The 71,742-nt window shown below is 38.4% G+C and overlaps 5 protein-coding genes and 1 long non-coding RNA gene across 8 annotated transcripts; all 6 read right to left on the bottom strand.

The window, feature by feature from the left end:
• Positions 1–12,975: 12,975 nt before the first annotated feature.
• On the bottom strand, positions 12,976–17,162 carry LOC110720049. Its single transcript, XM_021899054.1, has 3 exons — positions 16,388–17,162; positions 15,539–16,051; positions 12,976–13,465 (listed from the first exon to the last, which is right to left on the bottom strand). Exons 1-3 carry the CDS (start codon positions 16,575–16,577, stop codon positions 13,029–13,031), a joined length of 1,140 nt encoding a protein of 379 aa, XP_021754746.1. The 5' UTR covers positions 16,578–17,162; the 3' UTR covers positions 12,976–13,028.
• A 721-nt stretch (positions 17,163–17,883) lies between these two features.
• On the bottom strand, positions 17,884–22,338 carry LOC110720051 (protein RTF1 homolog). Of its 3 annotated transcripts, none has more exons than XM_021899058.1 (2): positions 21,923–22,338; positions 17,884–20,141 (listed from the first exon to the last, which is right to left on the bottom strand). In XM_021899058.1, the coding sequence occupies exon 2, from the start codon at positions 20,137–20,139 to the stop codon at positions 18,184–18,186; it is 1,956 nt and encodes a 651-aa protein (XP_021754750.1). In that variant the 5' UTR covers positions 20,140–20,141; positions 21,923–22,338; the 3' UTR covers positions 17,884–18,183. The 3 variants fall into 3 exon arrangements, with proteins under 3 accessions (XP_021754750.1, XP_021754749.1, XP_021754748.1); XM_021899057.1 differs by having other exon boundaries at positions 17,884–20,175; XM_021899056.1 differs by having other exon boundaries at positions 17,884–20,144; positions 21,923–22,337.
• A 7,076-nt stretch (positions 22,339–29,414) lies between these two features.
• On the bottom strand, positions 29,415–31,823 carry LOC110720052 (cytochrome P450 98A2-like). The gene is made up of 3 exons (XM_021899059.1): positions 31,270–31,823; positions 30,691–31,064; positions 29,415–30,558 (listed from the first exon to the last, which is right to left on the bottom strand). Exons 1-3 carry the CDS (start codon positions 31,766–31,768, stop codon positions 29,914–29,916), a joined length of 1,518 nt encoding a protein of 505 aa, XP_021754751.1. The 5' UTR covers positions 31,769–31,823; the 3' UTR covers positions 29,415–29,913.
• A 6,831-nt stretch (positions 31,824–38,654) lies between these two features.
• Positions 38,655–40,947, bottom strand: LOC110720047. Its single transcript, XR_002511251.1, has 4 exons — positions 40,454–40,947; positions 39,490–39,918; positions 39,014–39,187; positions 38,655–38,892 (listed from the first exon to the last, which is right to left on the bottom strand). It is a non-coding gene; the product is annotated as an uncharacterized LOC110720047 (long non-coding RNA).
• Positions 40,948–48,398: 7,451 nt separating this feature from the next.
• LOC110720044 (uncharacterized ATP-dependent helicase C29A10.10c-like) lies at positions 48,399–52,807 on the bottom strand. Its single transcript, XM_021899050.1, is given in 9 exon segments — positions 48,399–48,554; positions 48,661–48,798; positions 48,800–49,045; positions 49,151–49,343; positions 49,472–49,733; positions 49,905–50,229; positions 50,327–51,610; positions 51,733–52,284; positions 52,709–52,807. Coding segments are annotated over 9 exon segments (3,255 nt in total).
• Positions 52,808–53,440: 633 nt separating this feature from the next.
• On the bottom strand, positions 53,441–55,392 carry LOC110720046 (proton pump-interactor 2-like). Its single transcript, XM_021899051.1, has 4 exons — positions 55,069–55,392; positions 54,396–54,581; positions 54,217–54,315; positions 53,441–54,106 (listed from the first exon to the last, which is right to left on the bottom strand). Exons 1-4 carry the CDS (start codon positions 55,390–55,392, stop codon positions 53,945–53,947), a joined length of 771 nt encoding a protein of 256 aa, XP_021754743.1. The 3' UTR covers positions 53,441–53,944.
• Positions 55,393–71,742: the final 16,350 nt, after the last annotated feature.

Genomic DNA, 71,742 nt, shown 5'->3' on the forward strand with positions numbered 1-71,742 from the left:
TTGAGTATGGACTGATGGAGTATTACATTTGTTGTAATTGATGCGAAAGAATTGTTGCGATGAACAAAACAAAACAAAACACTTATAGATTTACGTGGTTCACTAACAATGCATTAGTTATGTTCATATGTGATGAGAAGAAGTTATATCAATCTTATGAATATTACTCATATATAATGAGTTAGATCAATAACCTAACCTAAAGATTTTACATTGTATCCTACATGCTAAACAAAACGAAACAGACCTTCTCATCCCGCGTTGATTTTTTTGGAGGGGCTAATAATTTAAGACATATTCTAACTGACTCGTGGTTGGGACTTACACAATTACACCTACTCATCCAAGCCACGTTTTGGATTTACGTTTCCCCAACCTTAATACCATTATACCACCATGCCCTAAATCAATGTCAACAATTTTGACCAAAGAAGCAACAAATTAAAGCATGATTAAACATATACGAAAAAAAATAATCAAATAAATTAAAGGACTACCAACTTAATACGAGGTTTCAATAAACCCAAAAGTAAAGCAATTAATCAATTTACATATACTTTCTGTTTCGGTTGAAAACAATGGGACCTTGCCGAAGGTCCACTGAAATGGAGAAGACTGGATTCGATCCAAGCTGTGTTGGGCCGAAGGTTTCCTGCACAGTGAACACACGTAAACTAGCCTCGGGGGTGTTTCCGAGGAAGGCCCCTCCGATGCTAGAGTCAGTACAATGTGTAAAAAGGAAGACACTATGCAAGAGAGTTTGTAGCTTGAGGCTTTTGTGGAGTATTTCTCAATGCAAGAATGAGCATATGAAATTGGAATAATCGGTGTATGAGATAATGTATGTGATGATGTATGTGTCTCCCTTGAATGTGTTAATATGAGGGCTTTTATACCTCATCATACTTGGAGAGGTTGGGCTTTAGCCCAATTGGCTTACTTTGTGGGCTGACTTTTGACTTTTGAGCAATTGGAGAGTTGAACCTTGACCTTGGGCTTTTAATTGGATCATTTAGTGCTCAGGCCCAATTTTGACTAAATTGGACCCAAACAACTTGCCCCCCAGACCCGATTTGGAAGAATGACGGGTCGGGTTTGATTTAACTCAGAAAAGGAGGGAAGTAAATGATTTAATTGATCCAAAAATTTGAATTTAAACCGTAATTAATGAGATAATAACGGTTAATGATTTGCGGAAGTTGGACGGATAATGGGCGGTTTAATCACAAGACATGTGTTTAATGGTTACTTAGTGGGTACTTAAGAGAAATTAAAGCACAGACTCTTCGTATCCCGTACCTGGAGATATAAACAGAGGCGCGTCATTCTCCTCACTTATTCACCAACACAAACCCAGAATTCTTCGAGAGAGAAACCAAGAACCCGCATCAAAACTTCGCAAATTCCCCCGAGCATTGAGCTTAGAAACTGAGACTTGCCACTACGAACTCGTAAATCGGCAACTTTCGCTTCAGATTAAGGTAAATTCCTTTGATTTCAGTTTATTTTTCTTCGAATTCGAACTCCTTCCCTTTTCTTTCGACTTTTCTCTTCGAAATAATCCATGGCAAGAGGAGTTAGAGGTAGAGCCCGTGCTCCAAGAAGAGCAAGGCCGATTCCCGATCCTAGGAATAGGATTGGGACCTGGAATGGTCGAAGGCCGGAGTCTGACCATGCTGAAGGGATTAGGGCGACTCCCCTTTCCTCGGCTCCTCCTCAAAGAACGGATGAGCCGAGTGCTTCTGGACGGGACGATGAAATTCCCGCTGTCCTTTGGGATATCCTCCCTGGATTTTCAGAGTGGGAGAATGCCGAAGTCGCTTCGGCCATGATAAAGAACCGCCCCTACTCATGGTGGGTAGAGAACGCCGATCAATATCGATTTGCTGAGCAAATTGAGTTGCACTACGGCATTTTTGAAGCTGATGGATATTGGTGCCGAATGCCCTCAGCATCCGATAGAATCCATCGTCCACCCCCGGGGTATGTGGGGGTGTACACGAGACAGCTTCAGTATGGGCTGAGGTTCCCTTTGGACGTTTTCGTCCGAGACTTGCTGATCCATTACAACATTTCCCTATGTCAGCTAACCCCCACCAGCATCCGAAGGGTGATGACATACTTATGGGTCTGCAAGTTCTTCAAATACGTGCCGAACCTGCACTGCTTCAGAAAGCTCCATCGGCTAGTGCCAAATATTCAGAGTGGGCACGGAAGCCATGGTTCTGGGTGGTATCGGATTGAGTCCCGGCCCCAATACTTGACCATGTGGCCAAATGACTCTTCAGACAAGGACTGGAGAGGTCAATGGATTTGGGTTAGGGCACCCATAGATCCGGGCCACCCTTGCGTCTTCAGCGCTCCCCGGTACTTAGCTGAGCCTGATCCCGAAATGGGAAGTCTAGGTCCCCCCGCAGATAACGGGGCGGATCCGAACCTGGATCAGCAACATATCTTCGGCAAGCTGCCGAACCCGGGGGGGAGTGGTCGAATGCAGCATATCCCGGAGACTTGGCTCCCCGATACGCATTACGTTTTCCAAGAGAATATGCTAGCAGCTGTTGGCCTCAGCCGAAAGTTTAAGGATGGTAAGCTTCTTCGGCTGGGGCCGAGGCTTTTAACTACCTCTTTTTCTTCTCTCGCTTTGCTTTTTTATGCTGTGCCAACATATCTGAGCTAAACTTTTTCCCTTTCCTTTTTTCAGAGCGGGACGAGACCAACGTTGGTATTAACTACGCTCGTCTTGGTGTTAACCGAGAGCGAGTTGTAACTGAACGGGCCCCGTCTATCACTGAGCCGAGGCATAGGGAAGTTCATCTGGACTCTTCCCACTTCCAAATTGAGGCTGTTGCTCTGTATCAGAGGCAGAAGCCTTGGTGGAAGAAGAGAGACCCTTGGTTTCAGCTGCTGAACGAAGAAGCTGAAGCTGCCCGCACAGCCGAAGAGGTTGCACGGGTACTTGAGGCTTGTGAAGGAGGAGAAGGGTCCTCCAGAGCTGCTGAAGCCGAAGCTGCAGCTAGAGCAGCTGAAGAAGACGAGGCTTTGCTGAAAACCTCGGTGAGTTTTCATTTCTTCTTTTTCTTTTCTTTTTTTTTTTTTTTTTTTTTTTTTTTTTTTTTTTTACTCACACTCTTCTTCCCCCCTGTCTGTTACAGTCTGAAGAGAGTAACAGACACAGAGAAGGCAAAGCTCCTGTTCGTCCCGAAGATCAAATACAAGAGTCTTCAGACTCAGATATGGACGAGCAGCCTCTTCTGAAAAGGCGCCGAAGGATGGCCATCATCGGCCCTCATGACTTTCAGCAGAGGCCGATGACCATCGGCGTCGCAATAAGGGAACCTGAGGAAGGCAATGGATCGCCGAGGGTTCCCCAGCCAACACCCCAATCTCCTCAAAAGACCCCTCCGCCACCTCCTGAGATGGAGGTGGATCAGAGAACTCCCGAACCTAAGGGAGGGGTCCAAGAAGAAATCAAGAAGAGTGCTGCTGAGCACGAAAATAAAGATGCCGTGATGTCCAGTGCTGAGGGCTTCACGGCAGATATCGCCAGAGAGGTTGAGGCTTTCGTCCTCACCCCTGAAGAAGAGGAGGTCATAGTACTTGACTCCTCTGAGAAGGATGATGCTGAGACAACCAAAGCTAATCAAGCTCCATCGTCGTCCTTCCCTTCTTTCCAGACTCTGCATTCTGGAGAAATGGGTTTCTCGGCCCCCCGAATTCCAATCCCAGATCACATCTGGGACCTCATATGGGGTCAAAACCGAGAAGGAGCTGAAGCCTACTTCGGCAGTTTTGCTGGCATGTCCGAAGTAGACAGGGCAAGGATCTGGTCGCTGAAGGCCACTGCTGGGATGGGCGAATCCAGTAGATCAGTTCCTGACCCAGCCAGGTCTAACCAACTGCTGATGATGCAGGTAATTTTCCTTCATTTCCTCCGAAATTCAGCTCTATTTTTTTTTCTTATTACTTATTTTTTTTTTTTTTTTGTCTTCCTGTTTTCAGTTCGTGCACAATCAGACTCTCACTGTAGAGCTGATTGATACCCTACAAGATAGGGTAGACGCTGCTGTGCACGAAAGGAAGGTGGCTGAAGAGGAAGTTAAGCTTGCTAAGCTGAAGCAAGCAGCAGCTGAAGAGAAGCAGCAGGAGGTTGAGGAGTACGGTAAAAAAGCTGCCGAAGCTCTGAAAACCTTCTGCGATGCTATGGAGATGGAGGTTTTTCCCCCACTGATGGAAGGGGAAAAATTCCTCCAGGAGCATATGGGAGTGGACGTCTCCAAATTCAAGGCTGCTATTGAGAGCCGAATTCAAGAAGGAACTGCTGCACAAGCTGAAGTGCAGCAGCGTCTAGAGGCTCTTGAAGCCAGCCGAATGGCTGCTGAAGAGTTGCTCCTGGCCAAAGACGTCCAACTCTCAGAGGCTGCTGCTGCTGCTGAAGCCCAAAGAGCTAAATTCCAAGAGGCTGAGGATCAACTGCTGATCCAGAAAGTTGAAGTGGCCCAAGCTCAGACAAAGGCTTTCCAAATTCAGCAAGAGCTGAATGAGCTGAAGGGTTCCTCCTCCAAAGTCGCTGATGAGCTGAAGAAATCCAAGGAAGACTTGGAGGAGACCCAGAAGAAGCTGGCTGATGCTGAGGCTTCACTCAAGGTCCGTGTTTATACCCAAGAGGAATATGAGATGGGTTTCAGAAACGGATTCCGAGTATGCCGAAGAGTCTGCCTTCATGCTGAGCCGAAACTGGACTGGTCTAAATGTGCTGAGTGGGTCCAGAATCCCGAAGACCCTCACATGAAGTATGCAACTCCAGCTGAAGCTGAAATTCTTAAGGCTGAGGAAGCCGAAGAAGAAGCTGAAAGACTGGAGTTGGAAGCTGAGCAGAGGGAAAGGGAGGCTCGGCAAAGTGCAAAGCCCGCCTCTTCTGCTGCTGGGGCTGAGGCCACCATGGGACTCAACGCTGATCAGTCTGATCCGCCGGCTGAAGCATAGGAACTCGGGCAGTCGTCTTCAGAATCTTGCGGTTCATCATGTGCTTAACTTTAGACTTGCCGCTTTCTGAGTTTTTTGCCTTGTTTTTTTGCTTCAGCTTGCCTTGTCGTACAGCAGTTTTATTTTTTTGCTTATGTACGTATTTCGGCAGCTGTTATTTTCCGCTTGTGGGCGGCTGCCGATACTGAATTATTGAACTTGTAGCTCAAATTTTTTCTTCAGTTGCTTTATTTTTGAATGCTTTACTGTTTCTTTTCTTCAACTCTGCCGAACATAGCTGCACTGCGTGCTTCTTGCCCCCACAGAAATTGAAGTATGACTTTAGTTGAATAAGCAATTTCTGAACTTCTTCAAAATGGATATCCGAAACACAGGGCCAACTGAAGGCAATGCTTCTGGGATACAAGTCTTACTGAAGATTGACTGTCTGAAAGTTGGATATCCGAAACACAGGGCCAACTGAAGGCAATGCTTGGGATATTAGCTTTCTGGGACTAACCTCTTTAGAACAAGTCTTACTGAAATTTGACTTCAGCTGAAAGACCAGCGTTCTTAAAGAAGACGCATATCCGAAACACAGGGCCAACTTAAGGCAATGTTTCGGATAATGGCTCTCTGGGATACAAGGCTCAGTTAAGGCAATATCCCAGGATTGTCCATGGACTCATGTCTTTGGAGAACAGGTCTTACTGATGTTTGATTTCAGCTGAAAGACCAGTGTTCTTTAAAAAGACTGAGTTTTGTAAGCCATCTGAAACCCAGTTACCCGAAGGCGAAGGTTTCAGACGAGGCTGATTTAAAAAGGCTGTTATCCTTGATTTTCTGTCTATCTTTGAAAAATGGATACCCGAAACACAGGGCCAACTTAAGGCAATGTTTCGGATAATGGCTCTCTGGGATACAAGGCTCAGTTAAGGCAATATCCCAGAATTGTCCATGGACTCATGTCTTTGGAGAACAAGTCTTACTGAAGTTTGACTTCAGCTGAAAGACCAGTGTTCTTTAAAAAGACTGAGTTTTGTAAGCCATCTGAAACCCAGTTACCCGAAGGCGAAGGTTTCAGACGAGGCTGATTTAAAAATTTTCAACTGTTGCTGTTATCCTTGATTTTCTGGCTATCTTTGAAAAATGGATACCCGAAACACAGGGCCAACTTAAGGCAATGTTTCGGATAATGGCTCTCTGGGATACAAGGCTCAGTTAAGGCAATATCCCAGAATTGTCCATGGACTCATGTCTTTGGAGAACAAGTCTTACTGAAGTTTGACTTCAGCTGAAAGACCGGTGTTCTTTAAAAAGACAGGTTTTGTCAGCAATCTGAAACCCAGTTACCCGAAGGCGAAGGCTTCAGACGAGGCTGAATAAAAAACCCTCAAAGAGTAGATAGAACAAAGAAAATTTTGAAAGGATAAAAAGTTGTAAATTTTATATAAATGGCGGCTCCAAGGCCTGTCATTAGTTCAAAATGTACTTACAAAGATTGTTCTGCCCCGAAGGGTTTACACATGGTATTTTTTCCAGTACATCAGCATTCCAGTGATTCTTCAACTCAGTTCCATCCAACTGCCGAAGTCGGTATGTCCCTGGCTGAAGCTCATCATAAATTTCGTAAGGTCCCTCCCATGTAGCTGAGAGCTTCCCATGGATTCGGCCTTTCTGAACTGCAGCAGCATTCCGAAGGACAAGATCTCCAATTTTGAGAGGCCTTGCATGGACCCTTCGGTTATAAAATTTGCTGACTCTCTGCTTATAGGCCGCCATTTTATCTCGAGCTGAGTCTCTTACTTCGTCGAGGAAGTCGAGAGATTCCCTCATCAGTCGCTCATTCTCAGCCGAGAAATGGTGCACTCGAAGGCTCTCAGAGCCAATTTCCACTGGAAGGACGGCTTCGGCACCATACACCAGTTCAAAAGGTGAGTGGCCCGTTGCCTCTTTTTCAGTTGTCCGAAGGGACCAAAGGGTTCCAGGGAGCTCCTCTAGCCATTTGGACTTTTGATCTTCCACCCTCTTCTTGAGGGCACTTAAGATCTGTTTATTTGCTGCTTCGGCTTGTCCGTTACTCTGCGGGTGGCATACCGCTGAAAATGCCAGTTTTATGCCGAACTGATCTGTATATCGCTTCAGCGGTAAGTTGTCAAATTGCCTCCCATGATCGAAAACAAATACTCTCGGGATGCCAAAGCGAGTGATGATATTCTGCCAGATAAATTTTCTGACAGTTTGCTCTGTAATGTTCGAGGCTGCTTCGGCCTCGATCCATTTACTGAAGTAGTCGACACCAACTATCAGCCATTTTTTCTGGTACACAGCCTCTGGAAATGGTCCCAGTATATCCAGTCCCCATTGGGCAAACGGGAGTGGATTAAGGATCGGCTGAAGATCCCTTGCTGGCTGATGGATAACTGGAGCATATTTTTGACATTTTTCGCATTTCCGAACCAGCTCCTTAGCATCTGCGATCATGGTGGGCCAGTAATATCCAGCCCTCAATGCCTTGTGGGCTAAGGTTCTTCCCCCAATGTGGTTCCCACAGATGCCGAGGTGAATCTCCCGCAGGATATAATCTGCATCTGTTGGTCCCACGCATTTCAGCAATGGGGCTGAGAAGGACTTTTTCAGAAGTTCCCCCCTGAAGACAATGAACCTAGAGCTGGTTCTCTTCATTTTGGAGGCCAAAGCTTTGTCCTCAGGAGTTTCTCCCCGAAGCTTAAAAGCTAAAATGGGTTCCATCCAACTAGGCTCTGGGTCGGCGCAGCACACTTCAGGTGCTTCGTCGACACTTCTTACTCGACGCACTTCTACATATACAGACCTGTTCAGCTCGGTAAAAGATGAACTAGCAAGTTTGGAGAGTGCATCGGCCTGAGTATTCTGACCCCTTGGGATCAGCTGAACCTCAAAAGTTTTCAGCTCTGCAATGACTGATTTGATCTTGGCAAGATAAGCTATCATGGAGGGCTCTTTGGCCTCATAGCTGCCACTGATCTGATATGCAACTAGCTGAGAGTCTGTTTTTAAGCAGACATGATCGGCTTCCAAGGAGATGCATAATTGTAGGCCGGCGATTGCTGCCTCATATTCGGCTTCATTGTTCGAGGCCTTAAAAGAAAATTTTAGTGCATACTCAAAGGATTTGCCTTCGGGAGAAGTTATCACTACTCCTGCCCCCGAACCGTTTTCGGTGGAAGACCCATCCGTAAACACGGTCCAGACTTTCTTGTCACTGTCCAGCACTTCTTGGTATGAGCATTCGGCCAAGAAATCCGCCAGGGCTTGAGCCTTGATGGCAGCCCTCGGACGGTAGCTGATGCTGAATTCGGTGAGCTCAAAAGCCCACTTGGCTAGTCTACCGGATTTTTCAACCTTGCCAAGAACTTTTTCCAACGGCTGATCAGTTAAGACCACTATCTGATGGCAATCAAAATAGGGCCTCAGATTCCGAGCAGCTACCACTACCGCGAAAGCAACTTTCTCGAGTAGAGGATAGCGGGTCTCGGCATCCGTCAGTGTATGACTGACGAAATAAATCGGTTGCTGACTCTTACTCTCTTCCCTCAGCAATACTGCGCTGATGGTGGCTGGGCTAACGGCCACATATAGGTATAGAGTTTCTCCTTCAACTGGGCTAGCCAGCGTTGGGAGTTGAGCCAGATGCTCCCGAAGCTGTTGAAAGGCGTCTTTTTGCTCTTCCTCCCAAACAAGCTCTTTTGTTTTCGGGAGTTTCAGGGCTTTGAAGAAGGGTAACCCCTTATCCGAAGCTCTAGAAATGAACCTCGAAAGGGCTGCCATTCTTCCGGTGAGCCGCTGAACATCCCTCTTCGTTTTCGGCTCAGGCAGGTCGAGCGCCGCTTTGACTTTAGAGGGATTGGCATCAATCCCCCTTTTGCTGACCATGAAACCCAGGAATTTCCCTGACTTCACGCCGAAGACACACTTCTTCGGATTCAGCTTCATTTGATGCTTTCTCAAGGTGGCGAAAGTTTCAGCCAGGTCCTTTACATGGTCCTCTAGTTTTCTGCTTTTGACGATCGAATCGTCAACATAGACTTCCATGTTTCGGCCCTTTTGATCGGCGAAAACTTGATCCACCAGCCTTTGATAGGTTGCCCCCGCATTTTTCAATCCGAAGGGCATCATTTTGTAATTATACACCCCAGCGTTCGTGACGAATGCTGTCTTGGCCCGATCGTCGGGGTGCATAAAGATCTGATGATACCCCGAGAATGCGTCCATGAAACTAAGCAAGGCATGGCCACTTGTCGAATCGACTAGCTGATCGATTCTTGGCAAGGGATAGAAATCCTTTGGACAAGCCTTATTTAGGTCCGTGAAGTCAACGCACATCCTCCAGGTACCATTGGGCTTCTGAACCATCACCACATTTGCCAGCCATTCCGGATATTGGCAAGGTTCAATGAATCCTGCCTCCAATAATTTTTTGACTTCGGCTGCGATGTCTCGGTTCTTATTGGCGGAGTAATTCCGCTTCTTTTGCTTAACTGGTCGACACGCTGGGTCAACATTAAGCTTATGGGAGATGAGGTCTGAACTTATCCCGGGCATATCAGCTGCCGAGAAAGCAAACACATCTCTGTTATCCCGAAGGAGCTGAATAAGTTCACAACGGGTGTCAGGATCAAGGTCCATCCCGATTGTTACACATTTCTCAGCATCTCCTTCGGCCAACTCAACTGTTTCAGTCTGTTGGTCCATGTCCATTGCCGATGGACTGGACTCTTCAGAATCTGGTCTGCTGCCAATGTCAGCAGGTGTCCCAGTCTTTGTGTTCTTCGGCTGGCTCTCTGAGTCTTGCGGCTCAGCTGAAGAGTCAACCTTTTCCCTTTCGGGACCTTTTTCTCTGGGCACTGATCCTTGGGCCGAAGCACTTAGGCCTTTCGGCTTTTTTGTGCTTGGCTCTCTTTCTTTTTCTTTCTCCTCCTCATCCTTGTCGTTATCTGGGCGACTACTGGATGGCTTGAGGTAGTTGCACCTTCGGGCGTCCTTCTGGTTGCCCTGTATCCTTTCGGGGAAGCCGGCGTCTGAGACGTAAATCATCAGCTGATGATAAGTTGAGACGACCCCTTGGATCTCGTGAATTATGGGTCTCCCCAAAATCACGTTGTACACTGAAGGAGCGTCGATGACCAAAAACTCAATCATGACGTTCCGGGCTGCCTCATCGCAACCGATGGTGACAGGAAGTGTCACCTTCCCATCTGGATAAGTTGAAGCCCCATTGAACCCGGATACCGGATAGGGTACCGGCGTAAGGTGCTTGGGCTTCAGCTTAATTTGGTTGTAGGCCTTTCGGAACAGAATGTTTGCTCCGCTGCCACCGTCAACAAGGACCTTACTGACGTCGTGGTTGGCCACCGTGGCGATGATCACCAACGGATCCTCGTGAGGGAACGTAATCCCCCGGCAGTCGGCGGCTGTGAACGTCATGTTCGGCACCGGCGACTGGGGAGATTGAATGTCAGCGTTGTTCACCTGGTGAGTCAAAGCTCTAAGGTGACGCTTGTGCTCCCTCCGAGAGTATATTCCTCCCGAGATAACATTGATCGGAGGGAATTTCCCCTCCGGTTTTTTACTGTTTTTCCGAGGGAAATCAAGGTCCTGCCGAGGGTCCTTTGCTAACCTTTCGGATTCTTTTTTCTCGCGGTGATCCGCGATGTATTTTTTCAAGTATCCCTTCCGGACCATGTCTTCTATCTGGTCCTTCAGCTGGATACACTCCTCAGTGTTGTGGCCCGAAGAATCGTGGAACTCACACCACTGATTTTTATTTTTTCGCTGATACCACTCTGGGAGTGGTCTCGGCTTTCGGTAACTCTGCTCCTCCTTCGTCACACTGTAAATTTTGGCGCGTGGAAGAGAGAGCGGAGTGTAGGACTCGTATCTGCCTGTGTATGAGGCAAACCTGTCCTTCTTTAGGTCGCTGGCCGAAGATGGCTCCGAGGCCTTTGATTTTCCCTTTGCCTTATGGCCTTGGCCTTCAGACAAGGGTATTTGCCTCTGTTTCCCTCCCCCGGATTGAGGTTGGGTTTTTGCTTTATTCCATTCTTCGGCTCGGATAAACTTATCCGAAGCATTAAGAGCTTCCTCCAAGGTCTGCGGGGTATGCATGACCATGAAGTCTAGGAATTTTCCTGGCTGAAGGCCATTCTGCATTGCAAAAACAGCTAGCCCCTGGTCCAGCTGAGAGACGCTTGATGACTCGTTACTGAAACGGGTCAGGTAGTCTCAGAGGCTTTCAGTTTCCCCCTGTTGCAGACCCATGAGCTCTGCGGTAGTCTTCTCTCGGCGGTTTGCCGTGGAAAACTTGCTCCTGAACTTGGAGGACAGATCATCCCAACCTGTTATGGAGCCTTGCCTTACTCCCTTGGAGATCCACGCTTGCGCGACCCCCTTGAGAGTGGTTGGGAAATATTTGCACCAAGTCGCCTCGGATCTAGGGCAAAGATGCATATGAGTCTCATACGAGGCCACGTGGTCCTTCGGATCCGTGGTCCCGTCATATGTGATATGCGACGGTATTTTAACCGTGGGTACGCGCTCTTCCAGTATCCATTGCTCGAATGGTGAACTAGCGGGAAGCATAATGGCCTTGCCCTTGTTCCTGGCCGAAGGGACCGCGCTCCGCCCTCTTAGAGAGGTAGGAGTGGTTTTCGTCCCTGGCTGGGAAGTCTGGGCCTCGGCTGCAGGGAACGTGAGGCGACTACGCACGCTCGGTTCCTGGCCGCCGAGTCGGTCAAGGACGCTTCTGCGAGCAGTCTCAGGTTCCCGGCGAGTAGATTCTGGCCGAGAAGCTGAGCTGCTGCTCTTATGCGCTGCTGGTCTTGAGGATGAGGATCCTTTAAATAATTGAGAGTTCTTCTTCCTCTGTTTTTCATTTTTCCAAGAATCCTCCTCCCACTCTTCCAGTTCCCGGAAGGAAGGAAGCTTCCCACCGTCATGGTCTAACTTCCTCCGCTGATGCCGGGTATGCGGAGGAGTTCGATCACGAGGCGGTGGCATATTCTGTGCCCTCATTGCCTCCATGAGTACTGCCAGCGCTCTTGCCACCTCTTCCGAACTGGGCCCCGTCAAAGGGGTCCCCGGCCGAGTGTGGGCATGAGGCCGTGCAGCCGATGGTTGGCTTCGGGACACTGAATATGTCCTATGATCAGACTGACCCCTGCTAGACCGAGAGTGGTCCGGCCTATATTGAGAGTCATGCATTATAGGAGATAGGGAATCCTCCTTGTGTGATCCTCCCCCCGAGCCGGCACCCTTGGGAGAGTTCCGGTCCGGCGAGGGCGATGGTGTAGGGGTTTTAGGCTTTTCGCCCGCTCCTTGACGGAGGCTTTTGCTCTTGCGGTTCTTAGCCATGGCTGCTAAGATAATTGCAAGATGATCTTGGTTAGGAATTTGGCTTAAAGATTTTTGAAAGTCTTCCCCACAGACGGCGCCAAATTGTTTCGGTTGAAAACAATGGGACCTTGCCGAAGGTCCACTGAAATGGAGAAGACTGGATTCGATCCAAGCTGTGTTGGGCCGAAGGTTTCCTGCACAGTGAACACACGTAAACTAGCCTCGGGGGTGTTTCCGAGGAAGGCCCCTCCGATGCTAGAGTCAGTACAATGTGTAAAAAGGAAGACACTATGCAAGAGAGTTTGTAGCTTGAGGCTTTTGTGGAGTATTTCTCAATGCAAGAATGAGCATATGAAATTGGAATAATCGGTGTATGAGATAATGTATGTGATGATGTATGTGTCTCCCTTGAATGTGTTAATATGAGGGCTTTTATACCTCATCATACATGGAGAGGTTGGGCTTTAGCCCAATTGGCTTACTTTGTGGGCTGACTTTTGACTTTTGAGCAATTGGAGAGTTGAACCTTGACCTTGGGCTTTTAATTGGATCATTTAGTGCTCAGGCCCAATTTTGACTAAATTGGACCCAAACACTTTCTATTATCTAACTAGAGGAAACTAAGTAACTAACATGTTTAATACACGTACAAGTTTAATTAATATTACACGATGATGCATTACAACCCTCTAGAAACTTAATTGTCTCTTGCATGCTTCGAAAGTTAACTTGAAATTGGAAGTACTTCTTTTATGTAAAGAAGAACCAAATTCTTTAATAATTTCATCAATCAATTCTCTAAAAATTATATCTTGTAAAATCAATTCAATTCTTCCAACCTCTTGTATTAGTCCTCGTTCGATATCCCTACAAACCTCGTACACGCTCTCTTTCATCGCCGTACTCCATGGCTCTCCGGCTGCTGCTGTCGTGGGGGCCGCGGTGTTGAGCACCTGCTGATGATGAGTTGTTCTAGCAGGAAGATGTAAGGGTAGTTGTGGTGTAATGGAAGGTAATGATGTTTTGTTAAGGATATTGATGGCTTTGTCTTCATGATCTCCTGGCTTTTTCCTAGTCATTTGTTGCGGTTTTTGCTGCTTTGGCTTTTGTTGTTGCATAATTTGCTCTGGATTATGAAAAAATCGTAGTATTAATCATTAATGTTACAAAGTTTATATGTCACAATGTTAGAGATTAAAAGAGACAATATGATGATTAAAGCTACTCCGTAGTAATACTTATAAGACTAGTTGATTATATAAATTGCATTTGCCTAAAAATTTGAAAAGTAAGTTACATGCTTTAAGAGACTTTCGATGCCATTATTTTTACTAATGACATACAATCATGACCAAATGCCAAATAATGTGCAAAAGTTTGTAAATCTAATATTACAAAGTACTCCGTGACATTTACTTTTATACTAATAAGGTTTATAAATAATGTAAAAGTCAAAATGTTGCAGTTAAAAGTGATCAGCAAAAAGTTTATATGTAATTCATGTTCTGATTTCAACAACATACAACTTAATAAGAGATCTATATACTTGTTAATTCAAGGAAATATACCGTCTACATCATTTAAATTGCGCTTGATCATCTCAAACTTTTTCAAAACTAATTATGATACAGTCCTCTAAAGGAAATATTCATGTCATTATGAAACTCATTACATGATTAATGTAGCTGGGGTCACATTGTAATAATTCATTCACACTACCATGGAGTATATGATAAATGCAAAGTAATATTGGAGAATAATGGTTATTACATCAAATCACTAAAAGACAAGGAATAATCAAAATTCAACACCAACCAAAGAGTTTGATTAGTTAGGGCCTGCTAGTCTGCTACAACATCTATGTGTGTTTTAGTGGGGCCAATTTACCTTACGTATGGTGGATTAAAGTTTGTCCCTTTTGCATGAATGAACATGCATTGTCTCCCACTTTCTGATGAAAAAAAATTCCACCTTAGGGTATCTTAAAAATAAAAAAAAAATAAAAAAAAGTTGTTCTTTAGATTTCATGCGTATTTTAGACTGAATTGAAGCACTCTCTAAAAAGGGAAAAAAAGAAGTATCTTAAGGAGATGATGTTTTTATACAGTAATAAGATCAAGAAATATTAAATACGCGTTATAAAAAAGCACTTTAAATTAATTTAGTCGGTACCTATAAGTTCATCATGTAACCCTCATCTTAAATCAGTCGAATTGAAACTCAAAACTTATGTTCTTTTTCAATGCCATTACGATATATACAGAGTATTTTTAATCATCATATTTTCACATACTTATATACGAAGTATACTTTTATCGTGCATTTATAAATACAAGTGCTTAAACGAACAAAGTTACATACACTTGACAGAGATTCAGATAGTGTGTTCACATCACATACTCTAACTAACAGTTCAACACGAATGCATGCCACCTAAAGACATGTAGGTTGGAGCAAATACTTTTTATGATGGAGTAATATAAGTGTTAAAGTTACAATGGACTTCAAACGAACAACCTTATAACTTACGTTTACTCGGTACAAATTGGATGCTACATACGACCTACAGAAACCTAATATAAACCTTATTCTATACTCTAATACGTGGAAAGGAAAAAGGGCAACACCATCAATGTGTTTTTTAACCACAAAACATTATCATTCGATGTAGAGGTCTATTATATAGATCATGTGCTAAAAGTATGCTCTAATCATAAGCTGTAACCATGAAATTCTATGGAAGATTGTGTTCAACTGGGGAAACTTTCACCTGGAGTTTGCCTATGAAACCTTATTTTGTCATATTTGGCCCAAAATCTAGCATTTCGGCACCAGCCCTATATAAGGAAGGTAGCTAACTTAGGAGAATACTCCTGGATCTTACCGTTTTGACTTTTTACATTAAAAATATTGTTGGTATTTAATGATATTTTATATTAATATACAGAGTATATATTTTCTTATATAGTAAAATCATGCAAGTCATTAATTGTTTTTTTTTTATTTTTTTATTTTTAATGATATATCATATATACCATTGTTATTATTACTTATACATTTATTTAAAAAAATATATCTAAAACTAATAAATTTAATTATTAGAAATATAATTTCCTTAATTTAGAATTAAGCTAGCAAATCAGTGGAGCATAAATAAGACAGAAACAAAATGTTCAAAATAGAAAATTATTAGTCTTACCATTAGTGGTTCTTTGGTAATAACCGGAGGACAAGTGACGATGATCCAACACCGATACCGGACTCGGCCCATCACTCCCCACCTCACTGTCCACATCCTCCACCTCCTCTCGTCTCTTCATCTCCGCCACTCGCGGTGGCGTTTGGGTGGCGCGCACCGCCTCTATAATCTTCTTCAACGCCTGCAAGTCCTCATCACATTTCTCCAACGCCCCCAGAAGCTTCCTCCTCTTCTCCGCTGCCGGAGACACCACAGTCGCCGGCGCCGGAGATCTCGCCGGAAAATCTTCAAGTCCCATTAAACGTGCCACCACCCTAGGCGAGCTCACCGAGCTGTCTGTCGATGATCGTCGGATCTCCGCCGGAATCGCTGGGCTTCTTGGCGTCTGATCAAGCGAAAGTCTTCCAGCCGACGAGCCTTGTTCATGTTGTTGGCATTTGACGGTGTCTTCGGATTTTGTTGGTGGTGGTGATGTGGAAGCTTGGACAACGGCATTACGTTCTTGTTTTTTACCTATTATTATTATTGATCACTTGAATATATAACAATGAAAAAAAAAAAAAAAAAAATTACGTTGAAGTACATAATTTTTCTAAATATTACACAAACATTCTATTTTAATGCTAAAACTAAATGAGCAAAATGATTAATCTTTTTGTAGTAATGTATATTTGGTATGTCTAATGCAGTTTAAACAAATTTTCTTCTATTATTTTATAAAATGTAATATTGTAAAATAAAATTGGTTTTTTTTCAATATGATCACAAGTTTATATATGCTAGTTATTTTTATTATTATTATCACAAAAAAAAAAAAAAAAGTTGGCTAAATTAAGTTTACGTACGTACCAAAAGTGAGGAATTTACGGCGAGTATGGTACTTAGACATGAGATGAAAAATCCCGGACATACACCCAACATTGGTGGTTGATGTCGCCGGAGAACCAGAGTCTCGACGATACGAGGAAGACCTTAATGACGACGATGACGACAACGCCGCTGACGTAGTTTCTTGCCTCTTCTTCTTTTTTCCTCCCATATCTACTACTACTAATTACTCTAAGCTGGTTATTTTGATAGTTGAGTTTTTTGGGCAGGAGAATATATAACGGTAAGGAAATGAGAGTAAACAAAAGTAAGTATAGTGGAGTGAAGAGGTTATGGAATTGTGGGGTGTACATATGATGCATGATGATGAGCTTTTTTTTATTTTTTTGCTTTTACTTTTGATCTTTCTTAATACTCATTCTTTACCAAATGCCTTTATGCTTTTGACTCGCTCTTGTAGGTTACGAACTACTTTAACTTATGGTAGAAATTTAGTTGGTGGTGATAATTGAGGTTCTTTAAATGAGTCCAGACTAGTCAAGTTACATTTGTAGTAATTATTAATTAGATATTACTACATTTTACATTTCAAATTAGTTGCCAAGTATTACGTTTGTTAATGTATAAATTCAAAAGTAAATATCTGTAATCATCAATAAGCAAAATTGTAAAAATTAAACATTTGAAAAATAGACATGGAAAAGAATGACAATACCTCACATGGCTATATTTATTTTCTTAAAAACAGAAAAAACAAAAGCCAAAATAACTTATACAAGTATATATATTGTTCAAAGTCCCGTAAAAAAAATAATAAAAAAATATTAAAATAAAAATGTTTAAAGTCAAAATGTATCAACTAAAATGGAAAGGATAATTGAAAAGTAATTATTTTTCTTTTGTGGATAAATTAGTTGTATAAGGTGACAAAGCTCAATAAGTTAAACATGGATCTGAGATTACAATTAGTGTAATCCAACATAGGTTCATAGAATAAATTTGCTTTTTTTTTTTTTTTTTTTTGACAAATTAAGCCGACAATAATTGCAAATAACAATTTAACACCAAATATAATAGCCAACCTTATGTATGAAAATTTTGTCAATAAAGGTATAAAAATGAAATAAAAGATTATTAAAATGAAAAGTGGACAATATATTTGATAGAAGTGATATAGAACACCCTTTTCTTTTACTCCAAAGTTGTCCCATACAAATATGTCATATACCATGCAATATCAATGTCTTCTCTGTTAAAAGCTGACTATCTTATTATAGATCTCCCCACAAAAACCACCATAAATACAGTAAAAAATTTCCACCAAGAATATACAACATGTCGCATGTCACATGTTTATACTTTAGGCCAACAAACTTTCATCATTGTCTGACCACTTCAATATGTTATGTGTGGGGGCTTAAAGTATCTAAGCTTTGGATACTCTCTTATTAGATTATGTATACTCCAGTTCTTAAATTAGCTGATAATTAAAGTTTCATAAGTACTTAAACCCAAACTGCAAATAACTAGCTTGACTTTTTTATAACAGAGCCTTCATGATCAATAAGCAGGCAATTGAAAATTAAACTCTCAAAACTGAAGTAGTACGAGTTCTAATCAATTGAACAGAAGAAACTAATTCTGATTGCACATTACAGTCCTGTATCTTGGAAAAACATCAATGCAACCAGGAAACTTCATACAGCTAGTACCGTAAAAACTACCTAATGAGCTACTGATAACTTGCATAAAACATTAAAACTTACTGAGTACAGGAGGCCAAATCTGAACTACAGAAGAACCAAAAGAGAAGTTTTTCAAAGCAACCCTCTCCTCCTCTTATAGTCACCCACTGAAAGAGTCAGTGGATGTGTTCTTCCGTCGTCTACTGGAACTTGGCAACCTATATTAGCTTCAATCTTCTGTTTTCTGGCCAAAAAGGCAGCTGCTGCCCCATATGCCCCCCCAAAACTCTCTAACAAAGACAGAGAAATGGGTAGCTTAAAATCATGCAGTGTGTTTGACTCTGTTCCTTGGTCCACTGGTGCTTTTGTATCCACCAATTTGCCTGCTCCAGCAGCAGCCACCAAAGCTGCAGTTGTAGCATCCTTGGCATCACTGCTCTTGCTCTTCTCAGTGTTTGATACACTGACATCATTAACTCCTTCAGCTGTTCCTACTCCAGTTGTTGCAGGCTTAGCTTCCTGCTTTGCATAATAGTTTGTAGATCTAGTCCATCTTCTTGAAAAAGGGTCATACCCAGCATCTCCAGGATTCAAACTCCGGTCTGCTGTTCTCGAGGAAGAAACTCGGAAATTCTCAGCTCGATTCTTTTTGTTCATTTCCGCAAGCTTAAGTGCCTTTTTATCTAAATCTTGGCCTTGTCTGGCTTTTTCAAGTTCTTTTAGTCGGGTTTTGATTCTTTCAACCTCATCAGCATCCTTTTTGTACTCCGCAATTTCCAACTCTCTCTTCAATTTCTCCTTCTCAGCTGCAATGTTCATCGGCCTGGCTGAGACCGATTTCTTTTCATGCAACATTTGTTTCACTGTTTCAGCTGAGTAAACGAAACCATTTATTTTATCAATAGCATCTTGCTTCTCCAAAACTTCTTTAGAGTGTGGCATTTGACCACCACTACGGTCCACCTCTCTTCTCCATTCATTAAACTCTTCCAAAGTAGGTGGAGAGTCAGAAACTCTAGCCATCTGCCACCTTGCAGCAGAACGATCACTGCCCCACACACAATTTAGGTACTTATGGGTTGTCTTATTCTCAAGCGTATATTTTCTGTTTGGATCTGAAGCATCAATGTTTTGAACCATACATAACCTGTAAATGCTTCGGTCATCCTTCATCCCAATACCAACCCTGACAAAGCAACCGATGATCAACTCCTCAAAAAATGGTTCCATAAACCACTTTGCCAGTTTCGACCTCCTGATAGTAATATTCTTTATCTGTTCATATGTTGGAGTATTGGAGATAGTACTGTCTCTATCTTCATCACTATAGTCCATTCTGCCACCTCCTGTCGACCCTTCATCATCACTGCGAGAATCACTTCCATTTTTACTCTCACTAGAGCTACCTGAGCTAGAAGAACCAACACCTTTCCTCTTCTTTGGAGAGTATTCCCTGGAAGCACGGTGTTCATGGGTCCCTCTCTGCTTTCCCTCTGGATCCCGCTTCATCCGTCTAGCTTTCAATTCCTTCAAGGCATCAGCCTTGGCCGCTGAACGATCAGCATATCTGATAGAAGAACGCACTCCACGAGAAGAAGCAGGAGGTGAGATGTCTTTCGCAGATTGGGACTTTTTATCACTGCTCAATCTTGATCGCATCTGTTTATGTAATTTCCTATCATCTATCTTTGCAGCCCTATCAGACAGGATCATCTCCCTCTCAAGTTCTGTCAACTTTGAAAGTTCCTCCCTATCATTTTCATCTTTGTAAAGGTCACTACCAACATCAGAATCACTGCTATCAACTTCACGATCAGATCCTCCACCTTTGATATCCATATCATCACTACCGGGATCATCATTTCTATTCTTTGACCTTTTTTTTAAAGGAACTTGAGACCCAGACAGCTTTTTACCAGCATGTCCATGGTTATCATCTGACTCATCATCCTTGGAATCACTTCCATCATCTGAATACGAACCCTTGTGCCGTCTTTTGGAAGTTGGATGAGACTGTTTATTTCTCTTGGATGCACCTGTTCGTCCTGCTGCCTCCAAGAGCATGTTCTCCAAGTCTGCCTCTGACATGACTGCTGTGATTTGTGAGAATAATTTGGTGGTGAGCTATAAACAGCAAAAATACGAAAAATGAAGCCGTAAAGATACAAATTTCAAATTACGGACATGTAAAGGTTAATAATTAATAGTTAAATTCACAAAATTGATCCAACATGATATGGAGCTAGAAGACATATCAACACCAAAAAGCCTTTAACAAAAACTATATCAACAAAGTTGAACTTTTGTTGAAGAAGCTTCAAGGATACGTCATGCAAAAACTGAAAGCTATAACAAATCAACAATATCACTATGAAAGGACATATCGTATAACATTCAGCCAAAATCATCTCATAGTCTAATTATTCATATCTGAATCACTAAACTGTTAACTGTCAATGTCAAAAAAAGGCTTTTAGGTCTATAATAAGCACGTGAAAACGAATACAATAATAAATTTTACAGTCTATAATAAGTAATAAATTTAACAATGTCTAGGGTTTCATTTAATTTGATCCAACTTTTCTGTCAACTAAATAGGATAACTTTCAGATAACACAAATCCTTTAAGGTCAATCCACATAACTTCCAGAGTTTACAGTACTTAAAACATTGATGCATCAACAAAAAGGTTAATATTTAGGGCAACAAAAGAATTTGATTACAGAATTATTTGCATAGAGGCCACAGACATTTGACGAAGACATTATAAGTTATTGACATACTTTGTATAATGATTTTTTTTTTTTTTTTTTGAAGAAAATACTTCGTATAATGACTAGTTACAACAGGAATCACAGAACGCAGGGTACAGAAATCAGAGGACACCAGGAACAGGTTATATTAAACAGAAGTATGATCATAAACCAAAGCATAAAAGTATAAATATTATATCTACGGATAGCTACAAGAAAAGAAACGACAATTATGTTCCAGCTATCAATTTTAACTTCAATTTTGTAGATATTGACATCAAAACATCCCCTAACAATGCAAATATGACTACAGCCAATTAAAAACATCCCCTAACTTCAATGAGAGAATTCAATTAGGGATGCAATCCTTGAAAACAGCCTAAATAGGAGTAGGATCGACTGGAGCACGAATCTAGACAAGCCTCAATCAAAACTTGGCTTGGCTCTAGTAGCCTAAAAAGTTTCGGACTAGGATTGTGGGCTCGATTAGGCTCAATAAATACGACACATTAGCTACCAAATTTGACCCAATAATCAAATAAGGTTCAAAAAATCACATAAATTGTTCTCGCTAAGAGTATATCAACGCAAATTGCACATATTAGCAACAAAATTTAACTCAATATCAAATCAGGCTTGAAAAATCACATAATATTGTTCTTGCTAAGATATACTTGTATATCAGAGTAAATTGAATTTCAATTGAAATCGATTCAATTATCAACTTAAGCTCATATAACACTGCTTTCGCTTAAAATTATCAACGCAAATTTCACATATTAGCAACAAAATTTAACTCAAATATCAAATTAGGCTCGATAAATATCAACCTAAATTGCAAATTTTCAATTAAAATTCGATTCAATTATCAAATTAGGCTCAAATAAAATTGCTTTCGCTTAGAAAACTCAACGTAAATTGCACAATGCAAAATCCTAGCAACAAAAATCGCTCGTATAGGCATTGACAGCTTCAGTAATAATAACCAATAGTTTAATTAATCAGTTTAAAAGAACCCTAATTTAATTAAACAACCAATTAAATTTAAAAAAAAACGCGAAATTAAACCCTAGATAGTGAAATTCAATATTTAAAAAGAAAAAAGGAAAACATCTTACCTTAGAAGATGCTTCAATGGAGGAAAGGAAGAACAAAGTCGGTTGAATAGAGAGAAAGCTGAGAGTACGCTTCAATGGAGGAGAAAGAGAGAGAGTGAGTGCAGCGTAAATAAAAGTAAAAAAGCTCCAAAAGAGGTCAGAAAAGATTACATTACAGGAAGATTAATGACACCAATTTAATACGGGGTAATGTTAAGATTTTTTTTATTTTTTATTTTTTATATACCTTATAGGAAAAGTTAGATGATATATTTTATCATATATTTTATAGGAAAAGTTAGCCGAAGAATTATATTAAATCAAGCTCCGTCAAAGTCATTAAATTTTAGGGAAAATTGTCCAAACAAACACGTTCTAAGTTATCGTAGGCATTCCATCTTGTAACACAATGAGCTACGATATTTCCGGCTCTTTTCACATGAGAAAAAATAAACGAAGAAATAGATAACTTCCTAACATCATTATTAGAGGTGTCAGTTTCTAACCCGAACCGTTAAATCCGACTGTTTTGAACCGATCCGAAAAGGAACTGAACCGTTAAATACCCATTTTTTGGAAATCGAAAACCGACTCGACCCGAAATTGAACTGAACCGAATTTCTGCGAACCGTTACTAACCCGACCCATTATCAAGCCAAACCGTTATAACCCGAAACTGACAACAACCCAAACCGATTACGTCTGAACCCGATAGTAACCCGACCCATTTTAAACCGAAAACCGTTTAAACCCAGCAAATATCCGATAAACCTAAACCGGCACATCCCGTAACCCATTGTGACCGAACCATTTATTACCCGTAATTCGTTGTGACCGAACCGTTTTCAACCCATAACCCGTTGAGACCAAACGGTTTACGACCCGTAACCCGTTGAGACCGAACCATTTACGACCAGTAACCTGTTATGACTGAGTTGTTTACAACCCGTAACCCAATATGTTTATGATATGATCCTTTTCAACCCATTACTCGATAAACCTAACTTATTTATGACTTAAGTTGATTATAAATGCCCCGTTCCTACCCATTATCTGACTAACTCGATTCGATAATGATCCGACTCGATTTAAACCCAATACGATTTGGACAAAAACCCGCTTTAAGTTGTGTAAACCCATTTTCAAACCGACCAAGTTCAATACAAATTGATTATGACCTGAACAGATAATGACCGGACCCGATTTCATCCGATATGTTTTGAAACAAACCATTTTCAAACCAACCCAGTTTAATCCAAACTGATTATGACCCAAACCGATTACAACCCGACCTGATTAGTACCCGAATTGTTTTGAACCGAAACCTACTTTAAACTGGCTAAATCCGTTTTCAAACTGACCCACTTCAACCCAAACTAATTATGACCCGAACCAACTACAACCCGACCCGATTAGGATCGGACCCGAATAGAAACCACAATAAAAAAAAAAACCAAACCGAACTGACCCGATGATTTTCAAAACCAACCCAAACCGACTCGCTAATTATTTCAACCCATAATAAACCATTAGTCAATTTAACCGTTTAGTTATACGCCTCCTTTCATTGATTTCAATGTCACCACAAGCCTTTATTTGACTGATTGATGGTTGTATATTGTTCCAAACAACATTATACAATCATGGAATGAAATCTTTATAATCTAGAGACTTTTACATTTCAATACTAATTAATTTTAAAAACCGAGCATGGTCGGAAATTATCTAGAACCTATAAATTATCATACATGCAGTTTCAAATTCATGCAACCTAGCTAATATATCATACAATAACAGACTTGTACAAGTAATTAAAGTTAAAAATAGGTTTGCACAAATTTCTCCAAGATTGTCAAGTAGCTATATCACTTCCAAGAGGTCTTGCAGTCTTCCATCGTTGCTCAAGCCTCGATAGGCAAGGGATTGTTGGACGCTTGTTGCATAGTTAGCTCTAAATGTGTCGTCGCGTGTCCATCTTGACATGAACTCCTCGTTCTAAACATGTATGTAAACGTACACGAAAAACAAATCAAACAACACGTACACTTAATAAGAATGGGAGCTTAATCAAAAGGCCAAAGAATGAAGATTAGTTGTGTAACTAACGTTTTTGCAAGATAATTCTTCAAGTGATACCAGATCTTTCTTTGTTACAAGCTCCTTGACCTTTTCTCGTAGTTTGCAAAATTTATTCTTTAAGAGCAAGCTGTCATAATGAACAAGTGTATATAACTATATTAGCAAGTTTAAAATAATCTCATATCAACCGTGAAAAAGTGTTGTATCTATAAATAAAGGGATTTTCTAACGTATGTCTATGAGCACATGATTTATCTATATAATTATATACTAAAATATATGATCGAAAGTATAATGTAGCATATATAGTTTAATATAGTACCTCCTCTTTCATTTGAATTTGAAGTTTCAAAATGGACGTAGTGGCCTTTTCTTCCTCTTGCTTCACAATGTCGTACCTCTTTTCCAGAGGTGTAAGTTGGTTTTGTATTTTAACAATTTGTTGTTCAACTTCTGCCTGTTTTTGTTCATTCCCATAGTTTGGATCTACTTCTTCCCTGAGTCTATTCACACATTTCTATATTGTTGTGACAAAGAGAAAGCTCAATACAATTAGTAAGATAGACCTAACTTCTACTACACGTGTATATATACTTTCTCAAAAAAAAGGAATTACTTGGCCATATGAAGTTTTCAATTACAGTATGTTGTAAGTATTAGAATTCAAAGAGAGTACATAGAATAGGAGAGAGTATAAAATCTTACTCGAATCTTGCGTTTCAAATCTTACTTAAAACAACCATAACCATAACCGGTATAGGGCCAATATTCATGACTAGTTGTTGCTTTCGGGATTTTAGCTTCCGCTTGTTTAACTTCAGGCTCAACAATCCCTCCTTCTTTCAAGAGGTTCAAGCTCTTTGAGGATTTGTTTCTCGGTCGCCCAATTAGTCTTCCCATGACCTACTTGCACTCTCAATTTCTCAATTTTTTCAATGATTTCAGCCAATTCTATGTCCCGGTTGGATTCCTCTTCGAGGTTTTCATTCTATACTCGATGTATAAAACCATTATTGTGATTACTATGGTAGAAAGCTATAAGCAAAAGAAGAAACCTACTAAACCAACATATAACCATATATATCACAGAATATAATCCAGACTAAACTAAGCATTGACTGTACTCGTATATTTCACCAAAATATCCCTGAGTTTTAATATAATTCACCAAATACCACCAACATTTTTCAAGTTCACCATATAACATTAAGTTTTATGAAAATGTCACAACATGCCATTACCGTTAACTCAGTAAATCATTAACGTTAGTTGTGCCACATGGTAGCTTGTAATTGGTTCCTTATTAATATTATTTATTTAATTAATTAACTTTAGAAAAAAAAATTAAAAAAAAAAAAAAAACACCACCAATAAAAGCCACCGCCGCCCCCGCCGGCGACAATCCCAACCCCAGCCACTTCCCGGCTGCCGACGATCATCCTCCTCCTCCGCCGGGGATAACCCTGACCCCAGCCACCACCTTAGTCGAATTCCCCAGCCATCACCTTCGCCGAATTCAACCCCTCTCTGCCTTTCCATCTTAGCCGACAACCCCTTCGCTGGTAGCCCAAACCCTCTCCCACACGTTGCAGCCACCCAACTTGCTGAAAACCACCACCACGAAACCTTGAAACACCAAAATATTTTAAGGTTTCGGCGTATGTGGTGGTTCAGTAGGGTGGAGATGGCAGCGGGACGGAGCGATTTTGTTCGTCGACGCGAGGGAGAGGGGTTTGGGCGCCAGCCGGTGGTTAGGGGACGGTTTTTCGAGGGAGATGGGATTTTTGAGGGAGATGCGGGCACGGTGGTTAGGTGAGGGTTTTTTTGTGGGAGATTCGGGCACAATGGTCAGGGGAAGAAAAAGAGCGCCGACGGGGGGTTTTGGTCAGATTCCGCGCTGGGGCGAGGGTTCCGGTCGGATTCTGTGCCGGCAGGGGGGGTGTCTGGATAGGGTGAATATGAAAAATATTGGTGTTATTTGGTGAATTATGTTAAAATTTTGGGGTATTTGGTGAAAAATCCGTAAATTAATTGTACAATACGAGTAATATTACGTACTTCATAATATATAATTTTACCATAAAAAAAATTCAAGATATGGTTCACCAAAAAAAAAAAAAAAAGTTATAATTGTTTTTTTACCACTTGCCATCAACAAAACCATTAAATCTAATGGTTCAAAAAAAAATTGTAATTTGTACTTATTAGAAACTTATTTTAGTTGTAATTTGTACTTGTTGGGTACCCTTATTAGATAAACTTACTTTTCTTGAGATGAACTTAACTGAACTTATCCAACTCATTACACCTGAAAGTGAACAGAACAGGCCAATCTACACTTTTGACTTCATACATAAGTGTCTATACAGAATTTAATTAACTTATTTAAAACATTTACTAATTCTTATACTCCCTCCGTCCCATAATATAGTTCCTGATTTCCTCTTTTGGAGACCCAAAATATTGTTCCTGTTTCTTATTTTGAATAGTATGTAAAGACCATTATACTCTCATTTTTTTTACTTTATTCATTGTACTTCCGACATTACCCTTAAATTTTGCTCACACCTTGTACTTTTTTCCACTTTCTCTCTCCAACTTTTGTCTATAATTGTAGTTTTCACTTTTATTGATGTACTTCATCAACTTTCTCCTCCTATTTCTTAAATACTGTGACAAAACACAAACAAAAACTATATTATGGAACGTAGGGAGCAATATATTTTTTATAGGTAGAATTTCACAAAATTTGAAATGCAAGTATATATAAAGTATATCATATCAAACAACTTTAAAAAAAGTGAGATTATTGTAATCATTTCGCTAGATAATTAAGGATTGAGCATTACTTATATAGATTATTGCATTATGTGGCTCTCTTATTGACGAAAAATAAAATAAAAATAAAACTAGTTAGTATTGCTTACAATTGCCTCAGGCCAATGCTTCAACAGTAATCTTCGGTAATTCTTGATATCATAAATGTAATGGCGATAATATCTATTTCTTCCATTAAATTTATTGTCTGGGTTCAATAAATTTAATTTTTCCTGAAAAAAAAAATGTTATTTACTCTTGAAATGTTTATAAATAAGTCAAAAAATTCTTATTTAACTCTTGTTGGAGTATAATTTTCAAATCTATAGTAGTATATAATTTTCTATATACACGAAGTAATAAGTAAGATATTGATGAATTGCAAAATTAAAGTGTAAAGATTTAAACAATTTCTAATATAAATTCCATGAGATTGCTTGTTAAATAAAGCTAATAGCTAGTAATTATTAGAGTAAAGACAAAAACAAAAAGAAAATACGTATGAATGAGGCGGAGTATCTTTAAGGGTCGTATTCTATTAAACAAACATGTTTTCTCCTCTCAAAGTTGTTTCCTCAACTCCTTGGCTATATTTAGTCCCAATTCCAAATCAGGATTTAGGTAATATCTCCCTATTTTGGCAAAATAAAATTGATGAACTAACCTATTTGGTTGTTGATCATCAACATCACCTAATTTTTTATTTTCTTGCAATTCTGCAAACATATATAACGATATCATATTAATAAATATTATGATATAATCAAAGATAAAATCAATTTATTACATTTGTCAACATTATATAATAGCAAAAGGATGAATCATAATCGGAGTTTAATTAATGTATGATACCTTCAAACGCCATTGATTACTTGGAATTCCCAAGTAACTTCATATGCCCTAGCCTTCCTAAGCTAATTGAATAGTCGCCTAGACGGTATCTGTATAGGTAGTATATGTCAACGGATTTGGAAGACGGTTTAGGGGGAAACAAAAAAGAGAGAAAGAAAGAAAAAACCCTAAAACCAATATACCATATTTGACTCATGAGATACCTAAATTTATCCTTTTAAAAAAAGTGGACCGCTAAATGTCGCCCTCGAATCTCTAACTAATGCCCGCAAAATAACCTAAAATGACGTACGTAGCCTTGTTATAAAAATATTAATTATAACGTTGAATACTTCAGCAATAGGAATGGACTCTCCAACACCAACAACCGGTGGCCATACCACTAATCCACTACTATCACTCTCCACATTCATCCACCGCCTCGGCGCCGACCTCACCACTCGCCTCGACGACACCCGCCGACTCGCCGGCACCTTACTCTCCACCCTCTCTCCGCCGACACCTCGTGCGCGCACCACCTCTCTTCCATTCGCCTCCGTCGGACAAGCTAAACCCCTGCAAAACGCCGCTTTGAGCTCCAACAATGTTGCCAAGTCTCTCGTCGGAACCTCCATTTTCACTGTTAGCAATAATAAACAACAACAAAAACAATAATAAACAACAACAACAACAATAATAATAAAAAGGGCAGAAACAAAATCAAATATGAAATTCGGCTGGGAGTTCTTCATACGAAATCAGCCTAGATGAAATCGAAGATGAACTTCATACGATTTTTTTTTTTTTTAAAAAAAAAAGGGCAGAAACGCCTAAATTTTTCGTCAGATCTAGGCTGAAACGCCTAGATTTTTCGAATAACCATATGGGTGAACGAAAATTCTAGGCGTTTCAGCCCAGATCTGGCGAAAAAATTGGGCGTTTCCGCCAATTCTAGAAAAAAAAATAAAAAAAAAATAAACTGACCTTGTCTCCGGCGATTCCTTCGACGACGGCCTTTCCCTTGTCCTTCCTCGTCATTTTTGCGGCTTACTGTGTAGATTGAGAAACCGGACGTGGTGGTGGTAGTGGTGGGTGGTAAAAGGACGTGGTGGTAAGTGGTTAAAAGAGGAGGCGGTGGTGGGTGGTTAAAAGAGGAGGCAGTGGTGGGTGGTTAAAAGAGGAGGTGGTGGTGGGTAGTTAAGAGAGAGAAGAGGGAGTGAGGGTTTTGGGAGGTAAATTGTGTTTGGGGGGTAAATTCTTTTATCTTATATAAGGGTAAATTTGTAAAATAAATTTTATTTGCGGGCGTTAGTCGGAGATTCGAGGGCGAGATTTAACAACCCCCTAAAAAAATCCTAAGGACTTTTTTTTTTTTTTTTTTTTTTTGTGTGTGTGTGTTATTACCCAGTTCATCCTTTGGGCTAATTCAGATTCAGACTTAGTTTTGGGTGGTTAGATTTCAGTCCTCTCCTAATTGTTGTTGTTGGTTATCGAACTCACGATCCCCCCTACCAAGTGCAGCCCCAATCACCACTGCACTATTTATTTGACTGGAAAATGTTTCTCATCACAGGTAAATACATATTTGTTTTCCATATAAATGTAGGTGTATGTTTATCTTTGGGTATCGTCTTTTTCGGTTTAGGTTGGGAGGTCGAGTTGTAATAATTTACCTTGGTTTCATCAGTTAACAAAGTTTACCAAATAAGACAAACATTTTAAAAAATCGGATGTACAATAAAATATTGTACATCCGCTTCAAAATTACCTTAAAATGATAAAAAATTACTCTATAATGAATGAAAGTTACCAAGTATATATAAGTTATTCTGATATAAATAAAAGTATTAAGCTTTATGGATAAAAGTTACTCTAAATTCAACAAAAATTACCCTAAATTTAACAAAAGTTACCTCAATGTACAGTAATATTACCGTATATCGGATGTATACAAAAGTTTTTGACCAAATAAACATTATTTACCTACAAGTCGCAGCTTCTGCTGACTCCTTATACTTCGTATTATTTATACTGAATTATTTTACATTGATTTTCTTAAAAATTAATTTTTTGTTGATAATCGGTTTTATTGATTGATATTGATCAACAGACAACAGTTAATTTTACCGATTAATTCTTTGCATGGTATAATCGTATTTTTTGTTATTGTTTAGTTTATATATTTATACCACTAATACCAGATAAAGTCCATATAATGGACTCAACCAATTGAAAATCATTGTCAAAGAGAGACAATGTAAATCCGTTGTAATATGTTCCCGAGACTATATATGTGTACAAATTCGTTTGTACAAATGTCTTGGCAACTTTGGAAGTGGAACAAGTTGCAAAGGAGATGCCATATAAGTGACAATTCCCGGAGCCTCACACATATTGATCACTTCAAGTTGATTTCCAATAGGAATATCCCAATCAAAGTGGTGCAAAAGATGTCCCAACATCAACGTAACCAAATTTAACCCTAATTGTGCTCCCGGGCAAACCCGGCGACCCGCCCCAAATGGTAACATCCGAAAATCATGACCCTTTATGTCAACGTCGTTCTCAAAAAACCGTTCTGGCCAAAACTCAAGTGGGTTGGGCCAAACAGATGGGTCACGACCCAAGGCCCAAACATTCACAAAGACGATTGTATCCTTAGGCACGTTGTAGCCACCGATCTTGACATGGGTCTGGGCTTGATGAGGTAGCAATAGCGGGGTTGGAGGGTGCAACCTTAGGGCCTCCTTGACTATGGCTTGTAAATAAGGAAGTTTTGGGAAATCTTCTTCAATCATAATTCTTTCTTGTCCAATTACATTGTTCAATTCATATTGGGCCTTTTGTAAGACCCTTGGATGTCTTACTAGTTTAGCCATGGCCCATTCCACTACTATAGCTATTGTATCTTTACCAGCAATAATCATATCCTACAAACAACAAATTAAAAGTGTATCAATAAAGTAGGCCTATAATTTAATACCCAGTTATGTTGTACTAACTAATAAAAAGCGTTCTACAAGTAAGAATAACATTTAGGGACGAAAAGAGTACAAACTTACCCAAAGGAGTCCAATGATAGTCTCTTCATTAAGACCATACTTGTCCTTACATGAGATCAAAGCATCTACAAAATGAAGCTTGTTATCGTCCTCCATGAACCTTTTCATAAAGTTTCCCAAGCGATCTTCATGCTTGTTCAAGACTTGATCTTCGAACATATGTTGCAACCATTGGATGCCCAACATTAACATATTTGTCCTCTTAAAATTGTTCAACTCAAGTAAAATGTTCATCAATTCCCTTCCTAATTGCCCTTCAAATTCACCTCCGGAATTGATAAATCTCTTTCCCAATATTATCCTTGTTATGTGGTTTAATGCTGCTTCTCCCACGTATGTCCTAAGTGTTAGAGCACCTTTCTCATGATTTTCTACTGAAAAAATCAACAAATTGAGTTGACATGGTTTTAATCTAGGATAATAAGTACCTAACTACATACTCAATTGTCAATCAACTTAGTTGATGAAAGTCTTGAGCGATGATAATCAAGACATTAATCGAATCTTGTATACGTCATTGCCTTTACAGCTTTCTTTACAACTTACAGAAACAAGTTAACTTTAAGCATAAATACATACCTAAATAGCCTGTGGCACTTTTGTAAATAGACTCGATCATGGCGGTGACTTCGTCTTTTCGAATAGGCTTAAAGGCCTCAATTTTTTTACTAGTAAATAATTTAAGTGTACAAACTTTTCTAACCTTGACATAATGAGGCCCGTAATCAGCCCAAGTAAGGTCCATCCCATCTCTAGCAAAGTTTAATTTGGATTTAATTCTAATCCTATTAGCCAACTCTTGATTATTCTCTTTCAACACTTCCTTAGCCAACTCTGAGCTTGAAACCACAACAAACAATTTGGACCCGAACCACACCGATATTATCGGGCCGTAAACTTGAGCCCATTCATAGAAACACCAAAATTGGACTGGCTTAATTTTATGAAGGTTTCCTATAATGGGCCACGGCCTTGGGCCCGGTGGGAGGTTGAATTTGAGCCGTTGGATGATGATGTTGCATGTTAAGAGGATGATTAAGATGATCATTGATAGGTTGAAAAATAGTAGAATAGCCATTTTTCAAGGTTGTTAGAGAAACTAAGCTTGCATAATATAGGGGAGAAAATGGCAATAACATAGTTGTTAGTCATGAGTTTTGGCTTGTCAAAAGTATTAAAATTAGAGAAGTATTCGTTTCTAGCTAGGAACTAGCAAGAATGCAAGATTTGTGACCATAGGATTCGCTCTTGTATTCAATGCATTTGAATACTTGATACATAAATTTCTTTGATTGTTATAATGTACTTTGTATTAGAATGCACCTGTGTTAATACATGATATATATATATATATATATATATATATATATATATATATATATATATATATATATATATATATATTTGAAAAGAAAGATAATCTTGATAGGTAACGGGGAGGTTAGTGGGGAATTGGGGATATGGATACATAGTTATTAGAGAGGTACTTTGATTGATTGATTGATTTTTTCTTAAGATTCTATAAATTTGAGTTATCTTTTGTATCTTAGAAATGTCAAACATTAGCCTAAGTTAGCTAGCTAAAATGCTAAATATATCAAGTATACTATTTTCCGATATGCTAGACTTGTATCTTGCGTTGTAATGAGCGCAATCTAAGCAATTCATTCCATTATCTATTCCAGGCCACTTTGCTTGGTCCTTTAAAAAAAAAAATACGATATTTATCAATTATACAAAGTTAATTAAGTTCAATTAAAATAATTTGAATTCACTTAATATTGAGTTAATTTAAATCAGCAAAATTAAGTCAAGTCGGAATATATAAGTAATTTAACCTTAGAAATTAACAAATACATACAATAGCGAAACAATCAAATAATTCTAAAGAAATTTCAAGTAAACTAATACAATATTATCATTCATTATATATATCAACATATTAGTTAGTAATTATTATACAAAGGTAGATATTTGGAAGTACATATTGAAATCAATCTAACAAGTTAAGATCAAGAGTATACCGTGTGTAAGACAATTTATATTTAAAGGGTACAATTTATGATTTTCCATGTGTCGGATCACCAAGTTTCAACGTTTTGATATTCAAGATTTGACTAAGTTTCGAGACTTCTATTGATAGCATCATACTTCTTTTGTATTTTTTTTTTTTTGGTAAATCTTCTTTTGTAGTTTGCTCTAAATAGATTGTCTTTGTTCCATTGAGACATGAATTCCTCAACCTAATTTTGTTCATAAGAAAATATATTAAAGATTTTAAACAAGCAATACTGAGACATTATTAATTTTTCCAATTGGAAAGATTGTAAGAAATTGAAAATCTTTTACTTGGAAAAGGTAGTAAACCTGTTTAGGGCATAATTCTCCAAGTGCTACAAAATTTTTCTTGGTCGCAAGCTCCTTGGCATGAAATAGTAGTTTCGTATTGTATCAAACAATATGTTACGTACAACTTAATTTGAGATCATCACGTCATTTGTTATAAGTTACGTTATAGATAATTACTGTAAAGTAGTACTTCGTATTTACAATTATTGTATGAAAATTGAAGCTAAGAGGATAAGAAAATGGAATTATATAAAGTACATATTAAATGTACCTGATCATCTAGGTGCTTTTGGGCAATTAAAATGTATTCATTCAGTTTAACTCTCTTTTTGTTGATTTCAACTAGTTTTTCTTCCAATGACATAATCTCCTTTGCTAATTCATCATTTTGTTGTTCCACTTTTCTTTTTCTCTCCTGTCCATCTTTTAGTTCATTCAAACCCTTCTACAATAGGTATATAGAAAAAAAAATAAAGAATCATCAAATAACGGTTTTTTTTTTTTTCCTCTTTTCTCTCTCTCTCTCTCTCCCTTTTTTTTTTTCGGGAAAAATGGTCAAATATATAATCAGGAATTACTTTTAGTCAACATGAGCAAGTTGCAATAATGTACTTAGTCAACTTATCGCAACAACAACTACGTAGTAGTATTGACTTGAGCAAGCTAAGGAAATTTTCAATGTACAAATGAGTAGGCCAGACCATGACTTACCATGATGATCTTTTTATCTCCACTATCTCTGATCTATGGGTTAGACACTTAATGTAACTTGCATGTTAATTAGAAATCGATTTTGTGACTTCAAAATTACAAGGTAAAATTCTAATTAGCTACATGCTTGGAATGTACGAATGTACCATGTAACTTCTAACTATAAAACTATTCGTTGTACTTGTACTTTTTAAAATTTTAATTAATGTGTAATTAGACTAATTACTTATATTTAGGGTCAAAGTAGCCTGCACATTAGCAAATATGTCAAATTTGACTATTGTATCAATTATTATAGAACGGGAGAAGTTATAACAAAAGATAAAAGAATTCTTAAGCTTATAATTTCAAGGTCTTACCTGAATACATTGCTATATAAATTTTTTAGAGCACCTTGTTGTTTCAACATGATTACATAGTAAAAACTCGGTGCTCCTTTGCAATTCTTTAAGCTCCTTAATTATCCTTTTTTCACTTGCTATCTTTTTACTACCATGTGTAAATTGGTAGCTCAATTTTTTAATTTTCTTATCAATATTCATAGAGGACGAGTCCGAATCCTATCAAGAGAAAGGAATCAAGAAAGATAATAAATATAATAATAATAATAATAATAATAATAATAATAATAATAATAATAATAATAATAATAATAATAATAATAATAATTTGAGAGTAAGATACAGAGTAATACTACTCATTTTTCTTTTTGTTATCAAAACCGTATATAAATAATCCACCATCATTTTTTAATTCTTAATTCTTAAGTTACAATGTTTAACTCTATAACAAACTCTACTACCATAATTGTTTGAGCGTCCTATATAATTTTTCTAAAACTCGGTGTAAAAGCTAGCGTGTCATTATTTCTTAATTATCATAATTTATAATAAATAATTCGTTGGTAGAGAATATATTATATGTCAAATAAATTGCTATATACTTGTATAAGGTCTTGCAATTCTTACATTGTCCTCACGTAGTCGAGCGTCAAGCTCCCATTTCCATCTCTCAAGATTACGCATTGTATTGTAGTCACTATACCACCTCAACTTTTTACAAGTAAATATTTGTACATTTATTTTTGTAAATAAATAAAGTTTGTCATATTCACAAAATAATAAACAAACTAATGTAAATCATGCATGTTAAATAATTAGAGAAAGATGGGGATGCAAGGTAGCTCAAATAATAAGCTACCTCGGCCTTTGTTTAAGGCCAAGGCATCATATTCGGGATTAAGTCTCATAATATAGAGAGATCCACAAAAGAAAATAACATGCTATAAGATTAAAGGGTTGCGAGTTAGGACCTGCCCCATTAGATATGATAAAGAAAACAAAAAATTGAATAAGTTGGGTGATTAATGATAATTTAGCCCAACAAAGTTATATATGTATATGTATGAAAAAATTGAACAAGTAATTGAGATTTAGATATTTAAGTTTAATAATTCAAAGGTTGAATTAGGACTTGCAGATCACGACAAGAAATAATTAGTCAAGGATTAGGAAGCAATTATTTATAATTCAATAAAGCTTAATTTCACACAGTGTGTCCGGGTTACTCGAGTTACTCGGCAGTGGTTATTCAAGTTACTCCTGATCGAGTAACCCCTGTAACTTCTGACTAAGTAACCCTCAAGTAGCCCCTGACCAAACCAACCCTTGATCGAGTAACTCCTGACCGAGTACCCGAGTAACTCTTGACCGAATACCCGAGTAACCCTTCAAATAAACCCTGATCGTGTAATCCCTGATCGAACCCCTCAAATAACTCCTGATCGAATAACTCGAGTAACCCCAGCCACATATAAAAATTTGCCAAATTGCAATGTTGAAATTTGAAAAGGACTTTTCCTAAAAATAAAATTAAAATGAGGGTATATGAAAAATGAACACCGGTGTCATTTATATATATACGGAGTATTTTTTTTTTGAAACATAGGTGTCATTTATATAACTGCCGACTATATCAATCAAGAAGGCTAGGGCATAAACAAGGTACTCAGAAATCGCAACCTATCGAATTAATGGCGTTTGAAATTGAAGGTACTATTCTTTATACTAGTATATGAAATTAATCGGTAGAAATTATGTTGATCTTTAATTTGATTATTATAATTATTGCTATATTATTAATTTGTTGTTAGTTTGTTACATACAGAAAATAAAACATCAAATGACCAACAACCGATTGCGTTGGTTGAGAGATATTTGGAAGCAAACCTAAACATAGCCAAGGAATTAAGAGAACAACTTCGTGAGGAAAAATCACATTTGCTTCCAAAAATACGATCCTTAAAGGTATTTACTCCCTATGTTCCTTTTTGTTCTCAAATTTTACGGCCTCAAATAACGTGCATTATACATTGAAAGGATTAGAACATGTTGTTTAAGATGCACCTTTAATTAATATAAAAGGGTTCGATCATATTTTTGATTGTTTGTAGGAGAAAGTAAGAGTATTAAATCAGAGCAATGTAGCTCCTGGTGATAGCGGTAGTTGGGACATCCTGCGCACCCGCAATATTGAAAAATGCCGAGAATTGCTTTGGAAGCATTGGCCTGAAACCATTGTAAGCAATGCTAAAAAAATACTTTGTATTATTTATTTTTGTTAGAATTAGACGAGAAATATTTAGATCCGATCAAATTATAACTTTTAGTTTTCTATACTATACTTAAGTTTGAATAAAACTTATATATGAAATTTCATACTTGAATAATACACAATGAGAATATGAGATGGAGATTAGTAGTTTTCTACTCCTTACCTACAAAATAAATATTTTATGTATTCACTTCTAACTAACTACTAAGAGTCCGGGATATCTCAGGTGGTTAGAGATATCACCTGCCCTTGTGGTGATTAGTGGGAATTAAATGAGAATGATGAATTTAAATTGGAATTATGCATGGTGTTTAATTAATGAAAATTGTTTAACATGTATGGAAAAGGGAAAAAGATGATGAAATGTTGGCGCATACATTCATTAAATAATATACTAGTAGAAGAAAATTGATTCCAAATAAGAAGAGTTTTTGAACCTTTATTAATCGTGAAATAGGAAGAACAAAAAGGATTGGAAGGAGTAATTCCAAATAAAATTCAAGTATTTCAAACATATTTCTACAATTATTAGCTACTATATTTATCTCTACTTTTGCCTAAATTTCCTTTGTCTTTGTCTTTCTACCATATACTTCGGACTTTGTATATACGGAGTAGTATAATTACGAAACAATATATACATAAATAGATTATTTACATAATCTATCAGTTACCATTAATGTTGTTTGTATGGTTGTATGACTTGCTTGAATTGTATCGCCGAGTGCAGAATGAGGACCTCGAGGAGGAATCGAACCCGGACATAGAGTTGCTTGAAATCTTGGAAAGAATTGAGAAATTGACCGAGCAATTAGGTCATGGCAAGACCAATTGGGCATCGGAAAAACAAGTCCTCAAAGAGCTTGATCATCTACATAGAAGGAGAGAGTTACTTGAGCCCGAAATTAAACAAGCTAATGCTAAAATTCCGAAACCAACAAAAACATACGAGTATTGGCACTATGGATCTAAGTACGATTTGAAACGTATAATTCGTGTAAGATTAAAATAAACTCTCTCCTATGTTGCCATATACATAACCAATTTTGAAGTTATAATAATCATCAGCTTAATCTTTTGATTGTTTTGATCATTTGATAATAATTTTAAGTAACTAAGAATGTTATCTTTTTTTTTTTTTTTTTTCACTAAGTATATTGTGCCTATTGTTGTCTCAACATAGGAATCTTTGAAGGAAATCAGAAAAAAATATCCATATTTTTGGAATCAACAAAAACAAAAAGAACACAAGCAAGAAATTGTTCAAATAGAGAAGCAACTTACACCACTTGAAAAGAGATTCAAGGTTGTGAAGCAAAGGGAAGAAATGACCACTGCATTTATTTTAAAACTTCAAAGCCAAATAAAGGAGGTATTAATGCTACATTATACTCCATCTGTCTCTATTTGTTCTTGTATTTTAACTTTTTTGTTTATCCATATAACCATATATAAATTTAGGTTTTCCCCTATTGATATGAGAGTAATTTCGCAGGTTGATCGAAATGATGAATATTGCAAATTACAAGACAAGGTCCAGGAGTTTGCAAATAATAAAGATTGGAAATCACTTGAAGAATTGCCTATCAAAAGTGTAAGTTAGTTAATAAGCAAGCTAGTACTCTTCGGGCCTGTTCTATTCAGCTTTATTTCAGTTCACTTTAGTTCAACTCCAATCAGTTCAGTTCAGTTCCCAATTTCCTTATCTCATAAACAATTCGTTTCAGTTTAGTTCAATTGTTTTCAGTAAATCGGAACAAACCCTTCTTAGGCTCTAAGTACTCTCTCCGTTCATATTAAACACGTTTTGATTTGTTTTTCGTGTGTATATGTTTAGATTAAGGAGTTCATTTCTAAATGGAGACGCGATGACACATTCAGAGCTAACTATACACGAAGCATCCAACAATCCCTTGCCAATTGAGGCTTGAGTAGCGATGGGAGACTGCTACCAGTCCCCTCAGAAATGATTGCTTGATAAATTTGGGAGAAAAGGGTGTGATTCTAGTGCAAGTTTATTATCGTGTGACATACTAATTCTATAAATCTCATATATTAGACATGTTTAACTGTTGAACTTATTTGTGATCTTGTTAGATACGTATTAATGTGTACATTTAAAATATCAACTTTTTATGATATTAATTATTGAAATTATAGTAATTGAAATTATGCATTAACAAACGTGAAAATTACAGTGTTGCAAATAAAAACAAATGGAAGAGTCGAAGAAATACATAAACAAGAATAACTTTTGCTACTAAATATAGTGTAAAAAAGTACAAACTGTACTAATAAGTTGAACTTAACACAATTTAGTAAAAAAAAGTTTGAAGTACAAATAATAATTTTTCTTGTGAAGTTTTAATCTTGCTGTTAAATAAATTAGCTTCTAATTGATTATCATGTTTCGTTGTTTCGATCTCCATGACTAAGCTTCAGACCTTCAAGTGATAGCATCATACTTCTTTGACAATTTGCTCCAAACAGATTGTCTCTATACTTCCATTGAGACATGAATTCGTCAAACTAATCTTGTTCATGAAGAAAACACAAAATATATAGTGATGTTTAATATGGGATATTGTAATTAAATTACCAAGCAATATATAATGACCATATTATATGTCATATCCCTCAATCCTCATACCTGATCATTAAGCTGCTTCTCGGCTGTTATAATGAATTCGTTCACCTTTGCTCTCTTTTGGTTAATTTTAGCTAGCTTTTCTTCCAAAGACGTAATTTCCTTTGCTATCGCAACCTTATTTCGTTTCACTATTCTTTCTTTCTCTTGTCGATTTTTCACTTCATTCAAACCCTCCTATAATAGACATATAAAATCACCAAATGTTAAATTAAAAATGGTACAGGGTACTTTCTAGTGTCTAAGAGAAATAAAACACTTATTAAAAAAAACGGAGGGAGCGTGAAGTAACTAATTATTACTAGTAGCTAAACAAGTAAAGGACTTGTACTCGTAAAGGATGATAATGTAATTATGCATGTTTTGAAGAAAACAGGATTCCAACACAAGAACTAATATGCCAACAACTTGTAACTATGTACTAATAATAACAAAAAGAAAAAAAATTATATAAAGAATTTGGAAGTTTATAATCTTACCAGAATAAGGTGTTGTAGTTGTATTACTTGTACATTATTTCTTGTTGTTTTGTCATGTTTATAAAATTTCTCCTTTCTTGTTTGTAATTCTTTAAACTCGCTAATTATCCTTCTTTCATTGGCTATATTTTTACTCCCATGAGTAAATTGATAGCATAACTTTTGAATTTTTTTATCAATGTTTATAGACTCGAGTTCTGGTTCCAATTCTGGATCCCAATCCTATCAATAAAACATAGAAGGTGAGCAAGTATGTCTGTATGTGTAACAATATACAAGTATATGCTTTCAATTCATTTTTTTTAATTACTTCAAAAAAAAAAACACATCATCTCTAATTTCAATTCTTACGTTACATTCAAGAAAATGAATCCTTATACCGTGCACACTATTCCATCTCAACTCCTTACTTTCTTTGAGTATTCTATCCTGCAAGCAAAATTACATATTACTATATCAGCGACTAATAATAACTATAAATTCTTTCAAATAATTATAATAACAATAAAGGTTGCCATATCTTACTCCGCAATTAACAACAATCAAGCTAGCTTAGAAAATAGAAACCGGTCAATCAAAGACGTAGAGTAGCTTAATGGTAAGCTACTTTGATGTCGAGCTAGGAAGTTGGTTTATTAGTACTACCTCTATTTCAATTTATTTATTTATTTATTTTTTATTTCAAGTAAGATACGGGGAGCCGCCTCCTATCACAGGAGGAGGGGATGAGGTTTGAACCCTCGTCACACGGGTAGGGGGGATGGAGGGACTAACCACTCCTCCATCTCCTAGATCCTCCTAAAAATAATTTGCAACGGTTTAACATAAAATTTGAGTAGAAAATGTTTAATTGTTGTAAATAATTTGAAACGGATGTAGTATTTGAGATAGGTGAGTCAGACTTAAATACATGTGTATACATGAAATAAAAAAAATGTTCAATTTTATTGATGCATGTACATACCTTCATATTGCCTATTTCATCCAAAATGATACTTTTTTCCTTGTGCAATTTATTGGTTAACTCCTTGGCCCTCTGGATTTTTGCTTTCAATGCTGAAAATTTTACAAAATAAAGTTGATGGAAGTTTTTTTGTTGACTCGTTACTATTATGTAGTATTTCTCCCCTTCCTCTTCATCTCTCTCATCCTTGTTAATAATCACGCTTTTTGCAAGAAGATTGCTAGTATTTTTTGGCTTTAACGAAGATTGAATAAGGTTAGCTTGAATTTCTTCCATTACGAATATGATTAATGGTAAGATTGATGATAAAGAGAAAAATTTTAAAAAAAAAATTAAAATAAATAAATTAAATTAAGGTGAATATGAAATGGGGAATGACGGCCTAAGGTTGCCTTAGAAACTTATATAATCCGTGAATCAAGTGAGATTTGTAGGAACATTATTTTTGTAGAGAATAAAATATGTTTTCTACTAAAAAATTGAGAATATCTAACTCTAATAAAATGAATTGATAATGTTCAATGTAACTAAGGGACTGAGCTGGGACTTGCAGTTCAAGGCAAGCAATTAAGTCATTAGTCAACGATCTGGAAGAATTAATTTATTCTTGTAAATCATGAAGAATCAAAAGCAATTTTTTTAAGGGATCGACCGAATGAGCTACCAAGTTGCAACGACCATCATGTGTAGCCACAAACGTGAGAGACTACTCCCTCCGTTAGCCCCTTCCTTCAATTTTTTACGCTTTGACTATTCTTCTCTTACAAAAAAAAATTCGCCACACATGAAAAATACTTCATAAAAAGAAACAGAGGGTATATAAATATATTATGTATAATATTGGACACGTATCTTATTATCATTTATTACGGCTCATTTACTTTTGAGGGTTTTTCTTACTTTCTTTCTAAATAACAACACTCGAAGTGTCTAAAATAATATAACAACTAAGTAGGGTTTACTTTTGACGACTTTGATTATTTAATTCTAGGTGCATGTGATTGTTACATGACACTACACATTTAGCAAAATATGCTTAATTATTATATTGTTTCACGGAAAAAAATTTATGTGAACAAGTTACATAATGTCACGAAACATGAAATATAGCCTAGTATATAATGTGCTTAATGCCGTAGTTACATTACATATCAACTAATATTCTTTTGTACAAGTGTGATGGTAACCTTGGACGAGGCACAATTTATAGAGGAGTGGCCATACAACTAACTACTCCTGGAATCTCTGCCATTGAAATATCTTCTGGCTTAACTTCACTTGGTGTGCATCAGTCAAAGTGTTGTAATAGATGACCTAACATCAACGTAACCAAATTTATGCTCATTTGTGCACCCATGCATATCCTTCGACCCGCTCCATAGGGTAACATACTAAAATCATGACCCATTGACCCGTGATGTCTACATCATCGTCTAGGAATCGTTCAGGTCGAAATTCAAGTGGGTTGGGCCAAATGTCTGGGTCACGAGCGACGGCCCGAACATTTACAAGGACAATTGTTTCTTTAGGAATTTCATAATCCTCAATCTCGAGGTTGGTATTAGTTTTATGCGGTAGCATTAAAGGGGTGGTTGGAGGGACTTCATTTCTTACTTGAAGCTAAATTAAATAAATATCTAAGGCTTAAAATAAAGATACTTCTATGCTGGGCATAACAAAAGCATATGTAGTAGCTAGGACAAGCGTTATATAGAAAAGCCTAACTTTTGTTCACATTTGTAATCTTTAGCATTTTCGTATTGTTCTAAAATTTAAGATTGTAATTGGGCAATTCTTCGGTGAAAAGGGCTCCCAAATAATTCGCATACCACCACGTAACGTTGAAGCACTGTCACAAGACCACAAGTGCAAACTAACATCTATTTAGAAACTAGTATAACCATATACTGTTGATAAGTATATTAGGTGACTCGTACTTCGTAGCTTTGTCCGCCCGATCGGGCGGACATTGCCCGGTCTGACCGGGCGGAAGAAGAAGAGGTGCCTGGCAAATTCGTTGAAGAAACTGCTCTCGCGCCCGACCGGGCGAGCCTTCGCCCGACCGGGCGAGCCTTCGCCCGATCGGGCGGACATTGCCCGGTCTGACCGGGCGGAAGGGGTTTCTTGAGTACTTCGGTTGTTGGAAAAGATGTGCTCTCGCGCCCGATCGGGCGGGCCTTCGCCCGATCGGGCGATCTGGGTTTTCAGCGGTTACGAATTTAATATTTATCTTTTTTGTGATATTGTAACCTAAGTATATTCTAATTAGGAGTCAATACTATATAAACTTCCTATTATTATTATTAGGGTGATGGTGAGAGAAACACAAGAGAGAGAATACTTTGAGTGATTAAGTTCTTCATTGTAATCTTTGTGATCTTTGCCAGTTTATAGTGAAATCATTCGATCTCGGTGCCCGTGGATGTAGCTATCACATCGATAGTGAACCACGTAAATTCTTGGTGTTGTTCTTATTGTTTGCATTGAATTTCTTTATTGTTTTCTTGTTTGTTTTCGACCTTTGCTTCCGCTGTCGCACAACAATTGGTATCAAGAGCTCAGGTTCAATCCTTGGAGAGTTTCTTGAAGATAACAATGGCAGGAGATTCAACAATAAGAATTGAGAAGTTTACCGGGAAAAATAGTTTCGGGCTATGGCAAATTAAGATGAAGGCTCTGTTAAAACAACAGCAGATATGGCGTCCGTTGGCTCCAAAGAGTACTACTTCGGAGTCAGGAGACGGACCGACTGACTCGCAGTTAGAAGTTATGGAAGAGAAGGCACACTCTACCATATTACTTAGTCTTGATGATCAAATCATCACGGAGGTTGCTGATCAGGAAACGGCGGCTGGATTGTGGCTGAAGCTGGAGTCATTGTATATGACTAAGTCGTTGACCAACAAATTATTACTGAAACAGCGGTTGTTTAGCCTCCGGATGCAGTCAGGTACTTCCTTACGGGAACATCTAGAAAAACTTAACTCTATTTTGCTTGATTTACGTAATTTAGATGTTAAAATTGATGATGAGGATGCTGCGTTGATTTTACTTGTATCTCTACCGTCTAGCTTTGAGAATTTTGTAGAGTCTTTTGTTGTTGGTAAGGATTCTATAACCTTAGAAGAAGTGAAGGCAGCACTTCATACTAGGGAACTCAGAATGAAAGCTACGAGTGATAATGGGGATAATGGTAGTGGGTTGTTTGTTAAGTCCGGAAAGTCTAAAAAGAATAAGGGGTTTAACAAGGGGAACAATGCTGGGTCGGGTGCTGGAAACGGCAAGGATGGATCTAGTAAAACTACTACTAAAACATGTTATTACTGTAAAGAACCGGGTCACTTTAGGAATAATTGTCCGGTGAGGAAAAACAAGTCCCAGGCTGCTGTAGTTGAAGAGAAACCGAATGAGAGCTATAATTCAGAGGAAGATTTAGCATTAGTCAGTTCTGCTAGGTCTGATGATTTATCTGATAACTGGGTTCTAGATTCGGGGTGTTCGTTCCATATGTGTCCACGTCGAGATTGGTTTGATACATATGAACCTCGCAATGGGGGTATGGTTATAGTCGGTAACAATGCTCCATGTAAGGTCACAGGTATTGGTTCCATGAGGTTGAGGACTGTTGATGGGCGGAGGTTAACTTTGACTAATGTACGGCATGTTCCTGCTTTAGGAAAGAATCTGATTTCATTGGGTACCCTGGATGACTTGGGGTACAATGGTGTGTTTTCAGATGGGGAGTTGTGTATTTTCAGAGGTTCTGAGTTGGTACTTAAGGGTATCAAAAGGAACACCCTCTATGTTTTTGAGGGTGTTACACTGCCTAGTTCTGCGGTTTGCGCATCTGTATCTCACCAGGAGATGACTAAGATTTGGCACATGAGGCTTGGTCATATGGGGGAGAAGGGGATGCAGCTATTGTCCAAGAGGGGTCTTCTATCCGGGGTCAAGGTTGCCAACCTTGAATTTTGTGAGCATTGTGTGTTTGGTAAGAAACACAGGTCAAAGTTCAGCAAGGGTGCTCACATTACTGATGCAGTGCTCGATTACATCCATTCAGATTGCTGGGGTCCATCTAGAGTTGAAGGTATGGGAGGTTACCACTATTTTGTGTCATTTGTTGATGACAAGTCCCGATACACATGGCTTAGGTTGCTTAAGTCAAAGGATGAGGCCTTCAAAGTTTTCAAGCAATGGAAAGCTTTGGTGGAAAATCGACAAGGAAGGAAGATCAAGAAGCTACGAACGGACAATGGGCTAGAGTTTTGCAAAGACGAGTTTAATCAGTTCTGTGCAGATGAGGGTATAGGTCGGCATCATACTGTCAGGAAGACACCACAGCAGAACGGTGTAGCAGAACGGGTTAATCAGACACTGCTAGAGAGAGTTCGATGCATGCTCTCTAATGCAGGGCCTGGGAGGAGGTACTGGAGTGAAGCTGTGTTAACAGCTTGTTATGTCATTAATAGGGGTCCTCATTCTGGAATTGATTCCAAAATTCCGTTTGAGATCTGGAGTGGTAAGTTGCCTAATTTTTCGAATTTGAAGATTTTTGGTTGTGTTGCTTATTATCATGTTATTGAGGGTAAGCTGGATCCACGAGCCAAGAAGGGGTGTTTTGTTGGGTACGGGGATGGTGTGAAGGGGTTTAGAATTTTTTCACCTTCGGAGGGTCGGGTCATTCTTAGTAGGGATGTTACTTTCGATGAAAACACCATGTATTCAATTAAAAATGCAGAGATTTCAGATTTGAGAAGGGAAGGAGACAATTTATTACAGACAGATGGGGTACTTGAGGTACATCAGTCTACCATTGCTGATTTACCTCGGGTACAATATATTGATGATGATGCTGATGTTCCAGTGCCGGGTACTCCTGAACCTGAGATTACTCATACTCATTCTAACTCTGGGGATGAGGTGGAGCAATCTAATCAGGGGTCATCTAGTCAACCTGACACCATTCTTGAGATGCCTAAACGAGTTATCAAGAAGCCTGTTAGATTGATTGAAGAGATGGAGGGAAGAAATTGCTGTGTTGATGCGATGACAGGTTATGCATTGAGTGTAGCTGATGATGTAGAGTCATTTGAACCTGCCACATATAAACAAGCAATTAGTTGTAGTGAGTCTGCGCAATGGCTTGCCGCAATGGGTGAAGAGATGCAGTCTCTTTACAAGAACAGAGTGTGGGAACTGGTAAAGGTACCGGAAGGGAGGAAGCTTGTGGGTTGTAAATGGATTTACAAGAAGAAAGAAGGGTTGTCGGAAACTGAGCAAATACGTTTTAAGGCTAGGCTAGTTGCTAAGGGGTTCAGTCAGGTAGAAGGGGTTGATTTTGTTGAGATATTCTCACCTGTGGTTCGACATACTTCTATCCGTGTGTTATTGTCAATTGTAGCACATTTTGATCTTGAGCTGGAGCAGTTGGATGTTAAAACGGCTTTCCTTCATGGCGATTTGGAGGAGGAGATTCTGATGAAGCAGCCCGAAGGATTCGAAGTTCCTGGAAAGGAACACTATGCCTGCAGATTGCTAAAGTCATTGTATGGACTTAAGCAATCCCCCCGACAGTGGTACAAAAGGTTTGATTCTTTTATGGTTTCACAAGGTTTTGACAGGAATTCATATGATTGCTGTGTGTATCATAGTAAGCTGGATAATGGTTCCATGATTTATCTTTTGTTATATGTTGATGACATGTTGGTTGCCACAAAGAATAAATCTGATATTGCTAGATTAAAGGAGATGCTTAACTCGGAGTTTGACATGAAAGACTTGGGTGCAGCTAGGAAGATTTTGGGTATGGAGATCTACAGGGATCGGGCTAGAGGTAAGCTTTTCTTGACTCAGAAAAGCTACATTGAAAAGATTTTGTCTCGTTTTGGGATGGAAAAATCGAAGCCTATAAGTACGCCAACTACTGTTAGTTGTAAGTTGTCTTTGTCTATGTCACCTCAATCAGAGGAGGAGTTGTCTTATATGTCTAGAGTTCCATATGCAAACGCGGTTGGTTGTTTGATGTATGCTATGGTCTGTACTAGGCCGGATATTGCGCATGCTGTTAGTGTTGTAAGCAGGTTTATGGCTCGACCTGGGAGGGAACACTGGCAAGGGGTGAAAAGGATTTTTCGCTACCTGAGAGGGACAACTGATATTGGTCTTGTGTACGGGAATGGTAGGGAATGCTTGGTCACTGGGTACAGTGATTCTGATTATGCAGCTGATGTGGATACCAGGAGGTCTGTGACTGGTTATGTGTTCACTTTGGGTGGTTCTGTGGTTAGTTGGAAGTCTACATTGCAGTCATCAGTTACGTTGTCAACTACTGAAGCTGAGTATATGGCTTTAACTTCTGCAGCTAAGGAGTCTATTTGGCTCAAAGGCCTAGTAGGTGAACTGGGTATTGCACAGGATTTTGCTACAGTGTATTGTGATAGTCTAAGTGCGATTTGCTTAGCTAAAGATCAAGTACACCATGATCGGACGAAGCACATTGATGTCAGGTATCATTTCTTGCGTACTGACAAGAGGATTAAGGTGAAGAAGATTGGGACTGCTGACAACCCGGCTGATTTCTTCACTAAGCCTGTTCCGTTTAGCAAGTTTAAACATTGCTTAGACTTGCTAAATATTGATTACTACGTGATGTAGTAGGCCCCTGAGGGGCGAAGTTGGGGAGCTCCTGGTGTAGGTGTGTTGGCCTTAAGGTGGAGCTTGCCCGGGGCTTGTGATGCAGGTGGAGCATTATGAGTTGTTATACTTGGAGACGAGTATGTGATGGGTCTTGGTTGAAGACTTATCGGGATGTATGGCTTATGCATGAGTCCTGCATCGGGTTTGGCTTGAGATGTTTTTTCACTATGTCTTGATGGGGTTGTTTGCTGACTACGAGTTCTCGTCAAGGTGGAGATTGTTGATAAGTATATTAGGTGACTCGTACTTCGTAGCTTTGTCCGCCCGATCGGGCGGACATTGCCCGGTCTGACCGGGCGGAAGAAGAAGAGGTGCCTGGCAAATTCGTTGAAGAAACTGCTCTCGCGCCCGACCGGGCGAGCCTTCGCCCGACCGGGCGAGCCTTCGCCCGATCGGGCGGACATTGCCCGGTCTGACCGGGCGGAAGGGGTTTCTTGAGTACTTCGGTTGTTGGAAAAGATGTGCTCTCGCGCCCGATCGGGCGGGCCTTCGCCCGATCGGGCGATCTGGGTTTTCAGCGGTTACGAATTTAATATTTATCTTTTTTGTGATATTGTAACCTAAGTATATTCTAATTAGGAGTCAATACTATATAAACTTCCTATTATTATTATTAGGGTGATGGTGAGAGAAACACAAGAGAGAGAATACTTTGAGTGATTAAGTTCTTCATTGTAATCTTTGTGATCTTTGCCAGTTTATAGTGAAATCATTCGATCTCGGTGCCCGTGGATGTAGCTATCACATCGATAGTGAACCACGTAAATTCTTGGTGTTGTTCTTATTGTTTGCATTGAATTTCTTTATTGTTTTCTTGTTTGTTTTCGACCTTTGCTTCCGCTGTCGCACAACATATACTACATATACTCACTTTCATTTAGAGTTAATAGTAAGTTAGTAACGTCCACAAGCAAGATGATTAGTGCTTATATAATCGTTTTATCACCAAAATAATATCTAGATTATAACTTCAATAATTCAAAAGCAAGTCTATTTAGCAGCCTTGTGATTTTGTTTTCTATAGATTTAGAACCGACTCCACTTGTTTCTGCAAAAAAGACCAGGTAACAAAAGATTAAGGAGGTAATCAATAAGCATGTATCCAAAGAACAACAAAATTTTCATGTAAAAAATATATTAATGGTCAAATTTTAATTATAAGAACAAAGTAAAAACAACGCCTCACTCTGATTTGAAGATGTTCAAATGTATACATGTAACAATACACATAAAACGACATACAGAGTTATAAAAATATATCTGAGCTTGAGTCTTCTTGATTTTCTCTTATATTCATAGCAGCTAATCGATTTGTCAAGCAACATTCAGCAGTATCAGCTATAAGAGTACTATAAACCGTGTACGACGATTGAAGTGACCATGACATCGGTACAACCAAGTTCTTGTAACATATAAACACAAGTATATAGGCCAAAAATAAGTATGACATTGCCTCAAAACATACTGTATTTGCGAAAAAAATATACTTCGTATATAATAAGGTATACATACCCTTCAAAACTTTTGTACTTGCAACGATTCATGAAGTTCACAGTAAATCTTCCAAACAGGACACTAAGATTTTGAGCAAGATTAGGAATCTTGAAAGTTGGTAATACGTCCCAAACCTTGATAACTTGTGTGTAAATTAGATTTTTCCTTAAGAATGTCAACAGTCCAAGCAAGAGCTAGCTTCTCATCAACCTTGTATAGCTCCAACAATTCAGTAGCCGCGCCATAATCAATGCCGGCGACATTCATCAGTAGTTTCTCATCAGAATTGGACTGACGCCAGCCATCAGAGATCTTGTGCAGCATTTCCTTAACTCGCTTTTGTACCTCAATGCTGTTTATGCTTGATATAGAGATCCTAAACTCGTCACTAAACTTAACCTGCATATAGGCATATATCTAGTTTAATACTCGATTTTAACAGTCTGTACTGCCCTTTTTTTCCTGAGGATATATTACAGCCAGACTATTACTGATGAAACTCACCTTCCATCTTGCTTTCTCAAGTTTTAGATACCGAAAAAAGTTGGGTTTACCGGCTAATGTAGCTTGGTTAAAGTCTGTATCATCATCTGCATTATAAAAACACCCTAAAGTTTTGGCATCGAACACAAGGTTCTTCCACACCGATCCACTATTGCCTAAAGTACTCCCGCTTCCAACAATCCACAGACAGTACCTACATGTTTTATACCAGAATTGAACCAGAGTAAATAAAAAAGCTATCATTAAGTTTACAGTCTAACAAAGTAAAGTACATTACTTGATCATGTTTTCGGAAGCTAGAATATCTGTAGTCAGACGTACCTTGCCCTGGTGAGAGCTACATTTGTTCTCTGACAATTCGAAAGAAACCCAACTGATCCATTTCCATTGCATCGAACAGTTGAAATTATTATGATATCCTCTTCACCACCTTGAAATCCATCAACAGAACGAATATTGATACAAAAATTTTCCTTATGTTTTATGTATTTCTTCCCGAGTTTTTCTTGAAGTAAACCTACTTGACCCTTGTAAGGTGATATTACTCCAACAGTCACCTTCTTGTTTGTGACGCGATAATAGTCTGCATACAGTGGCGAATCAAATAAATAAATCGATCTAATATAGGTATGCACATCAAATTCTCATGTACACAATCTTGCAAGTAAAGGAACATATTATTTTTACAAGTTATTAGTTTCGACTAAGCACCGTGTTATTTAAAAGTGGCAAACTAGCTTAGATTGAATCATACCTTTAAAGAGCTTTGCAATAATATGATCAATAAATGCAGCCTCCTCCAAATTCCTTGGGCTATGTCCTTTGAAGAAATTCTCCTTTCCATTAGACACATTAATGAAAGAATATGATCCATACATAGCTTCCTTAAGAAAATTCTTTGCATAGCTTATTTCTTTGACATTTGGTGCATCTACAATCTTGTTCTCATAAAACTCTTTATTCGGAAATGAGCTTATTGTAGGATGCATCCTGTACTGTATGTTGAGGAGGTGCTTCTTCTTCCCTAGTGTTGCGATCCGTTGGAACAGGCTCCTTCCATAGTTCATCTTTTCCAACACCTAAAATAGTGAAAATTCTGAGTTTTACAGGTTAAAAAAGCAGGGGAATTCTAAGCAGAAATATGTAATAGTTGTGTAAGAACATATAACAGCTGACCTTGCTCTGAACCATGGCAGGGAGTTGTCGATCATCGCCAAAGAGAATCGCGACTCTAAGGCCAGGAATTTGTAAGGGAATGGCTGACTCACATTCTTTAAGCTGTGCAGCTTCATCTATGACCACCATCTCAACTCGAGTTTTCACTTTAATCGAGCTTGAAGCAGTACAGAAGATCAAACGCGCATTTTCTAAGCAAAATTCCTTTATTCCTCCAGTGATATTAGGCTTAGGAAATCGTTCTTGAAGCAAGTTCAGTACAGGTAAGATTTCTTCCTTTTTTGTCAGAATCAGTTCAGAGTACTGACAACCATTTTTTCTAGCATATTCGAGCGTTGTCCTAAGTAGATCAACAAGCTTAATCATCTGTTTCGCCACATCTAACGGTAAGCATGATGTTGGTAAGTGAGTACAGAGATTCTCCGCGCAAAATACTAATTGATTAGCTAAAGAGCAAAACTTCTTTCTCACAAACTCCTCAAATGTCAAAACTTGTTCAGTCTTTGTTACATCATCACTAGCTTCACCATCCTCTTTCGAATGCTTATCTTGGAAATTACCTTTTCGGCTCTTCCTGTTTTCCTTCTTGCTCGCTCTCTAGGACTGATCAATAATTTCCTTCCATTTCTTGGTACGACTCCTTGCCCCTTCCTCTTTGTCTACACTCGCGGCTTCCACCTTAGCACCACATACATTTTCATCACCACTTCCATTACTCTCAGAATCCTCATCTTCCTTATCACTATCATTCTTTTTATTATCCGGTACCAAGTAAGAATTATACAAATCTTGAGGGTCTTCGAGCAAAGATATCATCGATACCAGACTGTAAGTCCAACCTTCAGTAGGTTTAAGACATTCATCAATGATTTCCATGCGATCTTTAAGAAATATGTCCTGGATATCCTTGTGATCATTGATCTTCATTCTTTCCTCATTTCCGAACAAGACTATTTCTCCCATTCCATAAGTGTCGTAGACAAGGGACTTAACGAATAGCCTCATAAGCCTCTCAGCAACCTGAACTACTGCTATATTTGTAGGAGCACAAGTAAGTGTCCTGCACTTTAGCTTAAGTTGTACAGACAGAAGAGAAGCAACTGTTTTCGTTTTTCCTGTTCCGGGTGGACCCCAAATCAGCTTCACATTGTACATTTGATGCAGACATTTTCTCAAGGAAATACTGCTCAGAACAGCTTCTTTCTGAGACTCATCTAATCCGAGTGAGCCGGTTAGATCAGACAATCTTTCATTTGATATACATAAGGAACAATCATCATCGACCTGATTTGATAACCACATATCTTCAATCAATTCCAAGGGAAATTAGAAACATCGATTTATTAATATAAGTATCAGTATCAGCTTCAGAAAAAACAGGAAAAAAAACAGGCCTGTTTACTTACAGAAGGGTTGTATTGCAGCACCTTCTGAATCAGGCCTAAATTCGCGCTTTTAGGATCAGTATGTAGTGCAGCCCATATTCTGAGATTGGTTGTCATATTCATCAAGTAAGTAACAAAAAGCCTCTCATTCTTTTTATTCAATCTCTGACGATCAATACATTCTGATGACAGTATCTCGATTACAGGTGTAATTTCTTCAGTCTTGGAAACAAATGCAATATGAACTGATTTATCAAATCTGATTAAATCTTGAATACCTCTAGGCCTCCGGTTTGTTATAGCAAATATATCACCAGATTGTGGCTCGTAGTAATGTCGATTATTATGTTTTTCAGCATCTGTTATCGCTTTGTTAAGAATGTCATAGATGAATCTTTTTTTAGAGGGCTTGTAGTGCTTGGACAACCAAATGTGTGATATCTCACACACAGGGGCTTGAGCAACTGATTCCACACCGGAACAGTATTCAGCGCGAGTCTCTTCTATAAGTGACATCTTGAATGAGCTTAAGTAGTGTGTACTAGATACGAAAATGTCTGGTATTTTCTTAACCTGAAGTTTATTATGAAGATTGAAAAACATGAAACAATTATTATACATATTCTCATAAAGATAACAGATTATCATTGAACTTGAAGTAAATTAAACATGTTATAATGCATAAGTAAGTAGCCCACGAGACTGGAATTATATATAGGCTTAATTATATTCTAAAAATTCATTGATTTCATCTAAGGTATAATGTAACTTTAAATATACTCTCTCCATCCTAAAATGAGTAGAAACCTTAACTATACGGATTACTATTATTACATCTAAACCAATAAATTAAAACCATGCTATGAAAAATGTTTTTACGGAATTGAGGGAGCAAAACAAAGTGGCGATAAGATAACATTATAATACACAAAGTTAAGCATAGGATAGGCACGCACACACAAACACGTACACACGAATATACCAAAAGACCAAGTACAAAAAAATAAAAAGACCGAACATCTTTGATTGACCAAGAGAACACCAATTCAAGAAGTTGTTTGTCAGGGCGTTTATCCTTTTTTGTAGACTTCTCCATTTTTTGCTATCATCAACAACAGACTCGTAGCCTAGGGGATATCAAAGAACTTTTCAATTTCTGTTTTTTTTTTTTTTGAAACTTACTACTTTTCAATTTCTGTTGTAGCTTTGCTTAGGAATTCTCTCAATTGAATCAATTTAACCATTATCTTCAGTAAAAAGTTTAAATATTAAAAAAAAAATAAAAAGGGTTAAGAAATTAAAATTATAGGTACTCCGTGTCAACTTCCATATAAGGCCTTGTTTAGTTTAACTTATTTTTACTTGTTTCAGAAAAAATAAGTACATCAGATCAGAAAAATAAGTTCAGATCAGAACATTGTTTTATGTGCGGTTTTTTTATCGCTAAATATTCTTAATTTCGTAATGAAAAAAATTGTGAAAATTACATATTAATAAACTACACATTATTATGAATCTAACAAGATCCCACTTGATATATTTTTCCTTTATAAATTATCGTACACTTAAGGTCAAAATTTGGTCAAATCAGACAATCAGATCAGACCAGATCAAATCAGTAAAAATAAGGTGAACCAAACAAGGCCTAAACCTTGATAAGAATTAAGAAAACTAGAGTCTAAAGGCCAAGTACATACGCATCTAGTTATTGTACTTGTACAAGTTTGAGGTTTTTTTTATTTTTTCTCTTCTTTCTCTAAGTTTGTATTAAGTTATGATAGGGTGTTAAAGATGTTATTGTTTAAATGTATGCAATAGAAGTAGTGCAAGATTGAAACAAGAAAAACAAAATTAAACAGAAGGAATACAATTATATATACGAATAAATAATACGGAGGGAATACAATTAGACAAATAACACTTACGGAGTGGAGTACACAGTACAGACATTATAATTTTTCCTTCCACCAAAAAAAGAAGGAAAAAAAAAATTTCACTACACTCTTTGATAATTAGCTTATTTGGAATTGGATGTTAGAACATCACAAATTTCAAAATTAAAGGAGCACTTTCTTCAAAATCTTGATCTTCTTAGGCTTAGCTTAAGTGCTTGTGTTAAACTCCTTTGGGTGGACCACGTACTTGTTGAAATGGTGCGACACGGCCATATAACATAGATGCATGCGACCGACTTTATATAAATCAAGTTCAAACCCGATACCAAAGTTATTAATTAAATTGTGCATGTACTTGAAGCTATTATCATTTCCGATGGATCCAACAACATTCTTCCATCACTACATAAGTCTCGATTGGCAAGGGATAGCTCAATACTTCTTATATAATTAGCTCGAAATTCGTCGTCATTTGTCCATCTAGACATGAACTCTTCGATCTAAACATGTATATATACAAGGAACGAACAAATTAAATCACAAATAACTAAAACATCCAAGGAAAAAAAAGGTAATTCAATAGCTAAATCTTTATTTAAACAACACTAACCTCTCTAAGGGACAATTTTTCAAGGGTATCTAATTTTTTCTGTGTTGCAAGCTCTTGTGCCTTCTTTTGTAATTTGCAATATCTTTCATAAAGAGCAATCTGCCATAATAAGCATAATTATTTTATAATTAGTCATTAAGGTAATTTGATGTAATAATACTAAGAAAATATACATATACCTGCTTCTTCACTTGGATTTCAAGAGCTAAAAGGCAATCTTTTGTTATTTGTTCCTCTTGTTTTAAAATGTTGTGTTTATTCTCAAGAGATGAAATCTGTTTCTCTAATTCAACCATTTGTGGTATGCGCTGCATTTTTGCAACCTTCTCTTGTTCTTCAAAATCCTTAATTTCCTTCAAACATCTCTATGTTGAGACAATGAGAAAACTTCATGTCAATGCAAATTTATTGTATCGTCATGCCATTTGTTTATAGCTTAATCCAATTCAGATAGCAAACTAATACAAAAACTTAGGCTATTTACCCTATTACTTATTTAAGTGCAAGCCAAAAAATAAGTTTAGATTAAATCAGATCAAAATGAAGATAAGTGTTGAACATACTTTATTGTGCGTTTTTTATAGCTATATATCTTTAATTTCCCAATAAAATATTTATGAAAAATATTTGTAATTTATACATTAATGTATAGTACAAATCTATTAAAACTCCGTTTGATATTTTTTTTCCTTATATTACAGTTTAGCTTACATATAAAGTCAAAGTTTAGTCAAATTAGACAATTCAATCACATCAGATAAAAAAAAAAAAAAATCAGATAAACAAAAATAAGGTGATCTAAACATAACCTTAATAAAGTGAATATGTTGGTTATTAATAAGAAAAACTTACATGGAGATGTTGTTTCAAATCATACTTATTCATAGAACCATAGTACCAATTGTGACGAGGTCTATGTATTGAAAACGGAATTTTAGATTCTGCTTCTTTAATTTTGCCATCAAGTAACACCTCCCTCCTTTGGAGATGCTCAAGCTCTTTCAAGATTTGTTTCTCTTTCGCCCATTTCATCTTCCCATGACCTAATTGCTCAATCAAACCCGGAATTTTCCTCTTTATTTCAACCAACTCTATCTTTGGGTTCGATTCTTTTACCTCTAGGCTTTCATTCTGTATATATAAGTACTCAATAAGCCAAATAACCATGTACAACATATCTTATGGCAATTAGCCAATTATCATGCAAGAAAGTGGCAAAGGTAGAATTACTTATATATATATATTTTGAAATATGAGTAGAAATACATGTAGAATTGTTTGTAAATAGCTAGCATGGTAGAAAATATGGATGTAGATTGAAATCTATTTAGAATTTATCTAGTTATTTTTCTTCAAAAAAAAAAAAAGAATTTATCTAGTTATTGATGATGAAAGATTGTAAATGTTAATAAATTTTGCAGTTAGCCTAATCAATGAAGAAAGTTATATGATTTTTACGTACCAATTCCACGTTTTTTTTTAAATACATGCCAGTTGTAATTAGCTAATAAATTCAAAGTATAATGCTAGTTTAAACTTATAACACACAATGAAATTATTGTCAACGACATGCAGAAATTGTACAATATTAATTTCTAATTGCAGAAAATGTATTTAAGGATTTAATCCTCTATTAAAAAATAAATTTTTAAAATGGATATAGCAATCAATTAAAACATTTTGATTCTTCCTCAAAAAAAAAAATAAAAAAAATAAATAAAAATAAAAATGATTCATGATATTGATTTATAAAATAAGTGTGAGCAAGTTAAAGAATTGAAATTTATAATTTTATGCATTAACTTACTACTCTTTCTGTTTCTTTTTATTTGTTAAGAGTAAAAAGATGTATTTTGTTTTGGGTAGTGTGAACAGCTAAACAAGTCAAAGAATTGAAATCAACCAAAAAAAAAATTGAAATGCTTACAATGCTTTGAGGCCAATGCTTGTGAAGAAACTCTCGACCGGATTCAAAACTTTGAATTAAACTTTCGAATTTGTAATTTCTTGTATGAATATCTAATCTCAAGGATTCTAATTTATCCTGCATAAAATTTATTAACTACTCATTAGTTTATTACTTAGCTTGTATTATTATACTAATGTATGAATCTTGTACTCGTATTAAATACTATTGTATGTCTCTAGCAATGGGTGAAGATTGTACGGTATGTATCGTAAATAAATTAATCCTATTTGGAAATTCAAAAATTAAACGATTTATACATGAGGTACCTCTTATGTTTTCAATAATTCATGGGATTCCCACATATTTCTAGAAATTCATCATCACGAACCTTTGAGGTTTGATAAGATGTTATGAAATACCCTTATTGAATCCTAACACTGTTAGTTCTTTCCTTTTTCGTTTTAGAGCAGTTCAATTCACCTTATTTTCACTTATTTCAGCTCTAATAAGTTCAAGTAATTTTAGATAAGTTCAGTTTAAAAAAAATAAGTTTATATTAATTAGTACAGTTCAAGACAAATAAGTTCTGATAAGGGTTACCTAAGTTCAAATTACAACTAAAATAAGTTTTAATAAATTCAAATTAATTCAAATAAGTTCAGATAAGTAAATAGAACACACCCTTAAACATCTACACATCAATTTTCAAACCCTTAAGATATAAAGTTTCCTAAGCTAATTGAGGCACCAATTATTTTTGCTATTTAAAAAAAAAAAAAAAAATCACTCACACACAAAAAGATAATGATGATTAGGGATCACCAAACCATGACTAGATACAAAAATATAATATTGATGAGTATACATGAGCATTAAACTTCACCAAACCATGACTGGATACATTAGCTAAGAATTAGGCCCATTCACTTCACCTTATTTTTGCTGAACTGAAATTAATATTACTGAATTGAAATTATTTTTACTGAACTGAAATTATTTTTGCTGAATTGAAATTATTTTTTACTGATTTTTAGTTATATTTCTTCTTTTAAATTACTGATTTTTATTGAATTGAAATTATTTTTACTGAACTGAACTTATTTTTACTGAACTGAAATTATTTTTACTGAATATTATTTTTTTAAGGTGAAGTGAACAGGGCCTTAGGATCGAATATCTTTGACTATCAAGCTAAGGTTAATGAATTAATTAAGGGATTACAATAACTAAAAAAGATAATGATGATTTGATCAAATCCTTTACAATAATATCTAAATTAACTTGATATCAGAAAGTGAATTATAAGATTTACGCACCTTTAATAGTTGTATTTTATTGAGCAAGCTTTTACTCTTTGCTTCGATCCGGTTGAGGGACTTCTTGGTGGCATGTAAGTTGATTTGCAAAACAGGATCTGGAAAAAATCTGTTTATTTTGGCCATGTAGAATTGATGAACCACCTTCATCGATCGTTTATTATCATCACTATCACCTGAATTGAATAATTATTTTTTTGAACCAAAAGCAAACAATAGTCAATATATTTATACATAAACATTACAATTGGTACGGTTTTGTATATAATGGTTGTATTGTGTACACCTGGCTAAGTCAGGCTATACAGAGTATACACTTATTGACTTATTGTATTTTTTTTTTTATTTATTTTTTTTTTATTGAAGAAATGTAATACACTATTTGTAGACACATTTTTTTTTTATTTAAAGAAGAAATTAGTATCGTAGTTTAACATACCTTCAAATGCCATTGGTGTCTTGGTGATCTCTCAAACTTTCAAGCTTTTTATGCCTTAGTCATCTCAATTGATTCTTATTTATATATGCGTGAATAGATAAATCATTCGAAGAACTGGCTGAACTTGGAGTTCACGGCAAGCAAATTAGTCAACGAACCATTTAATTTTTTAACTATTTTTTCAATCTCCAAATACACTTTAATACATGGACTTTTTGTCAAAAACTACCTAATAAACCCAGATTTTGTGAGAAACTACCTAATAAAAATAAAAAATTGTACGTAATAAACTACCTTTTTTTTTTTGTACTACCTATACCGAATTTTCACCGTTGACCAACCTCAAAACACTGTCGAAACCACCACTTTCATTCCCAAAACTAACATAACTTGCTTGAAATAGCCTCCACCACACCTAAACCTCCGGTCAACCCCAAAAACCACTATCTCGAATCACTAATCTATCTTCACCAACTCGGAATATCTTCTAACCACCCCGAAAATAACCTTACCACCTTGAAAACCAACCCTCACGGTGGTTTCGGGGGTGTTTTAAGGTGAATCAACGTCGTAAAATTAAGTCAACGGTGGAAATTCGATCAAATGTAGTATCTTACAACATTATACTTCTATATCTTTTATTTGGTAGTTTCTTACAACATTTTTTTTTATTAGAAAGTTTCTCACAAAATTTAGGTTTTATTACGTAGTTTATCACAAATACATAAATATCTCTAATCTAATACTTTCTTTGTTCCACAAAGATAAAATTACGCATCCCAAAGCACATTTTATATGTTAAATATCTATAATTATATAATATTAAAAATTATAAAAAGTTGATATTGTGAAAGTATTTTACGAGACGAATCTGACAAGACCCCACATGACTATATTTTAGTTTACGTATAAGTCATAATTTGTGGTCAAACAAGTATGATGAATAGTGTAAAAATCCAGTTGTTGCAATATTACGAGAACGGAGTTTTTTCCAAGTTTTTAGAGAGCCATTAGGATTAAATTTTTTTAATGCACGAGATTTGTAATTTCTTTTATAATTAAATAATTCAAATGTAGCAAAATTGGGGAATGAGATTTTAAAGTTTAAATTAATTAAATATAAAATATTATCTTTTGAAATTAAAATTTTTATTTAAATATATAACGAATGAGAGGAAATTCAATATTTATTTTAAAATAATAATATAAAATGATATATTACGTAGTACAACGAATAAAGTAACAAATCTTATGACATATATACAAAAAATATTTATTTAATATTTTTTGACGGGATAAAAAATATTTATTTAAAAAAATACAAACAAACCGTATATCGTACGAGCTTCATCTAATTCTATATAAATAAAATTGGTAATGATTTAGATATTATCTTTGATGAAGCTAAAGAACTAGAGATGGAAGTGTTTAAAGTATGATAAAAGTATAAAACCAAAAGAAAGAAGGTATGGTAATAATGGTAAGTACAAGTTTAACATGTGTGTATTGTTTCGGGGTTTTCTGATGTCCTGTGGGAGAGTTACAATTCCGAGACTGGAACCGGACGCCTGTACCTGCAAAACAAACGGATGCTCCGGATGATTGGAGATCCGCCTCCAACGGTCAAGTTAGTACTTGATTAAGGAGTAATTAATGCGGAAATTAAAGTGATTGGGTCTCTCTAGGTGAGAGAGTTTAATGTGTGTAATCTGCGTAATCTCCCTTAATGAGGATTAAGGGAGGTATTTATAACCTCGGGAAACGTGCCAATCTAGGTTTAGGTTAACCTTGGGCTGATTGGGCTTCCCACGGAAGTTGGGCCTAGGTGACCGGTTATCCCATGTGTCAGGGGAAGGACACGTGTCGTGTCGTAATTGGTCCATAGTGGACAGATCATTGCTTGACACGTGGCAGGCTCCTATTGGCCCATGTGACGGACACATGGCGGAACCTGATTGGTCCACTTGTCAGATGGTGATTGGTGGGGAAAAATCCCCTAATCATTTGCCCCTCACAGGTAGCACGTGACTGGTCGCGTGTTACCTGTGACAGGTATCGCCCTGTAACAGGCGACGGCCTGCTACAGGTGTCACTCGGCGAGAGGCCGAGAGATTCTCCCGCCAAAATTTTGAATTCTGGAAGTGACCCTTCGCCTTCTCACTTCGCCTATATAAAGGAGTGTTGACTTCGGTCATTTTCACACTTGAAAACTTTGTGAGAGAACATTCGGACCCCTGAACTGGCTCTGACATTTTGGACCCTTTCTGCCTACCGCCTGCTCTGACAAGCCGACTGCAAAGGATTTTCAGAACTTCATCAATCGTCACTCGTTCAGGTAACCGTCGGTTCTCTTACTCTTAATTTTCTCTTTACTTTAATCTTTTTTTGAAATGGCACCACGGAAGCACACGACACGACCTAGGTTAGTGATCAGCCGGTCACCGGGGACGGCTGAATCTAGGACTAGGAGTGCCGCCTGCCCTTTTCTGGACCCATCTTTGCCCTTTATACAAAGTCCGACTGTATCTGTGTCTATGCAGAGCATGATGGCCAGAACAAAAAAGACTGCCAGGATCTCAAACTCAGACGGCTCCTCCCACAGGGTGCCGATTAGTGAAACATCTGACCAGGCGCCAGATGTGGAAGTGAAACAAAGCGGCTTGAAAGCCGGCAGTTCTGAGGGAGGAGTCAAAGTGACCCCTTCCCATTTTACAGTTGACAATTCTACATTCTCTCCTGCTCCTTTTAAAGGAGAGGAGGCGGGCCCCTCCGGGAGAGGGGAGGAGTCGTCCTCTTCGGACTCGTCAGAGGACGATTCCGAGTCTAGCTCTTCTGGCCATGCTTCTCTTGACACAGAAGAGAAAAACAGTCGCCTACAAGAGGCGAGGCTTTCTCACGCAGTTGAGAAGGGGGACGATTGGGCGGAGCCATCCGCCTCTCACCGAGAGCAAAATACCCCCTACTACTGCACGGTACCTCGGGGCCGGATCACAGCCATGCAAGAGAAAGTGGAGAGCTTTATCGCAAACCACACAATGGGCCCCGGCTTTTTAGTGTTCGTGCCGGATCCAGAAGATACAGTCGTCTGGCCGGCTGGTACCAGTTATGATGGCGCCTGCTTTGGCTGCTACGAGGCGGCCATCAAGGCTGGGCTGCGCTTCCCACTGCATCCGGCTGGGCTGCGGATCTTGGATGGGTATGAGTTGGGGTTATGGCAGTTAGCCCCGAACTCCTGGGTCAACGTACTCGGCTATGTGGCCGGGTGCGAACTGCACGGGGTGGAGCCGAACTTCGAGGCTTTTGCCCACATGAACTACCTCAGCCGGACCCCTAAGGCAGGCGGTACCGGCTGGTATCAATTGACGAGCCACAGGGGCTACCTCATGACGAGAGGTAAAGCAAACAAATGGAAGGACTGGCGGAGCACCTTCCTTATCATTGAGAGTTCAGACACAGAGCTGAACAAGCGCTTCAACAGGTGGAACAGGAATCCGCCCCTTCTTGCAGGCGGCCGCAGCATGCCGCCTGTTCCCCCCAAGGCTAAGAAAGAGATCCTAGATAAAGGACTCTTCAAAGTAGAGTCGAAGGTGAACTCTACTTCAGGGGTACGAGAGCAAGTACCCCTGCACTGCGTCCCGAGCTTCAAATGGCTCTACGACGAGTACTTTTTGGCCGCCTGTGGCCTCAGCAGTCGGTGCTCAAGAGGTAGCCGGCCTGTCGAATACTCTGTTGTTCCATGCATTTCTTGTTATGACTTTTATTAACTTTGCTATTTGTTTTTGCAGCGGACGCCATGAGCAAAATTACCGCCTCCAAGACTGCGGCGCCCATGTTGTGGGCCTCCATCATGCAACAGTCTTCAACCGACTCCCCCAACAAGGGGGCACCCTTGGTGGGCTTCGAACCTTTCACCCTCTTTTTGGAGTTGTGTTTATGCATATACTGACTCTTTTCTTCTTTTTTAGACGGGCGCTCCAAGAGCTTCTTCTTCCCAACAGCCGGACCCCAAGGCCCGGAGGACGACTGTTGCGAGCTCTCCTGGTTCTGCCAGGAAACATGTGGCGGCTGAGAAGCAGCCGGCCACTTCTTCTAAAACTCCAGCTGGGCCACCTAGAAGTATGAAATTATCCTTGTAAATTTTAGACTTGCTCCCTTCTTTACTAGGTCTAATCCGTTTGTTTATGCTTGATGCAGCCGGCCCTCAGGAGCCTGACTTGGTCGAGGTGGCCAAGTCTATGATCAAGGCCGTTCCTCCAGCTGAAAGGGAGGCGGTCAGGGGTGTCGGCACCCTTGACCTAGACGGGATTGCAGGGGTCCTTGCTGAGGTATACTTAGCATATTTTTGAGTATTTGAATTCCAGGACGCCTGTTTTCTTTTTTGTTTGGAAACTGACGCCTGTTCCCCTTTTTACTTAGGCCCTGCTCCGAGTGAACGGCCTTCGCAAGCTGCTTGACCGGAAGAACAAAGAGGTAAAGGCTGCAAAAGCTATGGCCGCCTCTGACTGTGATAAGGCAATGTTTCAAATTGCCCAAAATGAAGTTCTGACCATTGATATTCTTTATTATCAGGCGCAGGCTACCGGCGCTATCCGGGCTCAGTTAGAGGCGGCCCAGAAGAGGAATAGCGAGCTGGAGGCGACCATCAACAACCTCAAGGCCGAGCTGAGACCTCTTCGCCAAAAGATGTCCTCATACGAAACCTTGGAGAAATCCTTGGCGAGCGTAAAGGTACGCCTGGTGACCCAGGAGAAGAGTCTTACTCAGGAGCTCTCGGAAAAGGCCGAGCAAGAAAAGAAAGAGCTGGTCCAGGAGATGATGGAAGACTCTGCTCAAATCCAGCGCATGACTTGGGGCCGCCTCTTCCCCAATGCCGACTTTGCCTCATGGGAAAAAACGTACCGCCAGTGTTCTGATAGATATAATCAAGAGATCCTGGCGGCTGCTGAGGAAGAGGCGTTGGAGGAGGAGGAGCAGCCGGTAGTGGCGCTTGTGCCGCTTGGGGGTAATGCATCAAAGAAGGATGCAACTGAAGCCGAGTCCAGCAAGAAGAGTGCTGACCAGGCGGCAGCTGCTAATATTGAAGATCTGCCCCCTTCTTAAGCTTTATGTCTTCTTTCCACGGCCTGCGTGCCGTTTGTTTGTATTTACTCGGCCAGGGGGCCGGGGCTATGAATATTTTGCCGGTCTTTAATGACCGGCTTCTTTTTAATGAATTTTTTTGTTTTGCTTCAAATTTGTTTAAGTATTGAATATTCTGATATCCAATTGTACACTATACCGACTGTTTTACATGGCCGATAGTTGCAGACAGGTACGGATAGTTAGTCACGCCGCCTATGCCCCTGGACGATTGGTTGTCTGTTTCCAGGCTAGACGATCAGTCGGCCATTTATCCAATCGGTATTCGAACCATCTTAAAGACTGGATCCCCTTTAAGCAGGCGGTTCTGTCCTTTGTAAAATTAACCAAGTAGGAAAGTGGTTTCCTACTTGTCATGTTTTTAGGCTAGAGACTTTAGGCCGTCTAGGCCGACTGTTCCCCGCCATATTTAATCTAGTGTGAACAGGTGCTGTATGAACACCTTTTTAGTTTCATACTAAATTTTTAAGGAGTAACCAAGTAAACATGATTGTTACCTAGTCGCCAAGTAACTGAGTAGTAGAGGTATCAAGCGGTGGGTACCGGTTGTTCCCCTTTATTCGCCAATGTTTGTTGGCTTTTAACTCATAGGTTGTTAACTTAGCAGGAGTAGTGGTTGAGAGCCCCTGTTTGCTAAAATCAGGCGGACGACTCATACCTTTTAGGCTCCATACTAAGTTTGAGAGAGTGACTATGAGTTAACTTTGGTGTTACTCAGTCGCCGTCACTCCTGCTTGAGTAGTAAAGGTACCAGGCGGCGGAGGCCGGCTGAACCTTTTGATTCGCCAATGTTTGTTGGATATTAACTCAAGAGGTACCACCTGCATTTATCCCAAGTAATACAGGCGGTCATCTGACTCAGATGCCAACTGCTACCACTGGTTTGGTTAGTGATAGAGTTATCCTTGTCTCAAAAACGGCTACGTGGTTGCCCTTGGGGACAGTCGTATAGGTGCCGTGTAATTAGTTTATAGAGCAATGTTCCACCCAAAAGGGAGTTGCTCTCTGCGACGAATTTCATCCGGAGGGATGCCGCCGGACGCCTGCTATGATGTTGGGACAGGTTGTATTAGTTTAAAGATTGGATCAGTTGGCTTGGCGCCTGGACTGATCATTCGGCTTGTGGAATTGGTTAGTTCTTGGTGAACGTAGGTGCTAAGTAAGAGGAGGGTAGCCGATAAGAATAAAAATTAAACATGGAGAGTAGCCGACTGTTTGTCAGTAGGCATGCCCCTCTTAAGTAAAAATGAAAACTGAGTATGGAGAGTAGCCGACTGTTTGTTAGTAGACGTGCCCCTCTTAGTACAAAATTGAATATTAAGTATGCAAACTTTTATTAAGTAGCCCTTGACTATTTATATCATTCAAAAGAAATATTTCTTAAGATTATCTGCATTCCAAGTTCGAGGCAACGGTTGGCCGTCTGGTGTTTCCAGACGATAGGTACCGTCCCTGACCTCTTCACAGATTCGGTAGGGTCCTTCCCAGTTGGGAGTTAGTTTGCCAGACTCATTAGCCCTTCCAACTGCTTCCATTTTTCTAAGTACAAAGTCCCCCACTTTGAGTGGACGCCTGTGTACTTTTTTGTTGTATGATCTAGTCATTCTCAGGCGGTAAATTTCATGGCGCAAGACAGCATTGCCCCTCCTTTCAGGAAGTGAGTCTAATGCCAGGCGCATGGCTTCCCAGTTTGTCTCTTCGTCATATAGCATTACTCGAAGAGTCGGCTCGTAGTGTTCTATTGGAAGAACAGCTTCCGCACGATAAGTTAGGAGGAATGGAGTTTCTCCAGTCGCCCCTTTTTCAGTCGTCCTAATGGCCCAGAGAACATGTGGTAATTCATCCGCCCATAGGCCGCCTGCTCGTTCAATCTTTTTCTTGAGACCGTCTGAGATGATTTTATTAAAGGCTTCTACCTGGCCGTTTGCTTGTGGACGGCCGACAGATGCAAAGTAGTGTGCAATTCCTTGGTCACCCAACCAGCTTTTGAGAACAGGCGTCTCAAATTGGGGACCATTATCAAAAACCATAGACATGGGCACCCCGAACCGAGTGATGACATTTTTCCAAATGAATGAAATTACATCCTTCGTCTTGATTCCCTTTACAGCCTCCGCCTCTACCCATTTAGTGAAGTAGTCGACGGCAACAAGTATGTACCTCCTTCCGCCTGTAGCAGGCGTATATGGACCCAGAATATCCATGCCCCACTTAGCAAACGGTAGTGGGCTATGAATGGTAGTGAGATTAGTAGCCGGACGGTGAATTAGCTTGCCAAACCTTTGGCACTTGTCACATTTTTTCACCATCTCCATTGCATCTGCTTCTAAAGTAGGCCAAAAGTAGCCCTGCCGCCTTGCCCGTTGAGCAAGCGTCCTACCGCCTATATGGGAAGCACAGTAACCAGAGTGAAGATCATCTAGTATCTCTCGCCCCTTTTCTGGAGTAACACACTTTAAGAAGGGTTGAAGGTACCCCCTTTTGTGAAGTTCTCCCTTTATTATTTCAAAACTGGTTGCTCGTTTTTTCAGTGCTGCCGCCTGTTGATGATCATCCGGCAGGGTACCGTTTGCCAGATATGCCCTGATTGGATCCATCCAGGTTGAGCTTCTGTCTAGGATTCCAATAGGGTCTTCCTCGATGCTTCTCTTCTCCATTACTTCCCAAAAAACAGTTCGAGGAGTATCACAGGAGGCGGATGATGCTAATTTTAACAGTGCATCCGCCTGGTTGTTTTCTGATCTCGGCACTTGGGTCAAATGGAAATCCTCAAGGGAGCCGACTGCTTGTCGGACCGCCTGTAAATACTTGATCATGGCCGGATGGGTTGCTTCGTATTCGCCATTGTACTGACTCACTATCAATTGTGAATCGGAACAGGCGTCTATTTTTCTTGCCCCTGCCGCCTTGCACATGCGGATTCCGGCTAGTAAAGCTTCATATTCTGCCTCATTGTTTGAGGCCTGAAAACTGAAGCGTAGAGCATACTCGTACCTGTCGCCCTCTGGCGACTGACATATGACGCCTGCTCCACAACCATTTGAAGTAGAGCTTCCGTCCACATATACCTTCCAGACTTGGTCTGTAACTTGAGAGTCAGGAGGACGAGTCATCTCAACAATAAAGTCAGCAAAGGCTTGCCCCTTCACTGCTTTTCTAGGCTCGAAAGTGACTTCGAGGCTCTGTATTTCTATGGCCCATTTGATCATTCGGCCTGACGACTCCATGATGGTCAGTGGCCGCTTGATAGGTTGGTCTGTATACACGACGACTGCATGTGCCAAAAAGTAGGGCTTCAATTTTTTAACAGCCATGAAGAGTGCAAGACCAAATTTCTCCACTAAGGGATACCTCAACTCGGCATTTTTCAGTACATGACTGACAAAGTAGACCGGGAGCTGACAGCCGTCTCTTTCAGCAAGGAGAACAACTCTTAACGCATGATCAGAGACGGCCAGGTACATGTAGAGTACTTCTTTGGGCAAAGGGCTGACCAGCCTCGGCAAGGAATGCAAGTGAACTTTCAATTTCTGGAAGGCCGCCTCAGCATCCGGCCCCCATTCAAACCTTGCCTTTTTCTTAATTGCCTGGAAAAAGTATAGGCATTTGTCGCCTGATCGGCTTAGAAATCTTCCCAAGGCCGCCAGACAACCTGTTAACTTCTGAACCTCTCGGATGGTACAAGGCGACTGCATGTCGATGACCGCCTGCACCTTCTCAGGGTTCGCCTCTATTCCTCTCTGATTGATAAGGAATCCGAGAAATTTCCCAGACTCAACTCCAAAGACACATTTCTTGGGATTGAGCATGACATGGTGCCGCCTGAGTGTGGCGAAAGTTTCTCGGAGGTCCGACAGATGATCTTTCTGAAGTTTAGACTTGACAATCATATCATCAATATATGCCTCGACATTTCTCCCAATCTGATCAAAGAACACAGTGTTTATCATTGACGGGCGTTAGAACGGTCGCACATTCCACACTCAATCAAATAAATTTATAAATCCTAAAACTAACCCCTAAACAAGTCTAGTGGTAAGTTCGGAGTCGAACCACAAGGAACGGTAATGCTAGATTGTTCTTAATCTAATGCCTAAGCTATGCCGAAGTCGATTTACGGATAAAGGACACTACAACTACACTAAAACACATATAAAGAACAAGGTATGATAAAGTCTACTAGGGGAAAAGATCCACTTTGAACAATTAACAAGTTAATGGGAATCGATTTGATAATCAATCATGCAAAGAAAGAATTAAAATGGGAATTAATTACCATCAAGAGCAATCTCTCAAATTCCTAGCCTAGATCCCTCATTGACTAGGTGCATAGAAGAAATTTACCCAAAATGCAATCAAATATATAAATTCTAATTCACAATCCCTTGTCAAACTAGAACTAACATGCAATTAAGTTTGCTATCTTGGGAGATCAATCCAATCTAAAACAAACAACATGCCATCATCAATTCAATCAATTTAATCACACAATTATCATCAAATTTATCTCAAATAACTCAATTAACCATAACAAAGCTTCACTCAACACCTAGTAGAAGGAAATCTACTCAAACATGATTAACAAAGCAATTAATAAAGCATAAAGAGAGAAGAGAGTAAGAAATGCTCATTGATATAAAATGGAGATCTTCAAATCATCAAATTCCTCCTTTGATTATCCAAAATCCATGAAAACCATTGTGCTCCTCACTTTCTCTCTCCAAAATTTGAGAGTTTCTCTCTCTAAAAACCTAAAACTAACCTAAAAACTATTCTAAACTGAAAAATCTGTTTTTTTAATGAGCAAAAAAAAAATCTATTTATACCCCTTACAAAATTGCTTAGGAAGCTCCGCAAAAAGTCAGCTGAAACGGGAAAAGGTCCGACCGAACTCTGTGTAGGTTCGGTCGGACTCAGGGTAGGTTCGGCCAAACTCAGGGTAGGTTCGGTCGAACCTCCCTGATCCTTGTTTGGTCGAACTTTCCTGGTTCGACCCCTCATGTAAACATGCTGAAAACTTGGTTGAAACTGCCTTGGAGGTTCGGTCGAACTTTTCAAAAGTTTGACCACACCTAGGTTCGACCGAACCTCTTAGAGGTTCGGCCACACCTCCTCTTGAACTTCCTCTTCTTGCTTCCTCTTCTTCCCTTTTGCTCCTCTTGTCTTTGTCCATGCCTCCATACTTGGCCAAGGGGCCTCCTACCGTGCTTAGGACCGTCATGGAACCTGCAAAAGATAGCAAAGATCACGAGAGCATGGGGATGATAAAATTATGCATAAAGATTATCAAAACAAGCGCAAATAAGCATACTTTTCATCCATAAAAGAAAAGGAAGCCATAAGAGGAGAAGAGAGGTAGAAAACCTAAGAAAAACAGGAGAAAAGAGACCAATACACTACCCCTAAGGGTAACATAAATGTCACTCATCAAACACCCCCAAGCTTAACTTTTGCTCATCGTCGAGCAAAACAAAACAAACACAACGGAAAACGATGTATATATTTTTTTTTTTTTTTAAAAAATAAAACTAGAAGAGAAAGAATATACACTAACTCACTTTCGTAGGAATCACGAATGCATTTAGCGCATGCATCAAGCACTTTAAACCCCATAGATCGCTCTAGAGGACGAGTAAGCTCTCGTAAGGGTGTCCTAAGAGTTTAACCCATAACTCTTGACAAAAATCAAGGCAAGGCAATAAATAAATAAAATAAAATAAATCGAAGTAAGAGAAAAGTTACAAGCGTTCTAGAGTGGACTTTTATGATGGAACAAACACTAATGAATGTCAATCTTTCTAAAATAATAAACGTATGCACGTTCTAAGATGTCCAAGGTTGATTGAAACATAACATATGCTAAGCATAGAGAACTAAAGGAAACACATTCCACCTTTTGTTTCAACCAATCAAACCACGTTCTCTCTACTAGTTTCAAATCCACTTTCAAGTTAGCTTCTCATGATTCCACGAAGAAACCGGAAAATAAATAAGAAATTAAAAACATTGAGAAGGTTACCCGACATCTTGGCTATGCAAACTCGCTCTATAGGCTTGATTCCTATTTCCCGCCATCATTGAATGACTTAACCCTCTAGGATCAAAAGGACTTTCAAGGTATTAACATATAAGCTAGGAGAGTAAAGGTGTGGAGAACTCTTGAAATTGGTGGTAAACCTATGTGAAGCACGGGTGGAACTTCTTCCACAAGATCCAAACGATTCCAAAACAAAAGTGCCAAGTATGCTTATTAAATAACTTTCCCCCAAGCTTATTTAACACAAAATAACAAAAACAGGGAGAACAACAATAACAAAACCCTTTTTTTTTTTTTTTTTTTTTTTGTGCTTTACATTCTTCTTTACTTTTTTTTTTTTTTAATAATTCCTTTTTCCAAGCTTTTTTTTTCTTTTTTTTTATGTTTTTTTTTAAATGTCCTTGCCTCTTTTAACTTTGGACGGCTTTTTCTCAAAATGTATTTGGTTTTATGCAAAAAATTATATACAACACATACTTGCTTTGCAAATGAACTTATAATTCTAAACTTGCACCATAAACAATAAAACAAGCTCCAAAACAAAATTGCTTCACAAACTAAAGGTAGGATTTAAAGTGAAACTAAGGCTGGAAGGCTTGTATTAAGGTTAGAGAAAAGAATGTATATGGCTCAAATGGGCTAGTAATAGGGGCAATTGCAAACCAAATCCAAAATTGAAAATTAATCCTATAAAAAGAGAAATGTCTTTGTCATCCCCTAAAGTGGCTCAGTCGCGATCATGGGAGCTAAAAGTCAAGTTCTAGATACGAGAATGCAATAGCCAAGGATCCAAATATGCCGCTCAAAAAAGTATGATGAAGGCTTGAACAATTTACCTCACTAGGGATAGCAATAACTAACTCTTGATTTCATATCCACCATAGAGAGCAACTCCATCTTACCACAAGCAAGTGAACTAGAGCTTCATGGTCCCAAAGTTCTTAGCCAACTACCTTAGCATACCATATCCTAGAGTCAACCTAACACATTCTCAAACCGTGCACACCTTTATAATTTAGGAATAAAGACATTCAAGAATACAAGTCCAAGCGTATTATGTCAAAAGTAAGAACAAAACAAAACACATTGCAAATTTGCCTTGATAGAAACAAAATCTTTTTGGAATTTTCAAAATAAAGAAAATGGAAATGCATATACAAATGTGCATGGCATATATGAATCAAAATTCCACCAAACATGATAGAATACCCTCCCCCAAGCTTGAATGAGGCAACATGCTCAAACTTTAAACCAAAGAATCCATGGGAGGAGAAAAGAAAGAAAGTCATCCAACCAACCAACATATGTCCAACAAGTCACAAATCATTAGAGGAAGAGCAAGGAAGGATACTACCGGATATTAGGTGGGTATAGTACCCGCAAATGACCCAATTAAACCTTCTTGAAGCCGACTACCTCTAAAATTGAATCTTGTTTTCCATGTGCTAGCAAAAGTGGAGTCAAACTTCCTTGATTCTTGATCCAAACCAATGCATAAGAGTATATTAAGTTATGTACCTAGCACCAAGCACACAAACATTTCCATGAGGCCAAAAACTATTCTAAAAAGAAAAGAAAATGAAAGCAATAAAACACGGGTTACTTCCCGAGAAAGGCTTGCTTAAGGTCCAAGCTTGACCGCTCTAGTAAATAATATTGCAACGATCGCAAGAGCTTGTCAAATGCACTACTACACATCTCATAAGATAACAAGTAAGCAAATGATATAAGAAGGGCATGCACCAAGATTAGTGCACGCAAAAGAAGGTGAAGAGGGAGTTTCCAAGAAGAAGAAGAATCAAAAGAAAATTCAAGAAAATCAGAAAAAGAATAGAAAGGCAAACTCTCTTCACAAAAATCTTTTTGGGTGGCAAAATCACCCTTTTCCTCAATAGAAGACGAATGAGGGACATGAAAATCTTCATAGGCAAGGGGGTCCCCAATAGGCTCATTAACAAAGGAAGGAAGGGATATAGGAGTGTAGGGGATATGGTTGAAATTCCTTGAAAAAGGGACATGAGAGAAGGGGATAGGAGCAATGGTCTTACAAATGGTCTCTTCTTCACCACCATTCCTCAAATCACCAATTTGAGCATGAAAATCAATCATAGAATCCTCAAAAGAAGAACACTCATGATCATGATCTCCCTCAAACATCCAACTTCCAAGAGGAACTACATAATCCCCTTCACTACAATCATGAACAACAACTACCTTAACTTCCTTAAAGCCTAAAATCTCAAAGCCATGCATGAATGGATGCAAATTCATTTCAAAATGGTCTCTCTCCCATGAAGCATTCTTAATGAACTCACTCAAAAGGCTATGGGTTTTCATTTGACACTCAATAAACACATTAGACATAACCTTAAATGAATCCAAATACTCATGGATAAAAGGATCACAATCATGCACTTGAGACTCATCAAGATGGGAAAAAGGGTTAGGATTTTCAAAATCAACAGTCTCTTCATTCTCAACTCCTTCACCATCACTCATATGCTCACCAATGGGATCCTCACACTCTCTTGGTTGCTCAAAATCATCATCATCATCCTCAACACACACATTAAATTGGGATTTTTCACAAACAAGCATCAAGGGTGACAATTGGCTTTCTAACTCTTCTTTTCTTCTCCTTCCCTCCTCAAGACGCTCCTCATTCTTTTTCATTATCTCTAATTGA

Source organism: Chenopodium quinoa, unplaced genomic scaffold (assembly GCF_001683475.1).
Source record: "Chenopodium quinoa cultivar QQ74 unplaced genomic scaffold, ASM168347v1, whole genome shotgun sequence".
NCBI lineage: Eukaryota > Viridiplantae > Streptophyta > Magnoliopsida > Caryophyllales > Amaranthaceae > Chenopodium > Chenopodium quinoa.

Excerpts from the sequence above, each read along its gene's own strand:
- LOC110720049 (XM_021899054.1), bottom strand. The coding sequence starts at position 16,577 with ATGGGAGGAAAAAAGAAGAAGAGGCAAGAAACTACGTCAGCGGCGTTG. Across the intron at positions 16,052-16,387 it reads CCGTAAATTCCTCACTTTTG|GTAAAAAACAAGAACGTAAT; the intron begins GTACGTACGTAA and ends TAATAATAATAG. Across the intron at positions 13,466-15,538 it reads TTACCAAAGAACCACTAATG|AGCAAATTATGCAACAACAA; the intron begins GTAAGACTAATA and ends TTCATAATCCAG.
- LOC110720051 (XM_021899058.1), bottom strand. The coding sequence starts at position 20,139 with ATGTCAGAGGCAGACTTGGAGAACATGCTCTTGGAGGCAGCAGGACGA.
- LOC110720052 (XM_021899059.1), bottom strand. The coding sequence starts at position 31,768 with ATGGCTATTCTACTATTTTTCAACCTATCAATGATCATCTTAATCATC. Across the intron at positions 31,065-31,269 it reads AAGTGCCACAGGCTATTTAG|TAGAAAATCATGAGAAAGGT; the intron begins GTATGTATTTAT and ends TGATTTTTTCAG. Across the intron at positions 30,559-30,690 it reads CTATCATTGGACTCCTTTGG|GATATGATTATTGCTGGTAA; the intron begins GTAAGTTTGTAC and ends TGTTGTTTGTAG.
- LOC110720046 (XM_021899051.1), bottom strand. The coding sequence starts at position 55,392 with ATGTTGTACATGGTTATTTGGCTTATTGAGTACTTATATATACAGAAT. Across the intron at positions 54,582-55,068 it reads ATTTGAAACAACATCTCCAT|AGATGTTTGAAGGAAATTAA; the intron begins GTAAGTTTTTCT and ends GTCTCAACATAG. Across the intron at positions 54,316-54,395 it reads AAATCCAAGTGAAGAAGCAG|ATTGCTCTTTATGAAAGATA; the intron begins GTATATGTATAT and ends TTATTATGGCAG.